The 70495-nt window shown below is 50.5% G+C and overlaps 1 protein-coding gene and 2 long non-coding RNA genes across 7 annotated transcripts; 2 read left to right on the top strand and 1 right to left on the bottom strand.

Annotated features, from left to right (window-relative positions):
• Positions 1 to 11733: 11733 nt before the first annotated feature.
• On the top strand, positions 11734 to 25851 carry LRRC32 (leucine rich repeat containing 32). 4 transcript variants are annotated; one of them, XM_086338537.1, is made up of 4 exons: positions 11734 to 11901; positions 12458 to 12614; positions 16548 to 16638; positions 21741 to 25851. In XM_086338537.1, the coding sequence occupies exons 3-4, from the start codon at positions 16552 to 16554 to the stop codon at positions 23640 to 23642; spliced, it is 1989 nt and encodes a 662-aa protein (XP_086194663.1). In that variant the 5' UTR covers positions 11734 to 11901; positions 12458 to 12614; positions 16548 to 16551; the 3' UTR covers positions 23643 to 25851. The 4 variants fall into 4 exon arrangements, with proteins under 4 accessions (XP_086194663.1, XP_086194664.1, XP_086194662.1 ...); XM_086338538.1 differs by having other exon boundaries at positions 12458 to 12771; XM_086338536.1 differs by lacking the exon at positions 12458 to 12614 and having other exon boundaries at positions 11735 to 11901.
• LOC147358315 (uncharacterized) lies at positions 25492 to 42885 on the bottom strand. Of its 2 annotated transcripts, none has more exons than XR_015141581.1 (2): positions 42691 to 42885; positions 25492 to 29319 (listed from the first exon to the last, which is right to left on the bottom strand). It is a non-coding gene; the product is annotated as an uncharacterized LOC147358315 (long non-coding RNA). The 2 variants fall into 2 exon arrangements; XR_015141580.1 differs by lacking the exon at positions 25492 to 29319 and adding an exon at positions 32885 to 39957.
• Positions 42886 to 51789: 8904 nt separating this feature from the next.
• On the top strand, positions 51790 to 70323 carry LOC147358314 (uncharacterized). The gene is made up of 2 exons (XR_015141579.1): positions 51790 to 53432; positions 63295 to 70323. It is a non-coding gene; the product is annotated as an uncharacterized LOC147358314 (long non-coding RNA).
• The last annotated feature ends 172 nt before the right edge of the window (positions 70324 to 70495 follow it).

Here is a 70495-nt window from a genome sequence, read left to right as displayed (position 1 = left end):
CCTGGCCTGGGCGGGGGGAGCTAGGTCATGGCACAGGCTCTATTCTTCTGCTTGTCCACCTTGAGCCCATGCTCAGTACTTGATACAGCCCTAAAATCAGGCCCAACCTCCCAGTGCAGCAATGAGACATGTGGAGTTTGCCGGAGATTTCCTGGGAGCCACAGAAGAGAGTATGTCCTCACCCTTCATGCAGCCAAGCTTCATGAACTCCTCTGAACCTCAGTTCTCTCTCCCAGGCCCCTCCCTGGCAGCTGCCTGCTCTTCCCGCTGTCCCTCCCTGTCACCCTCTGTTGCTCCCAGTCAACCAGCACCTAGTCTCAGCTTCCTGCTCCATTGGTAGTTACCCAAAGAGCAACTGCAGGATTGATCAAAGGACCAGAGCCTGGAGCCTTTCTGAAGGGCTGATTCAGGCCTTCTAAACACTGGGGAGGTCTTCAAGGCTCCCCCTGCAGGCAGCCCATAGGAGGGTCTTTCAGTTCAGTTCAGTTCAGTCGCTCACTGTCCAGCTCTTTGCGACCCCGTGGACTGCAGCATGCCAGGCTTCCCTGTCCATCACCAACCCCCAGAGCTTACTCAAACTCATGGCCATTGAATTGGTGATGCCACCAAACCATCTCATCCTCTGTTGTCCCCTTCTCTTCCTGCCTTCAATCATTCCCAGCATCAGGGTCTTTTCCAATGAGTCAGTTCTTTGCATCAGGTGGCCAGAGTATTGTAGTTTCAGCATCAGTCCTTCCAATGAATATTCAGGACTGATCCCCTTTAGGATGGATTGGTTGGATCTCCTTACTGTCCAAGGGACTCTCAAGTGTCTTCTCTAACACCATAGTTTAAAAGCATCAACTCTTCAGCGCTTAGCTTTCTTTATAGTCCAACTCTCACATCCATACATGACTACTGGAAAAAACCATAGCTTTGACTAGATGGACCTTTGTTGGCAAAGTAATGTCTCTGCTTTTTAATATGCTGTACTTCACTGTAAAGAAGGACCTGAGGCAGTCATGCAAGATAGACACATTCCCCTCGTATTTTCGATGAAGCTCCTGAAATCAGCCCAAGGTCACCCAGCAAGTCAGTGGTGGGACTGGACCTTAACTCCAAAGCCCCCGGAACACACGCCATCCTGGTTTCCTTGTCAGCCGCAGCCACACACTACACGGAAAAAAGTGACGCACACACAGTGACAGCCTCAGCCACCAGCCGCGGGGTGAGACCAACCAAAGGAAGTGGCGTGAGTCCTGGGGTGAGGTCTGGAAGGGCAGGCAGCTGAGGCTGGGGACCCGGGTGAAGCCAAGACCAACAGCCAGGGGCCTGGATGGTGGATGGAGGAGCTGCGTGTTTTGTGGACAGAGGTCGAGGTTGGAACCTGCAGTGTGAGTGGGGCAGTGGGAGAGTGAATTAACTCTGACCGTCCAAAAGCCTTTTAAAGAGCCAGTTTGGTCACTGGACCGGATGTCTTCAAGGCTCCCCTTGTGAGCAGCCCAAGGGAGCATAGGTTTCTCACGTCTGCGGCCACAATATCTCCTCTCTTGGCCCCTGGACTTGTATTTCATGGACATGAAGCACCATCTCAGTCAGAAGACTTAGCTTTTTTTTCCCCCTTTTCTTTTTGTATGCATGTGTGCATGCTTATTCATGTCTGACTCTTTGTGACCCCATGGGCTGTAGCCCACCAGTCTCCTCTGTCCATGGAATTTCCAGGCAAGAATACTGGAGTGGGTTGGCATTTCCTGCTCCAGGGGATCTTCCTGATCCCAGGGATCAAATCCACATCTCCTTTACTGACAGGCAGATTCTTGACCACTGTGCCCCTGGGAAGCCCCTTCTTTTTGTATGGGAGCCCCTTAACTAGTTCTTATAGTCCTCGCCTCTACCAGCTCTTTAATGGAGACAGAGACAGAGGGGAGAGATGGAAGCGGCAGGGAGAAGGGAGAAGAGAGAGGCGAGGATAGGGAGTTTGACAGATGACTACACAGAGTTGGGAAAACCGGAAAGGAGAGAGGGGACAATGGAGGATGTATGTGGCCGCTTGATAGGGACTCTGGCCTCACGAGTAGTGAAAGAGACAGGAAAACGGGAAATGTGACATATGCTTGGACCCCCAGGGCCATCAAAGAGTTTTAAGCAGCAGAGTGACCTGGTCAAACCTGTGTTTTAGAGAGATTCCATCTGGCCACCATGTGGTGGGTGAATGGCTGGCTGGATGAACAGGAAAAGGAGACCCTGGGGCAGGAAGCTCTCCTGAGAGAAGGGTGAGAAGAGAAATGAGCAAGGCCAAGGAGGAGGGAGACCCATTTAAAGACCAGGAGGAGGAGGGGGTGGGGGTGAGTTGCCACAAAAGGATACAGGAGGTGGTGATGGGGAGGCGGGAAGAGGACCAGGAGAGGGTGTTACAAGGAGCCACTCTAGCAGGCAGCAGAGAATGCAGCCAAGTGACCAAAGGAGCTGGGGACAGAAGAGTGTATGTCCGTATCAGTTCCAGATGTGGAGGCTGGGGGAAAGCTGGATGGAATGATAGGGCTGGAGACAGTGGAGAAAGCAGTGAAGTGAGTGGGGGAAATGGAGGTCACAAGAGTAGACAACAGCCTTGATAGGTTCAGCCAGGAGGAGACTAGAGGAAGGGTGGGCAGTGGCTGGCAGGGATCTGAGAGGCCTGTAGTTGTTGCTGTTTAGTTGCTAAGTTGAGTCAGACTCTGCCATCCCATGAACTGCAGCATGCCAGGCTTCCCTGTCCTTCACTATCTACTGGAGTTTACTCAAACTCGTGTCCACTGAGTCGATGATGCCATCCTCTGTCGTCCCTTTCACCTCCTGCTTTCAATCCTTCCCAGCATCAGAGTCTTTTCTAATGAGTCCATTCTTTGCATCAAGTGACCAAAGTATTGGAGATTCAGCTTCATCACCAGTCCTTCCAATGAATGTTCAGGGTTGATTTCCTTTAGTATTGACTGGTTTGATCTCCTTGCTGTCCAAGGGACTCTCAAGAGTCTTTGCCATCACCACAGTTCAAAAGCATCAACCTTCTTTATGGTCCAACTCTCACATGCATATATGACTACTGGAAAAAAACAAAACTTTGACTATATGGACCTTTGTTGGTAAAGTGATGTCTCTGCTTTTTAATATTCTGTCTAGGTTTGTCATAACTTTTCTTCCAAGGAGCAAGCGTCTTTTAACTGCATAGCTACAGTCACTGCAGTGATTTTGGAACCAAAGAAAATAAAATCTGTCACTGTTTCCAGTTTTCCCCCTTCTATTTGCCCTGAAGTGATGGGACTGGATGCCATGATCTTAGTTTTTTGAATGCTGAGTTTTAAACCAGCTTTTTTCTCACTCCTCTTTCACCCTCATCAAGAGACTCTTTAGTTCCTCTTTTCTTTCTGCCACTAGAGTGGTATCGTTTGCATATCAGAGGTTGTTGATATTTCTCCCGGCAATCTTGATTCCAGCTTGTGATTCATCCAGCCTGGCATCTTGCATGATGTACTCTACATATCAGTTAAATAAGCAAGGTGACAATATACAGCCTTGATGTACTCTTTTCCCAATTTTGAACCAGTCGGTTGTCCCATGTCAGGTTCTAACTATTGCTTCTTGACCTGCATACAGGTTTTTCAGGAGAGAGATAAGATGGTCTGGTATTCCCATTTCTTTAAGAATTTTCCAGTGTCTTGTGATCCACACAGTCAAAGGCTTTAGCCTTTGAAGCAGATGAGATTTTTTCCAGAATTCCCTTGCTTTTTCCTATGATCCAACAGTTGTTGGCAATGTGACCTCTGGTTCCTCTGCCTTTTCTAAATCCAGCTTATACATCTGGACGTTCTCTATTCATTTACTGCTGAAGCCTAGCTTGAAGGATTTTGAGCATTACCTTGCTAGGATATGAAATAAGCGCAATTATATATGGTAGTTTGAACATTCTTTGGCATTGCCCCTCTTTTGGATTGGAACAGGGAGTTGTGAAATAAGGGGGTGTCCATGCTGATGGGACTCCTGCAGGGAGAGGGGCTGTTCAGATTTCCCAAGAGGCAGCCTCTGCCAGCAGAGAGCACAGCCCATCCCCCAGGAGGCCACATGGGCCCTGATGCAGGAGAGGTGAGTTTGATTTTTAGGGTCTAGTTCAGCTCTCAAACCTAATTCTCCTACCCGCCTGGGTAGAGATGGCGAGCGGGAAGAAGCCACACAGCCCAGAGGAAGGCCAGAGAGCAGGAGTCTATAAGGCTGAACACCCATTCCCAAGTTTCCAGACCTAGAGAGAGGGGCTGGCTTTGGAAACAGGGCAGGGCATTCCCTCAGGAGACAGGATCCAGCCCTCTGCACGCTGGAGCCCCAGCCCAGCCTCCAAGTTCCTAGAGCTCCGAGGCCACAGCGTCCCACAGGGATGAGTCACAGGATCCCTGGGGCGCCACGGCTGTCTCACCGTGCCCTTTCCCCTTCTTCACTTTCACCCCCGGGAATTGGCACTCTTGGGAGCCACTCGACTCGTGTGTGGTCTGCTTCTGAGAACATCAGTGTCGTGAGCAACTTGAGATCACAGTCTTGCTCCATGCGTGTATGCACACGCGGGAGCTTGGGTCTGTGTATGGGCACCTCCACACACACATATGGTGTGTTTATCTGTGCACTGTGTCCTGTGTGTGTGCACACTGAGTTTGGGAATCTGGGTATTCCAACTCTGAGCTGTATACTTGGGATATGAAGTGTGTGTGTGGAGTGCTTGTGACTGGTGTTTGCACGGGAGGTACACGCGCTGTGCACACACCATGAATGTTCAGTGTGCAGGCTTGTGATGTGGCATGCATGGTAGATATCTGAGTGTTGAATTTGTGGGGGGTTGTGCCTGGGTGTGGTGGCTGTGTGACTTTTGAGGGTGTCTCTGAAATGTCTGAAATATTTGTGTCCGTGTGACATTTTTATGTGAGGTGGAGGCATGCTTCCTGTTTTCAGGAGTTGTGGCCCTGTGCGTCTGTATTGTCTTTGAGGGTATTTATGAAGGTTGTGTGTGTGTGTTGAAGGGAGAGTGTGCTTTTGCAGGTGTCTGTGTCTATGGAGGGAGTGTGTGTGAGGAGGGATGTCACGGGGGGAGATGTGACAGCCCTACACAGCAGAAGGGGCAGAGTTCCAGCACTCAGTTCACCATCTCCTGGTTGGGTGACCTGAGCTAGTTACTGCCCCCTCAAGCCTAAGATTCCCACTAAAGACCAGTACCTGGTGAATTTTAGGAAAGCCCTATGGTCTTCAGGAGGAAGGCAACGTGAGCAGGACAAGAAGGGATCACATAGATTTATACTGAGGAGGACGACGTTCCCCATGACAGCCCGGGATGTGGCCAGGCCTCCACCCCCTTGCCCAGCCCCCGGGGGCCCTGCCTGTGCCGACTGCCGCCTCCTTTCACTGCCCCAGACGGGCAGCCACAGCTACATTTTAGGCAGGTCTCCTCCTCACATCCCTTGAGCACAGATTGGAGAAGCTTCCTGAACCACTTGACTCCCGCCCTGAACTAAACTAGTGTGAAGAAAATACAGCTGCTGCCCTTAATGGAAAACAATGCCCGGTTACGAATCACAAGTAGTTCCACAGACGGGCGAGTGTCACGGGGGGGCGGGCACTTGACACCAAGGGGCTTTCTCTCCCAACAGCCCTAGTTGTCCATCCACGTTTGCTCCGCTTTAGACATGGAATGGGTTCAGAGTGGTGAGGCCACGAGCCCAGAGTCCCACAGCCGTGCACAGAACAGTGAGGACAGGAACCCATGTTTCAAGTCCCTCTCTGAAACCTGGGCTGCTTCTCTTCCTCAGTTCTGCCCTCTTCGCGTCCCTCCTTGCCCCACCCAAGAGGAGGGAATATATAACTCGACACACATGGGGGACGTCATGATAAATTTTAAGAATTCTAGATGACATGCTCTTTTGGCTAATAAACACTCCACTAGGTGACAATACAATGGAGTATTAAGTGGGTGGACCCTAGAGCCCCACTGAGTGTACTCATCCAAAACTGGCTGTGCAAATTAGAGTTAATTACCTAACCTCTCTGGGTTTTCTCACATGTCGTCTGTAAAATGGAGGTAATAATAATAATAACCATATCTACCTCACTGAATGTTGTAGGATTAAATGGGTTACAATATGAAAGTTTCCTGAGAAAGCTGCCCAGGCGAGCCCATCCCCTTCTCAAAAGTACAGAGGGCTCACACCCGTCTCAGAATTTCACTCCTGGTGAGAAAGCTTCAAAATCCTGTTAACCATAACCTTTATATTTCAACCCTTCATTTCTGCAACTCAGTGGGGAGGGGCTGGTGTTACCTTCATTTCACAGAGAGGCGAAGGTAGCACCACAGTGAGGGGACAGCCCGCCTGCCCCATGCCCACTCAGGGCTTTTCAAAGGGCGCCTGCACTGGCAGTATTGGCACCCCTGGGAGGTGGCTCAAGATGAGGTTCCAGGCCCCAGCTCAGACCTAACTGAAGCAGACTCTCCGGGGCAATCTCCTCACAAGCCCTCAGAGATGATTCTAATACTCTAAGAGGAACTGGGCAAGGCCTCTGAAGAGATTGCTGAACCAGAAATACCTCACGTGAGGCAAGTGAAGGAAAGTGGAGTGGGGGAGGGGAATCACCCCCTCAGCTCACGTGTGACCTCAGCCCACATCCTCACACTCTCTGGGCCTAGAATCTGCTCTCCTTCCAGGAGTGATAGTACAGGAGGCAAGCAGGATTCTCTGAAACTTCGGGAGGTGACCATTATCCGTGGGAATCGTCAGGGTCCAGGTGAGCCAGTTTCTGAGTTCTGCCAGGCCCTGGGACTTTGACCACCTAGAGGAAGTTGAGAGTCCACAGCCGGCAGGGGTTCAGCACAGTGGGGAACCCAAAGTCTGAGACAGCTGCAAATCTGGAAAGGGACCTCCAGAGAACCCCGAGAGGCAGGGTTCCCCGACTATGGCTCATCCTATCCTGGCCACAGTGGGTCAGGGTCGGGGTCAGGGCACACCTGAGGGTCGGGGCACACCTCTGCCTGGGTCCTGAGCCCACAGTGCTGTAGTCCCTCCCCATCATTGCCTCCCACCGCTGGGTGCTCCATTGGTCCACAGATCCTTTCAATCTTCCACAGACTTTTATGTGAGGAAGACCATGTCAGTCACGTTGACCCGGCCCCCACTCCATGGCTTTCTACAAGTCATCCTCTCAACACCCCTTTGAAGTGATCAGAATGACTGTCCCCATTTGACAGATGAGAAATCGAGACTGCCAAGATAGAATGACTGCAAGCTCCCTTGTTGGGTGAGGGGGCTGCCCCACAGCAGCCTTGCCACTTATTAATGCTGCCTTTGGGGCACTCATGTGTTTGCAGCTGTCTCACCCGGGCTTGGTTCTGTTCCTGATGTGTTAACTTGGACATGACACTTTATGACATTACAGACCCTAACCCAGGCCTGTCCTGGTAACTCTGGATCCTCAAGAAAAGGGTTCATGCGATTTAACCTTCAAACGGTTAAAACAGATGAAAAAGCTCAAAGGGACAAACCCTCAGGTTCCCAGCAGCCCGAGGCCTGCAGAAATCTGTGGTTTTATGGTCCACAGAGCAGCACAGTCAAGCTGTGGCAGCTGATCCTGCCCTGCCGGCTTCACTCACTCTCAAATTTTCTCACCTAACATCCCCGTCTCTTCCTCGGGGTCTCTGGGAGCCTCCAGATCCCCAGCCCTGGTTCTCGCTGACTGGAGTCAGAGCCAGGAGCCTCCTGTGTGGTGGCCCCAGAGTATACGGGGTGCTCCCAGCACCTGTTTCCCCCACAGGTGGCTCCAAGCAGACAAGCAGCCCAGCTGGCCACACAAAGGGGCCCTGGAGTCTGAGGACTCGATGGGAAGGGCTGTCATGCCCCGCCCTACTAGCTGTGTGACCATGGGCAAGTCACAGAATCCCTCTGAGCCTCGGTCTCTCTTCTGTGAAAAGGGAGCAACCATTGTCCTCCTTTTGCCAGGTGGCTGTGAGGAGGAGACGACACAGTAAAGTACCTGGCGCCACGCCCGGCCCCGCAAGCCCTCGTTATTCCCGTTAAACACGTAGGCTAGTGTTCAGCGGAAGGGACACTCCAGCTGTCTCTTTATCAGGATTTGTTTCCGAAGCACCCTACGTCTTCTTTTGGCTCACAGACTCCCTACAGCTGACACCCCCCAGCATTTTCTCTCCTATGCTACTGTCCCTCTGGGGGGTGGCCCAAAGCTGGTACACTCTAAGCCTAGCTGCCTTACGAAGCTGGTGGGGGGTGGGCAAAGAAGAACTGGGGAACCCAGGGTTTTCCCACAGAAAGCAAGGCCCCAAAAGGGGCTGATGAGGGAACTCCCTGACTCCCCAGGGCCCACAGAGGTGCTGGGCAGGGCAGAGAGTGAGGAGAGCCACACTCTTGCACTGAAATCTGGTCTGGGAGTCTGGAGATCCAGGTTCAATTCCTGGCTCCCAAGCTGTGTGACGTGGGCCAGTTATTTAACCTCTCTGAGCCTCAGTTTCCAAGTCAGTAGTTGAGACTAAAGATACCTGAGGCTGTCTGTGGTTATCTTTACCCTCATTTGCCACAGGAGATGAAGGACTGGCCTGCAGCAGGTGTTCAGTAAAAAGGGCAGCAGAAACTAAGTTGGGGGTCCAGGGTGCCACAGTCCTTCCCATCCCGTTTCTATGGTTAGATGAGGCCAGAAAGGCTCAGAGAGGTTTAGAGACTTGTCCGAGGTCACACAGGTTGTGCACATCATTGCCTTCCTGGGCCACTCACTCCTACTTGGGATCCTTGGTCTCAGAAACCCTCCCAGGGAACTTTGATCCTGCCTTGTTGCCTGAGAGAGTTTTCTCATCTCAGAATGGTAGTCCTAGAGACACTAGAAAAGATGTGTCTCCTGTCTTCACTGATAGATGCTTGGGGGAACAGAAGCATTTCCACAAAAATACCAACACACTGAAGTTGAGCCTCCCATGGAAGGGCTGTCTGGGAGAATTGCTGGAGGGGTGCAAGTAGGCACTAAGCAACATTGGATGGAATGTTGGCTTTGGTGGCCTTTAAAAGAAAACCACCCTCCACATGGCTGCCACGAAAATCCAACCCTGCTCAGTCCCACCCTATCCTTCCCCTTCAGATCCAGTTTCGACTCCTGGACTTGGCCTGTGAGTCTTCTGGACTCCATCATCCTACATTCTCATTTGCCTCTCATCTGGTCTGGGGGCTCTACAAGGGTAGGTCCTGGACATTTTGATTCTGGACCTGCCATAGAAAGGAGGTTAGGCTTTCTGGGCAAGGATCACAGGCCAGGCCCCCATCAGATGTTTACACACGTTTCTGCAATTTGGGCTTCACAATAAGCCAGAACATCAGGTGTTACTATTATTCTCACTTTGAAGATCAGCAAACTGAGGTCAGAAAGATCAAGCAATATGCCAAAAGTCACACTCAATGTGATCGCTGAAGACATGAAGAGATGAAGGAAGGGGCGCTGAGCACATGGGGTTCCCGCTTTCAGGCCCTGGTCCCCAGAGGCATCTGCAGCGGGTAGGCTCGCTTGGTTGCCCATCTGTCTCCAACTCCTGGGGAGCCCCATCTAGGCACTGAGTGAGGTGGACCCCTGTGAACTGACTAACCACAACCACAGTCTTTGGAGGTGTGTGGGAGGAGGAGAGTGGCTCTCCCCCAGCCCGCCATAGCCCCAGCCCCGCCCTACCCCAGCCCCAGCCAAAGCTCTGTGCCAGCCCAGCAGTTTCTGCTTGGCAGCAGCTCAGAGAAAAGTGAAGTGGTGCTGGATGTGGGGGGAGCAGGTTGGGTGGGAGAGCCTGAGAACTGTCTGATTCCAGCTCAGCCATGTTCTGCCAATGCTGCAGGGCTGCTGTGAGGCACTTCCCGGGCATTTGGCCCCTTGGACAAGGATCTGGAAAAGGAAGCCCACAGGGAGTGGCAGAAGCATCATTAATCAGCACAATAAAGACAGCCAGAAGTTGCCCAACAACCACTGGGTACAGGCCCCAGGCTGGGTCCGTTATTCTCAGTTTAGGCACCAACCTGAGAAGAAGCTACTATCTTTCTCACTCTACTGATGGGGAAACTGAGGTTGGATGAGATGAGGACTAGAGCTGGGGGCAGGTGGGGGGAATATTAGTGATGACCAGCAGGGCCCTCCGTCAGCATAGATCTGAGGTTCCTGGTGGCGAGGAAGGAGAAGAAGGTGTGGACACCCTTTTCAGGTCTTGTGACCTTTCCTACCCATGCTCTCCTAGCAGCTCAGGCCCCCTCTTAGCAAAGCTTTGCTGATCTCTTCCTCTGAGTCTACGTTAGGCCCTGCCCCATCCCCACCCTGTTCCCCTGGTGCTCACAGATTGTCATCTCTGAGCTGTCCCCATCTGCCCAGGCCTGTACCCACAGTGAGCCAGATGGGAGGAAGGAAAGGCAGATGCCATCGAGAATTCAAGGAACTCAGCTTGTTAAGTCCAGCTTCACCCTGATTTACCACAAGGCTTTGGGTGGTCCCTTCCCCATCTGTAAAATGGGGCACCCTGTGCTACTCTCAGGGCTGGTGACCATCAGGGAAGAGAAACACGTGGAAGAGGAATTCTCTACGATCCTTGGAACCGGGGTCTGGAGGATAGCTGTGACCCTCTTCCGCTTGGCATCCCTCCCTCGGGTCCATACTCAGCAGGGCAGGGCAGCTGTGATTTGGCAGGGTCGAGGCATCTAGAAGAGGAGGTGGCTTTGGGGAAGATGTGTAAAAGACAATGATACCACTGTGCTGCTTTTTGAACAGCACTTGAAGACAACCTGAGTAACGTGGTGCTGGAAACGGGGATTCAGTTTGGCCAGGGTTGGGATGATCCCCTGGAAGAGAGCTTGGCAACCCACTCCAGTATTCTTGCCTGGAGGATCCCATGGACAGAGGAGCCTGGCGGGCTACAGTCCATGGGGTCACAAAGATAGGCCATGGATGAGCGACTAAGCACAGCACAGCTAGCTTTGTGAAGACTGGGCTGAAATCCCTGTCTCTTTGAGTCAGTGTGACTTTGGATGTGCCACTTAACCTCTCTGAGACTCAGTTTCCCCAAATGGGGACCTTACTAGTCCCAGACAGGTGATTTTTATTTATACTCGACGACCCCATCCTTAACTTGTTTCTCCACCTGAATTCTGGAGACTTAGATGGTACCTTTCCACAGCTGCTTGAGGGTCCAGGAGACGCTGGAGGAGGCTCTGAACACTACAGCACAACCAGAGAGGGGACTGTGGACCCACCAGAGGGGGTGGCTGCGGTGTGGGGGAACCCCCTTTGTGGCCGCTCCAGGGCCAGTGAAGGGTCATTTCCTTCCGTGTTCAGCCCCGCCGTCACCTCTCCTGTTTGCCTCCCCTAAGTGCGGCGGCGCCAACAGCGGGAGAAATCGGGGCCAGGCCGGATTTCCTCTGCGGACCTGCGGCTGCTAGAGCCACCCGCCCCTCCGGACCCCGCGGGGCCACGAACTGCACGTGCGGCGGCGGCCTCGGTGGCACAGCGCTTCCTTAGGGACCCCTCTCCTTCCCCGTCCTTTCACCCTGCCCTCTTCGACCCGCCCCTCCCCAGCCTCGCGGTTTCGGCCGCGAGAAAATGCTTCCTCCCCTCGCGGGTTCCGGATAAACCGAGTCACGCGGGGGCGCGCCGGCCGGGCGCTAGGACCCCGCGGCCGGGCCCAGGGGGGGGCGTGGTGGGGCGGGTCGGCGGGAGAGGTATTTAAATTGGAGCCCCGGTCGCCCTCTCGTGGGTCGGGCTCCCGTGGGGCGGTGGAGCGGCCGTGCGCCTCCTCGGGCCGTGACCCCGGGGTCTGGCGCGGGGTGGGACGGGGAGGGCAGGTTTGCGCAAAATGTGCCGGGGCTGCCCGGGAGAGGAGCGGCGGCCGCGCTGAGCCAGGTAGGAGCCGCCCAGCGGGCGAGGCTGGCCGGCCCCTCGGGGAACTGGCGGTCCCGAGCCCCTCTCGAGCACCCGGCGCGGAGCTGAGCTGGGGCTGGTTCATCGAGAAACTGATCCTCAACAATCCCCCTCCAATACTTTGTGCGTGGGGCCAGGGTTGACCCTGCCTCGGCTCCAGGCTCCTAGCTCAGCGGATCTTTCCTGCGAAGGGCAGGGCGAGGCCGGCGTTCCCATTTGACAGATGGGAAAACAACCGCAGAAAGGCCGGCACTTGCCCAGGGAACACACAAGCTAGTCAAGGGCCGTTTAGGATTTGTCTCTGGTCTCCTACTGCCCTCTAACCCTGGCGAGGGGGCGGGGGCTGGGGGCGGGTCTTCGCATCCCACCGCATCAGATAGCCTGCCCATCTCTAGGGGTGCAGAGGGTGAGGCACCCACCTCTCTCCTAGGGTTTCCTCAGCCAGCCTTCTTAATGGGTGGTAGGACGTGAGGGACCCCCACCCCCACCCTCAGCTGCCTGAAATTCCGCCATCACAGACACATTCCTTTGGGTTAAGGTCTAATTCCCCCGTGGGCTGCACATGTCTCCAGAACGGGGCTTGCCCTTAGTGATTCACTGCTGGCTGGGAACATCTACAGCAGCTCTCCCAGGACCCGACTCTGCCCGTGATCCAGGCTGAGAGGAGGGAGAGGAGCACCCCGAAGCCCGGCACTGTGAGCCTGTCTGCTGCTGTGTGTGTTGGGGTTGGGGGATGTGTGGAGTGGATTAGAAAGGAGATCTTGGCTTAGTGTTGTTGAAACACTTGCTTTAGGAGGCAGACAGACTGGATTCTGATCTCGACTTTGCCATTAACTGCCTATGTGACCTTGGGTAAGTCATCTCCCTGAGCCTGGTTCTCCTCGTGGGCAAATTCTCTAGGAGGCAGGCAGCTCAGCACCTGCTGGAAAAAACACAACACACAGACCTGGGCTAAATCCCAAAACACTTATGAGCTGGGTAACTCTGGGGTAAGTCACTTCACCTTTCTGAGTCTCAGTGTTCTCATATGTAAAATGGAAATTATAGTAACTGATTCACTGGGTTGTTGTGAGAATTAAATGAAATGATATATGTCAAGTGCTAAGAAGAGTATCTAACATCCTTAAACACTAGAGATGGGCTTAATATTAGTAGTGCCCCTCCACCTCATCTCTCTCTCTCCCTCTCTCACACACACACACACACACACTTTCACACACACCTACACATTTTTTTGGCACTTCTCCTCCCAGAGTCCTAAGATGTTTTTTTGCCTCCTCTTCCCTGGGCCACTTGTCTGCAGGCCGGGGGCTTTCCTCTTGAGCACTCCTCGCCTCGCCTGGGCTGCTCAGCCCTGCGAGTTTATCCCTGCTGGGAAAGACAGTATGTGTCCAGGGTACCTTCACGGCCGTTCTATGCTTGATCATCACAACCACTGGAGGCAAACAGTGGCAAAACAGGTACCAGGCTACTTGCTCTACAGATGGGACATGGAGACCCTGAAAGGTGAAGGGACGTGCCCCAGGGCACAGGGCTGGTGAGGAGTAGAGTCAGGATGGGAGCCTGGGTCTCAGTGAACCCAGTCCTCCCTTTTGAGAGTGAGTAGCCCTCAAATTCTACGCACTGTCTGGGCACTGCTGAAGGATGCCCACCATCAAGGGGCCCCTCTCCTTTGGATGGCAGGGCAGAGTTCCACGTGCTGCAGGGAAGGGCCCCCCTGGATGTTCAGCTGCCCACCTGGGAGATAGGATGGGATTTGGCAGGGGAACAGGAAACAAGAGCCCCTTTGAGAAGGTTCAGAACTAACCCAGGTCCTCTCTTATCCTTACCTTGATAAGGTAAGATATCCTTACCTTATCCTTACCTACCTTATCCTTACCACTCAGCCCTTAGCAGTGGACTGCTACTCCTCACTTTTCTGTTTATTCAATAGATCTTTAGTGAGTACTGCTTATTAGACCCCTGTTCTTAGAATAAGGAATAAATATTAGGAAACAACCAAAATGAGGAAAACAGTAAAACATATGCAGATCTGGGGAGGTGGAGGGAGCAAGCAGGGCAAAGGCCCTGAGGCAGGAGGGCACTTGCTTGAGGAATGGCGAGAAAGCTAGGAGTCGGTGAGGGAAGGGCAAATGGTAGATGGAGTTAGAGAGGAGGTTGTGTACATCTGAATTTTATGGGAGGTTTTCAAGCAGTGAGATTCATGGTCTGATACATGATTTAAAGACATCACTCAGGCTACTATGTTTAGGGCAGACTGCGAGAGATCAAGGTGGAAACAAGGTGTTGCTGGGATCGAGGCCCAGGGTCGTGGTGGTGCCTCAGTCTGTCGGGCGGTGGGCAGATCCAGAATCTGGTTTTTTAGGAAGAGCAGACAGAACCTGCTGATGAGGGGAGGGAGTGTGGCAGGGAGGTAAAGAGAGAGTCCAGGAGAGAAACTGCTTTCTCCAGCGTCACCATGTCAGCGAGGCGCCACCGCGTGCCGATTCTCACTGCCTTCCCCGACCTGCACAGTGTGAGATGGGGCCCAGTGGAGAGTAAGGCCCCTTTGCCCTGGGGACGCGGCCCATGGTGATGGGGGAGGGGGCAAAGGGAAGGGAACCAGGGGCTGATGGGACGCTTGGCACCAATATAGAGCCCAGACTCGGAGAACCAGAGAGGGCTTCTTGGAGGAGGTGACATCTAGGCTGAGACCCAAAGAATGAGGAGGTATTCAGCACAATAGAGGGGAGGAAGTGAAGGTTAGGGGCAGTGAAAAGATGCTTAGAGAACTGAAGGGAATTTGAGGCTTTCAGAACACAGAATAGGAGAAGGGACAGTGAGAAATGAAGCTGGAGGGAAGAGCTGGCGAGGTAGGCACGCTCCGCAAGGGCCTCGAAGGCCTGCTGAGGGGTTTCCACTCAATTCTGAGTATACTGGCTTTCAAAAGGGTGGTGATGTTCTGCTTTTTAAACAGCAGAACAGAATTTCCTGTAAAAGCCCAACCTGTAACGCAGGTGAGAGGAAGAACAGCTGTGGGGCAGGGGGCCCATGGCCCCGGGGGAACCCAGGGAACAGGGCTTAAAAGACACCACTGCGTTCTTTGCCTATCTGAACAAGGAAGGACCTCAGAGCACCCGCCTTCATTTACAAATCATAGCAAGGATGTTTAACAGGTTCTAACAGTAAGGACTCAGCCCATAAAGTTTCTATAAATGCATCTTCTAAAGCATCCCTCAGATTCACAATTCAGCACTTACTGATTGAGCACCTGCAGGAGACCTTATAGCTAGAGGTTAAGGGCACAGATCCAGAAGCCCACCTTCCTGAGTCTGTCCCTTGTTAGTTGTGTGACCTTGGGCATGTTGCTTAATTTCTCTGAGCCTCCATTTTCCTGTCTGCACAGTGGGAATGGTGATCATAAAACCAAGTCACTGAATTATTGGAAGGAGTAAATGAGTTCATAGCTGTAAAGTGTGGAGAAGAGTGCCTAGTACATGCGAGCTCTGTGTGCGACACTTTCATAGAATATGTCTCATTTGATCTTTAACAAAACTTGGCGAGGTTGGCATTAGCCTCAGAAGAGGAAACTGAGGCTCAGAGAGGTGAAGTGACTTGTACAAAGTCACACAGCAGGTAAGTGGAGGAGACAGAGGAAGCAGTCTGGTGTGGGTAACTCTGAGTCCAGTGCTCTTGGAGAGCATTATGTCTCTCCTTGTTAATGTTTTGTAGGTATTTATATTATGGTCACTTCTGGGCCTTTATCTGTGTCCCCAGTTCCCAGTACAGAGCCAGACATGAAGAGGCATTCAGTAAGATGTGGGTGAATGAATGACTGAATGAATGAAACTGACAGACTGAGCTGTGTGTTGCCAGCACTTGGCCCAGGTTCTCAGTGAATGAGCCCCTAGCAGCACTGGGATGCGACCCGTCTGGGGGCTTTGTGGTCGCCCTCAACCTCAACCAGGCTGCTCATGAGAGAAGGGCTGGCCCAGCAGGCCTGGGTGTCCCACTGTGCAGGCGGTGGCTTCAGTGAAAGTTAAGGGCCTGGCAGCCTGTTCCTGGGGAAGTCCACGGGCCACAGTGCTGGGGGCAGGGCAGGCCTCCTGGCGGGGCTTCCTGTCAAGGCTCCAGGCCCAGCCTTCAAACAATGGCAGGGACTCGGGGATCAGAAAATCAAAAGAGAAAGGGCAAAATAAAGTTCTGCGGGTGGGGGGATTGAGGAATTCCGTTTGGAACTTGAGCTCAGATGGGGGGCCTGCTTGTGGCCTGTGTGGACCTGGAGTCCTGAGCTTGGCCCAGGGCAGCCCTTGAGGCCTGTCTGCCTCCTGCTCACCTCCTCCATGCTGTCTTCTGCCTGATGGGGCCTTTTGAAGCCCAAATCTGACCGTGTCACCCACTGCTTAAAAACTCCTGTCCAAGGTAATGGCTTAGCCCCTCCATCTGGCACTGAAGGCCGTTTGTGATGGGCTGCAGCCCTGTTTCCCACCACCTTCACAAGGGGCCCTGTTCACAGCACCTTCAGTCCAGCTCCCGCTGTGGTCTGGGGTTCCCTGAGGGCAGCTGCAGACAGGAGAGGGCGGTGGGAGCCCGCGGTGGGAAGGAGCCTGCAGTCTTACCATCTTCCCCTTTCTTCCTGCCCTCTGCAGAGCCATGAGCCACCAGATTCTGCTGCTTCTGGCCGTGCTGACCCTGGGCCTGGCTACCTCCCAACACCGAGACAAGGTGCCCTGTAGGAAGGTAAGATGCTCTGCCTCATCAGGGAGAGTTCCTCATATCCCCTGCCCCCGGGGGTCCTACTGGCCCAGAAGCCAGAGGCTAGAGGGCTCAGAAGAGGAAAGGGGATCCACTTAATGCCATTAAAGCTCGCATTTACTGAGCACCTACTAGAATGTCTAAATGCCCTGTTTACTATTAATCCTGCCAGGTAAGTATAATCATTCCAGTTTTAGAGAATTGGAAACCGGCTTGGAGAAGTTAGCCAACTTGTCCGAGGTCATTCACTTCAGTAGGGACTCTATTTCCTCAGGCCATCCCCACAGGTCAGTGGGTCCAGCTGGTTGCTGAAGAATATGTGTGCGTGAGTGCTAAGTCACTTCAGCCGTGTCCAACTTTTTGTGACCCCATGGACTGTAGGACCAGGCTCCTCTGTCCATGGGGATTCTCCAGGCAAGAATACCGGAGTGGGTTGCCATGCCTTCTTCCTGGAGATCTTCCCAACCCAGGGATCGAACCCACATCTCTTACAACTCCTGCATTGGCAGCCAGGTTCTTTACTACTAGTGCCACATGTGACGCCCTGAAGAACATGTATATGTGTGGGGAACCTGGGGTGGGCAGCTGGGAAAGGCTCTTCTGTCCTGGGCCCCTCCTGGGGACAAATCCCCTCCCTAACTGGGCTCCTTAACTTGAGCCCAACTGCCGTATTCCTGCTGTGATGCCTCTCACTTAGTACTGCCCAGGTCAAATGCCGCCTTCTCCAAGAAGCTTTCCCTGACCCCTCCCAGGCCATCCCTTTTCTGGGCTCCCACAGTCCTAAGCCTCCCTCCTTCTCAACACTGAGCACATGGGGTAGTTGGTAAATGGGTCCACGGCTGACTCAGCTACCAGACCAAGAGCTCCTCAAGGGTAGTGACAAGGTTTGATCCATTTTGTCCCATTTTCCTAGAGTCTGGGAAACGCTCTGAGGTTACTGTGACCCTGTGGGATACAGAGAAAAGAGCTTATCTAGTCTAACTGGACAGCTGGACAGTCACTGAGGTCAAGGCCAGAGCTTGGGCTGGGGAAGGGACAGGCCCTCCAGTAGCCTCATTTGGACCTGGGACTGGGAGCTCATGACACAGAGTTGGTGGTGTTTTAGTCACCCAGTCGTGTCTGACTCTTTTGTGACCCCGTGGATTGGGATTTTCCCAGGCAAGAATAGTGGAATGGGCTGCCATTTCCTTTCTCCAGGGGATCTTCCCAACCAAGGGACCGAACTTGCATCTCCTGCATTGCAGGAAGATTCTTTACTGCTGAGCCACTGGGGAAGCCCTAGTGACACAGGGTGGGCAGCTGCTTTGGGAGGTGCATGTGCTAGCAGCCAGGGCCAGCAGCACTTTCCTGGGGTTTGCAGTGTCTGCTGTGGCCACCTCACTCGTGCTCCTTGGAGCCCTTCCAGGGTTCCCAGAATCCAGAATAATGGGCAGAGAAGGACTCAGACATCACCACATGCAGCCCCACATCCTTCCTGGGGCACAAAGCTCAGAGGGAGGGAGGAAGGGCCTGGGCCACGCAACAGGCAGAAGGGAACTGGGTGAGCTTTGGATTTGGGGCAAAGGAGGTAACAGGCAGGAATGGACTTTCTGAACTCCCACAGAAGGCACTATGATGCTTTTCAGTAGTAAAAAGAAATGGCCACATGCCGAGGGCTAGCAAGGGGCCTGCTCTACACTAAGGACCATCTCTCATTTTGTCCTGCCCAGAACTTCTCTTTTCAGCTGAGGAAACTTAGGCTGAGAGAAAGATGTGACCCCCAAGGTCATACAGACAGGAAGTAACAGATTTGGACCCCTCCCTCCCAAGTTCATGGTGTCCACTGCCGGGTGACTCTCCCTGCTCTGCTTCCCTTCTGTGTGTAGATAGTATGATGGGGTTGAGTGGCACCCTCTTCCCTCCTAAAAAAAAAAAAAAAAACCTGGGCAATGGCATCCTGGCACATCAGAGAGAGTGGATAGGGGGTCATTAGGGGAAGCTCAGAACCTGACTAAGGGTGGACACTCCCAAGATCCCTCCCCACATAAGTCACTCATGCTGGGGGCTCGGAGATCAGGGAGCAGTGGGTGCCTCACAAATGGTGTCCTGAGAGCTGCCCTGGCCTTCAAGTTCCTTCCTGGACTGAACTGGAGAGCTGAGCAGTCCTGCCTCGTGGCGGTCCCCTCTGGGCCTCTGTGACAGGGGTTCTGGGCACTGGGCAGAAAGCAGGATTGGGTGCTGGACTGGGCCAGCTTCGTGTCCTGGCTCAACTCTCAGGGGCTGGTGCCACAGAGGACCTTTGAGTATCCAGAGGTGAAATGGAGCTGGGCTTATACATGGGGTAAGCGCTCCCCACCCCACACAACACATGTTATGTCTGTGTTCATTTTGTTGTTTCTTCTTTAATCAGGATGGTTCAGGGAGCTGAGAATATGGATGAGGAGTCTATGCCCAGTAGCCCCAGCTGGCAGAGAAGTTGTGAGGGAGGAGGGAGCAAGGAGCCAGGCAGGTCTGGCAAGGTGGCTAGAGTATGAGGATGCTACTTTGCACTGGGCCCCAATGGCAGGGGTTGTCCCTGGGCCTCTGAGTAATGCCGGTCACTGTGCCGTGTGGACTTGGAAGAGTCACACATGCCTGATGGAAGACAGCCTGTTCCTCCTCGCATCCCTCCCCCTACCTTGGGCTCTTGGGAGGAAGCTGAGAGCTGGGCCAGGCAGGGAAAACCCAGGCTGTATTCCTACCCTGTCGGCCCAGCTGCTGATTTGTGACCTCATTCAAGTTACTGCCATCTTTAGGCTTGGTCTCCCCATCTGGGAAGGGGGTGGGCTGAACCCTTTGCGCTCTAATAGTCTTTGACTCTGGTCTGAATAAATGGATCGTGTTCAGTCGTGTCCGACTCTTGTGACCACACGGACTGTAGCCTGCCAGGCTCCTCTGTTCATGGGATTTCCCAGGCAAGAATACTGAAATGGGTTGCCATTTCCTCCTCCAGGAGATCTTCCCAACCCAGGGATCAAACCCTATCTCCTGCATTGGCAGGCGGGTTGATTACCACTAGCGCCATCTGGGAAACCCTGAATGAATGGATCATCCCTTGATTGAGTCAGTCCCTCAGACCTGTATTAAGCTGATGATGTCTTCCATCTACTGAAAAATGTACTGAGCACTTTCTGGTGCTCAGAAAGGCCAGGTCCAAATATCCAGTCAATCAAACCCTTTGCCCTGAGCTCACTTTCTAGCCGGTCCACACACAGATAGTCACAGGGAGAAACAAAGGGAAGCACAGGGACTGTGAGAGCCCAGGGGAGGCCCTGACCTGCCCAGCATTTAGGGAGGTCTCCTGGGTGGAGGAGACCCTGGTGCTCAGCACACAGAGTTCGCGATCCTGCTCTGGTTGGGCAGAGCACAGCCAGCACATGGAGCAGCGGGAAGGAGGCTGAGAGGTGGGTGTGGGAGGGTGCAGTGGGCCGTGGTCAGGTGTGGGCTGGGCTAGGGTGGGTTGGGAGAAGATGAGCAGGGACCACAAACAATGTTGAGCCCTGCTTAGGGTCCTGGCTCTGCCTGGAAGGGGTTTAAGTCAAGGGCAGCATGGTCAGAGTGGAGTTTCTGACAGTTTCCAGGCATTCGGCTGGCAGACCCATCAGAAGGGGTCAGTGAAGACAGAGAGGCTGGGGTGGAGTGGGCCTGAGCTGGGTGCTTATGGAAGTCAGAGCCTTTGCTGGGAAAGGCTGGGGTTCCTGGTGTGCCGGAAATGACAGAGGGAGACTGCATTCACATGGAAAGAATTCTGGCCCCTGAAGGCACATGTGGTGGAGGACAAAAGTGGGGTCTTCGGTTGTTAGGAGACTGGGGTTCAAAAGCTACTAGCTCTGTTCCTCACCAGCTGGGTGATCCTAGACCCTCTCTTCCCCTCTCTGAGCTTGAGTTTCTTAAAGAGGGGTAATCATGTTTGATGGGCAGGCTACCATGACAATCCAATGAGACTATGGGTCTGAAAATGTGAAATAAAATATAAAATGCTGAAGAGGCATTGGGGAAGGATGAGTTACATTCTGGATCAGAACCAGATGGAGCTCACACAGCAAAATCAGCTCTTGTTAACAAAGAATATGGGTTGGGACTCTGGTCATCTTTTTCCCGGCCCCAACCCCATCTCTGGGGGCCCATCTGGACTGGACCATGGGAACTGAAGCCACTGATGGGGTGGGGGTGGGGTGGGGTAGATGGAGCAGCAGGAAAGAGGTCACATCTAGGGAGTGTCAGCAAGGAAGGCAGGCTCTGGAACCAGAGTTGTGCCCCATGGAGTGAGGGTTCGAATGAGATCTGAGGGTGCGAGACCAGAATTAAAACAGAGGACTAGAGTGGAAAGAGCATTTTTTGTTTTTGGAAACATTTCTCCCAAAGTGGTTTCTAATCTAACATCAGCTGGGTAAGTTTAACTCTGTGGGTCCATAGAAGGAACTTGGGATGTAGAACGAGGAGGCCTGGGTCCCAGCGTGGCCCTGCTCCTCACTGGCTCTGGCTCACTCTAAATGATACGTGGCTTAGTTTCCTGTAAAATAGGATAATAGTCAGTACAGAATTTTTTTGTTAGTACATTTTTCCTTCTGCCTATCATCTGTATGGTCTACCCATCAAAGCTTCCTTGAGTCCCTCCCTGATGCCAGCACTGCTGTGAAGTGAAGTCACTCAGTCGTGTCCGACTCTTTGCAACCCCATGGACTGTAGCCCACCAGGCTCCTCTGTCCATAGAATTCTCCAGGCAAGAGTACTGGAGTGGGTTACCATTTCTTCCCCCAGGGGATATTCCTGACCCAGGGATTGAACCCGGGTCTCCCATTGCAGTCAGACACTTTACCGTCTGAGCCACCAGGGAAGCACTGCTCTATCATGTACCAAAGACAGCGGCAGGGAGCAGGGTGGGGATCATGCAGACCTAGGCGGGTTAGGCTGGGGTGGAGGACCTGAATCATGCTGGGAGGACAGAAGAGAGTCCTAGCCAAGCCTGGTGGGGGCTCAAGTCATCCTTCCTAGAGGCGAGTGTCGGGTTCTACCTCCTAGGGCATGCACTAATGCCATTGCTCTCCCTGCCCTCCCACCCTCCCCAGGTGGACAAGGAGGTCTGGTGCCAGGGCCGTGGCCTGCTCCAGGTCCCCTCGGTGCTCTCACGGGACATCGAGGTCCTCAACTTATCTAGGAACCAGCTGCGGAGCATCCTGGCCTTGCCCCTGGGCTTCTACACGGCACTTCGTCACCTGGACCTGAGCGCCAACGAGATCAGCTTCCTCCAGCCAGGGGTCTTCCAGGCCCTGCCCCACCTGGAGCACCTCAACCTGGCCCACAACCACCTGGCGGTGGGCACAGCGCTGAACACTGGGGGACTGGGCCCCCTGCCGCACCTGACGTCCTTGGACCTGTCGGGGAACAGCCTGTACAGCGGCCTGGTGGAGCAGCTGCTGGGGGAGGCGCCCGCCCTGCGCACTCTCTCACTGGCGGAGAACAGCCTGACGCGCCTGGGCCGCCGCACCTTCTTGAGCACACCCGCGCTGGAGCGGCTGGACCTTCACAGCAACGTGCTGATGGACATCGAAGACGGTGCCTTTGAGGCCTTGCCCCGCCTGGTGCACCTCAACCTCTCCAGGAACTCCCTCACCTGCATCTCCGATTTCAGCCTCCAGCAGCTGCGCGTCCTGGATCTGAGCTGCAACAGTATTGAGGCCTTTCAGACGGCGGAGCCGAGGGCCGAGTACCAGCTCGCCTGGCTCGACCTGCGGGAGAACAAACTGCTCCACTTTCCCGACCTGAGCGCACTCCCGAGACTCATTTACCTGAATGCGTCCAACAACCTCATCCGGCTCCCTGCGGAGCCACCCCGGGGTGGAGCCGAGGGCCTCCATGCGCCTTCCGAGGGCTGGTCATCCTTGCCCCTCTCCAACCCCAGCCGCAATGCCAGCACCCAACCCCTCTCCCAGCTCTTGAATCTGGATTTGAGCTACAATGAGATTGAGCTCGTCCCGGAGGGCTTTCTTGAGCCCCTGACCTCACTGCGCTCCCTGAACCTCAGCCGGAACTGTTTGCGGGCCTTTGAGGCCCAGCCCGGCTCCCTGCCCTGCCTGACGCTTCTGGACATCAGCCACAATGCGCTGGAGACTCTGGAGCTGGGCGCCAGGGCCCTGGGGTCCCTGCGGACGCTGCTTTTACAGGACAATGCCCTGCGGGACCTGCCCCTGTACACCTTCACCAGCCTGGCCAGTCTGCAGAGGCTTAACTTGCAGGGGAACCGGCTCAGCCCCTGCGGGGGCCCAGCTGAACCTGGACCCTCGGGTTGCGTGGCCTTCTCTGGTATCTCCTCCCTCCGTGTCCTGAACCTGGCGGACAATGAGATGGAGATACTGCAGGCAGGTGCCTTCCTCCACACGCCACTGGCCGAGCTGGACCTCTCCTCTAACCCTGGGCTGGATGTGGCCCCAGGGGCCTTGGCAGGCCTGGAGGGCTCCTTGGAGGTCCTGGCCCTGCAGGGCAATGGGCTGGCCGTCCTGCAGGTGGACCTGCCCTGCTTCAGCTGCCTCAAGCGGCTCAATCTGGCTGAGAACCGCCTGAGCCGCCTACCTGCCTGGACACAGGCCGTGTCCCTGGAGGTGCTGGATCTGAGGAACAACAGCTTCAGCCTCCTTCCGGGCAGTGCCATGGGCGGCCTGGAAAACAGCCTGCGGCGCCTCTACCTGCAGGGGAACCCGCTCAGCTGCTGCGGCAATGGCTGGCTGGCGGCCCAGCTGCACCAGGGCCGTGTGGACGTGGATGCCACCCAGGACCTGATCTGCCGCTTTGGCTCTCAGGAGGAGGTGTCCCTGAGTCACGTGCGTCCCGAGGACTGTGAGAAGGGGGGTCTCAAGAATATCAACCTTATCATCATTCTCACCTTTGCAGTGGTGTCTGCCATCCTGCTCACCACGCTGGCCACCTGCTGCTGTGTGCGGCGGCAGAAGTTCAGCCAACAGTACAAAGCCTAGAGAGTTTGGAGGCCACACACGGGCTCTGTCCGGAGACCCTGCTGGGGCAGTGGGGGAGCCAGAGGCATGGAGAAGGGTGGGGACTGACCCATGATCACACAGTAAGCCAGGGTCCAAGACCCTCGGTCTCTCAGTCCCAGCCCAGGGCTCCTTTCCCCGTGTCCTGCTGCACCAGTAGGTGACCCACTTCTCAGGCCGCACATCATGTAGTCCAGCTGTGGAAGCCGGAAGTTGGGCAGTTTCAGGAGTGACAGAGTGTAAGGCTGATCCCATCAGATCTACAGATCTTTGCCAAGCATCTGTTTTGTGCCACATCCTGCCCTGGGCACTGGGGGCGCCGGGGAATGAGACACATCCCTTCCCTCAGCATTGCCCAGTCTGAGTGGGCAGGTGGTCACAGAGTGTGCGGTCACCACGTGGAGTGTGAAAGCCAGGGCTCCAAAGTTCTGCAGCCCCAGCTGGCTGAATGTGGATAGTCCTTCCCTGGCTGGGCCAGGGCAAGAAAGGGGCAAGACCAAGAGGATTTGTCTGAGACATTTCCAAGCAGACTATTTGTCACATCTTCTGATAATGACTTTCAGCTTCTCTGAAACATGAAGAGCTTGTGACCGGAAGAAAGCTGGAGCCACTTGAGTAAGGCTTGGATCCAGTGTTGTTAGGCAGGCTGCGGCAGCTCTGGCAGGGTCGGTTAAGAGGCAGTCTCCCTGGGCTCTGGCCCAGCACTGGACTGGTCTGTTTCCTGCTCTGCACAGGCGCTTTCCTACCTGGCACCCACAGGTTGCACACATGGGTCCAGATAACGGCCCTAGCCGCGCCCCCCCACCCCACCCCACCCCGCCGCCCATTCCCTGTCCAGGTCCTGCTCGGGCCTGCTGCTCCAGCTCAGCCCCATCCTGGCCAGTGAGCCAGGAGTGAGACCCTTAGGTTTCTGGTTCTGTTTTACACCACACTTGGCAGCAGTGACAAACCCAAGCCTGCATTTGCCTCTTTATGACAACCCTCTGAGGTTGGTATATTATCCCGTTTAACTAGAGGCTCTGAAAGTCTCCCTCCAGGGATCTCCAGCTAAGAAATGCCAGAACTGAGCTCCAGGCTCACATCCTTCTGCGTCCAGAGCCTGAGCTTGGCCACTGCAGGGGCTGCAGGCTGTAAGATGGACAGGAAATGGCCCCATATGGCTGGAACGGGGCCAGGGAGCATCTGGGCACACCCACCCACTCTTCTCCTTCCTCTCTCCCAGGCGGGCAGAGAGAAGACGGGCAGCCACAGGCCCGCTCCTCCTCCTGTGCCTCTGTTTCTCTTATTCCATCCTTTGCTGACTAGGTGGGCTCTCCTTTTCTCATCTAGCCCTAGAATTCCCTCCCTCCTTCTCCCTCTGTTGAACATAGCCTGGAATTTGAGACCATTGAGTCCAACCTCCCTGGTACGTAGATAGAACAGCTGAGACTTAGGAAGAGACTGGAACTTGCTCAGAGCTGCTCAAGTCAGGACAGAGCCTGTGAAAAAAGGTAGATTCAGATTTCAGACCTCACTGAGGGAGTCAGGGTTGGGGGGCTTGGGGGTTGGACCTGGGCAGTTTCCTTCTCTCTCTCAGCTGTCACATCACAAGATGATGCTGGCTCCAACCTCCCTTTCTGGTCCTTGTCATGCAGGGAATTTTTCCCCCTAGAAAAATGCATAGAAAAATCCCATGCAGATATAGCCCATGGAATCGTGGGCTGTCTGGGGACAAAGGAAGCCCTGGGACAAGCCCAGGACTCTGTGTCATGGTCTTCACCTTCTTACTGTGTTTGGCCTGCACTCAGGCTCACGATGGTGCTCGGTAAAGTATGAGATGATGAAAATGGCCCTCTGTCCACCCCATTTTACAGATGAGAAAACTGAGGCTGAGAGAGGGTCAAAGACTCAGGGAGTCCATGGCAGAGCAGGGCCAGAACCTGGCCTGGTGGCCTGGCCCCACCCGGGGGCCCTGGTGGCGAATGGGGCAGCTGGTGGGTCCAGTCCTGTTCGGGATCATGACCACAGGTGCTCAGTGCACACAAACACTCTTCTTCAGGCCTGAGGGCAAGGCGTGGGCCCCTTCTCGCCTGATCTTTGAAAACACTACAGGATGCTGCTTTCACCTCCCGGGAGCCAGGCCACAACCCAGGCCTCAGGACCCGCTCTTTGTGTAACCCACATGAATGTATTAAAAATGATTTTGGAGAAATGGTGCAGCCTGCCGGCCTCCTCCTTGCTGCTGGGAATCTTTGCATCCACTGGAACCCTGCCCTCCTCTACTTCCCTTCCAGGCTTTGAAGCCTCATGGCAGACCCCTGGGGAGACAGGCGGAGGACCACTGGGTGGGAGACTGAGGCCCTGGGTCTCACCATCTTGACCCTTGGTGTCTCAGCCACCATCATGCCCCTGCCACACCTCTGTCTCCTCACACTCGGCAAACGCCGCTCCCCACCTGCGAAGAAAACGGTGACTTCCAGCAGGAGCCTGTTAGTACCTCTCTCTCTCTGCAGCTCCATTCGAGTGCTTCCTCTATACCCGCTCCCCACGCTGTCCAGAGGCAGCATGTCCTGGGCATGTCCTGTCCTCTCTCACTCATTTATTTTCTCACTTTGCGCTCCCTTCAGCCTCTCCTCTCTGCTTCTGTCTTCCTTGCAGATTTCAGCTGTGCTCAAGTCTTGCCCATCTTAAAAACAGTACGAAGACCCTTAAACCACTTTCCCCTTCCTTTCCGGACATCATGGGTAAACTTCTCAGTAAAGTAGCTTCCCCTCCCTCCCCTCCATCCTAATCTATTCCAGGCCACTTCCAGCTGCTCCCAGCAATCTCCCCAACCCAGGGCTGAGGTCACCAAGGTTGCACTTTTCAGACCATGTCTCCCTGACCCGTGCACTGTGGGGCCCGCCTCTATCCCCCAATCACCCACACCTTCCCCTTGGGACACTCCCCTGACATCTAGGACCCTAGATGCCACTCCTTTTGGGGCTTCGCGGTGTGCTCATCTTCCTCAAGCCATCAGAAAGGCAATCAGAAGGACTCTTCTCCCAGGAACATCATCACCCTCACTGATGTGGCTGCCCCATCGCTCTGACGATGCCCACATCTCTGTCTCCAGCCCCCGACCTTCCTGAGCATCCAGCCCTGCTACCCTGACACCCAAAGGCCTCCCCAGCTAGAGAGTTAAAGGCCTCCCAGGGGCTGGAGGATTGAGAGTGAGCAGCCAGGCTGCTCAAGGTTGAACTTGGAAGAAATCAAGAGGGGTCAGAAGAAGAGCATTCATGGTTCCTAGAAGGGAACTGGAGGGTGAGAGTGTGGGCTGTGGGGTCTAGGGGAAGCAACAAGAGCCACCTCACCTGGGGTGGGGGTGGGAGTCCGGTGAGGGGCACTGAGGCAAAGTCTAGAGGGCAGGGAGTGGGTGCCTGGGCTCTCCCACTTTGCAGCCCCCTGTGCTTATCTTCATGTGGTTCCATCACCCCTTCTCAGCTGCCTGACAGTGAGACACCACCCCCTCTGCAGGTGCCAACCTCTTCTCCACCTTCTCTCCCACAGGCTCCAGCTCTGCCTCCCCCATCCCCCAAGTACCCTGGAGATTTCTCCAGCCCAGCTTCTTCTCTGGGCTGTGGCCTCTCACCTCTCTGTTCCTGCTCCCAGCTCCTATTCTCCAAAGGAAAAATTGAAATGCCTATTTCATGTATGGGGCTGGGGGGGTGAGCATTTATGTGATTCAATGCCCTGGCACACAGGAGATGCTCCTTGATGGCCCACGGGAGGACAGTAGCACGGACTGAGCTCAGTCCAGGGCTCTGCGGGAGCCTCCAGGCCCCTAACCTCTTTTCCTGGCAAACAGAGGAGTGTGCTCACCTGGCCAAGACCCCCAGCAAGGCAGAAATTCCTGTTTTCAGCTGAGCATTGACACAGCTGCCAACTAGGTCATCAGAGCATCCGGCAAGTTCCAAAGAGAGAGGAGGCCAGTGCACAGGCCCTGTCACAGACAGACTGCAGTGCCAGGCCACCAGGCTCACTTGATCCGGTGAGCCGTTGTGGCACTCCACCAGGGCCAGGGCCCAGTAGGAGCTAGGCTTGCAGGCCAGGTGGGAGGGCGGGGGGCCAGCAGCCCCGGCCCACCAGCTGCTGCACCCTGTTGGTTCCCTATGCTGGCTCAATCCCCTTCCCTGCAATCCAGGATCCACTGTCTGCTCTCTGCACCCTTGCTCTTTAGTAGCTCACAGGTCCTGCAACTCTCCAGCTCCATCTCTCTCTGGCCACCTCCCACCTCCTATTCCAAGCTGACCCTTAATTAGCACTTCCAGGTTGGGGCCTGAACTGAACACTTGACATACATGGCCGAAGAGAATTCTAACATGCTTTAAAAACATTTCTGTAATTGTCATCCTCACTTTAGAGACACTGAGACTCAAGATCCCACAGCTGTCAAGTGCCAGAGCTGAGACTGAACCCAGGTTCACCCCGCTTCTCTCTGGAGCCAGCAATCTTAACCATTAGGCAGCACTGCCTCCTGACCCTCCCAACTCCCGGCTCTCTCCCACCTCCTCTACTCAAAATGCCCCTGCCAGTATCACCTCCTCTGAGAAGACCATCCTGATTTCCCTCCTCCAGCCACTGACAGCTCTGGCTGCCCTGGGCCGCAACATCAGGGTGTCGGACTGACCTGCCACTAGACCAGGAGCTCCTGGAGGGAGGTCCTACCCAGAGTCCCTCCTGTATCCCTGGGGCCTGTGAGCCAGCACAGAGGCAAGTTCAAAGAAAAGGCTTCCTGAATGGATCGCCCTGCCCTCTAGGACCTAAAGTCTTGTGGGGATTAAGATCAAACCAAGAATGGGTGACAGGCTTCTCAGACAGACCCTGGAGACCCAGTGGGACTCCTCTGGGGAAGAGGAATCTTCTTTCACCATCCTCGTTCCCCTCGGTTCCTCTTGCTTCTGGGACCCTGGCTTCTCTTCTCCATCCCCCACTTGCCCCCGACTCTCCTCTTCTCCTTCCCCTCCCTCAGTCATCTCCCCTCCACCCTCATCTCCCTGGAATCAGCTGGGGCTGTGGTGTTGAGAACATGGAGGGGAGGGAGGCCCAAGCTGTTTATAGGAACTGGAGCAGCTCCATCCATCAGCTCTGTTTGGAGCTGGAGACCAAGCATAATAAATACCTTGGCTCCTCCCCAGTTGTGCTTTCCCTGAACTTGGCCATTCGAACTCCAAATCTCTCTGGCCTGCTGGTTCTCAGGACCCAGCTCCCACCCCACTGCACCCTACCCCCACCTCCCATCAGCTGCCCTGGAAAGAGCCCTGCCCCTGGGACCAGATATGCAAGCTGAGCCTAGGCTGTGCTGCAGCTTTGCTTTGGAAGCAAACCATGCCCTGCATCTGTGCCTCCATTTCCCCATCCGTAAAATGGGGTCATCATCACTGCCCTCTGAACACACAATGCTGCTCACACATTAGGCTTGAGTATCTGCTTGGTGCTGGGCCCCGGGCCCCTTGAGATCCCTGGGAACAGGCAGGCAGAGCCTCTGCCTATTGGGCAGAGGGAGGGGCTGCACCATAGCACAAGCAGGAAGTGGTCAGCACCACGAGGGAGGTCCAGACTTTGGAAGTTTGTTTGCAGCAGGGAGCGGCCCTTCCAGCTGGAGGAGTCAAGGAAGACTTCGAGGACATCTGGTCTGGCCCTGCAAGGAAGGGTAGGATTTCAACATGCAGAGATGGGGAGAGCCTCTGCCTGGCAGAGCAGACTCTGGGCAGCAGGAAGATGCGGGCCTGGGGGTGGTGGGGGCAGAGAGGAGTCTCCATCTGCCCAGCTTCCACCCTATCACTCCCAACTTTGTCCTCTTCTCTGATCCTCCAGCACCTTATGCTTTTTGAACTCTTCCCTCCTTCCCTAGAGAGCTTTACATTCACCCAGCTCTCCCAAGTTGTAGATGCATTCTCGAAATTCTGCAGTCATGTCCCCACTCCCAGCCTCCCCCTCTCCCCAAAGTCATCCTAGAAAGTGGAAGATTCGGATCAGGGCAAAAGTCATTGGCCAATAGAACATGTTTCTGGAATGAATAAGGGAATAAATGAATAAAGGAATGAATAAAAGAGTGAGTCAATAAAAAAGAATAAGTGAGTAGGAAATTGTTTAATTCAATTGACATACTGTGCTGTACATACAAGCTCCCTCCCCTGGTGGTGCTGTTTTTTGGGGGGATGGGTGGGAATAGAAAATAAACACATGCTCGCATGCACACACACACACACACATAAAGACAATATGGCAAATCATGATGAGTGTTATAAGAGGAAATAATAGGGAGATGAAATGGGTGGACCTAGAATTCCTTTCTGAGGATGGAGTCTGTAAGCTGAGACTGAAGGAGAACTAAAGCTGAGTGAGTGAATTAATATTCCTTCTAGCCTCTTCCCATCACTCCCATTAATTTGCAAGAGCTGCACTCTAGACCCAGAGGTCCATTCTCATGCATTAAAAAGTACCCTTACCTCGTTCCCTCTGGACCTTCCCCTCCCTTCAGTGCATTGGCTGTCCCATTCTAGAATCATGGAGAAAAATATGGAAGGCCATGCATAACAGGTGGTGGGAGGAATGACCAAGGGATGGGTGTGAAGAATCAAGTTGTGGGGTAGAGGGCTGGTTAGGCCACAGGATAAGAGAGTCAAGTTCCAAAGGCCCCTGATTTAAAATTTTGGGTGGAGGGTTGGATGGGCTAGGCTCCCTCCACCATTCTTGAGTTACCCATGTCAGCTTGCACTAACCATATTTTTTCAGCCTAGGTAACTTACTAACATTCTCCTATTTAACCTATATGTTTTCTTCATAATTAAGTCACCATTGACAGACATATTTAAAATACATGCAAACACGCTTATGCATGTATCATTGTTTTATAAAAATGGGATCATATTATATACAGTTTCCTGCATCTTACTTTTTTATTCAGCAGTACTTCGAGGAAATCCCACCAAACAGATAGCTCTGATTCATTTTTGACAGTATGCAATATTCATAGTGTGAATATACCATAATTTATTCAACTATTCACCAATTGGAAGAGAAACACTTTGATATCTTGCAACTGTAAACATGCAGCAAAATCATCCTTGTTCATATACCCATAGTCTCTGGAATTGTATTGCTGTCAGATAACTACTTACAAGTGAGATTCTACATCAATGGACAGATATATATATATATATATATATATATATATATATATATATATATATAATGCTGTGCTGTGCCGTGGAGAAGGCAATGACACCCCACTCCAGTACTCTTGCCTGGAAAATCCCATGGACAGAGGAGCCTGGTGGGCTGCAGTCCATGGGGTCGCTAAGAGTCAGACACAACTGAGCGACTTCACTTTCACTTTTCACTTTCATGCATTGGAGAAGGAAATGGCAACCCACTCCAGTGTTCTTGCCTGGAGAATCCCAGGGACGGGGGAGCCTGGTGGGCTGCCGTCTCTGGGGTCACACAGAGTCGGACACGACTGAAGTGACTTAGCAGCAGCAGTGCTGTGCCGTGCTGTGCCAAGTCGCTTCAGTTGTGTCCAACTCCACAATCCTATGGACTGTAGCCAGCCAGGCTCCTCTGGGATCCATGGGATTCTCCAGACAGGAGTACTGGAGTGGGTTGCCATGCCCTCCTCCAGTGGATCTTCCTTACCCAGGAATCAAACTCAGGTCTCTTATGTCTCCTGCATTGGCAGGTGGGTTCTTTACCAGCAGCGCAACCTGGGAAGCCCATATATATGATACATAATTTTAATAAAGCTACTTTTCAAAAAAAACAATGATGTTTCATGTTTCCACAATCAACTTGTGAGATAATCTTTTCCTATGCTTCCTGCCAGAAATGTGGGTAATAGCTACAGATGTAAAGTAGTCACTCGTTGTTACTTTACATTGCATTTCCCTACTGCTGAATCTGAGCAGGTTTTCATTTGTTTGTTGCTTGTTTGGATCTATTCTTCCATGAATTGCCTGTTTTTGTCTTATGTTCACTTTTCTGTTGAGTTATTGGTTCCTTATCAGCTTGTTAAACCTCACTATGCATTGCAGTTTTTAACTTTATCTAACATTTTTATAACATACATTTTCCAAATCTCTCATCTGTCTGTTGACTCTGCTTATGTGTCTTTGTTCTCAATTGTTTTTTGGAGCCTCATTTTTCTTTCATAGCTTCTCAATTTGAGTATTTCACTCAGATTGTTCATATAGTCTAAATTTTCTTTTTTTTTTTTACATTTAAAGCTTTAAATAATCTAAAATTATTATGAAGATGGAAAAATTACTTGCTTCTGAATGTACTATTTCCTTTCCTGAAGGAAATGAGTCTTGAATATTTATTGGAAGGACTGATGAAGATGGAAAAATTACTTGCTTCTGTATGTACTATTTCCTTTCCTGAAGGAAATGAGTCTTGAATATTCATTGGAAGGACTGATGCTAAAGCTGAAGCTCCCATACTTTGGCCACCTGATTCAAAGAGCTGACTCATTGGAAAAGACCCTGATGCTGGGAAATGTTGAAGGCAGGAGCAGAAGGGGACAACAGAGGATGAGATGGTTGGATGGAATCACCAACTCGATGGTCATGAGTTTGAGTAAGCTCAGGGAGTTGGTGATAGACAAGGAAGCCTGGCATGCTGCCAGTCCATGGGGTCTCGAAGAGTTGGACGTGAGTGAGTGACTGAACTGAATTGAATGTACTATAATTTTGACAGCATCATGTATTAAATAAGCAAAAGCTCACTGTCAAATGCTAAATTCTGATATATATTTGGTATCTATTTCTGTATTTCCTGTTCTGTATATTTCATTGATCTACTTCTCTATTCCTATAATAGAGAAGTTTGTTGTTTGTTCTGATACAAAATGATGCAAGTTCTTTTGTACTGTTATTACTTTCCATAACTTTTGGGCTATTTCCAGGCATTTACTCTTTCATATAAACATTTCACTCTATTTGGAACTGATCTGGGGAGTTTTGACATTTCTATGATATTAAGTCTTCCCATCCAGGAGTATTGGTATTTCTTCCCATATATTCAGTTCTCATGTTCAGTCTTTCCACAAGACTGTATAGCCTTCTTCATGTAGGCCTTAAGTTTTTCTTGTTAAATCTATTCCTAACCTATTTTGGACTTTTTGTCAAGATTATAAATGGAATATTTTTCCTATTTTCATTTTTATGTGTTTATTGTCAGAATAGAAAAAAAAAGTACAAAATTGGTTTTTGCTTATTTATCTTGTACCCTAAAATTGATGTAGCCCATCAATTTTTCTTAATTCAAATAGGGTATTATTTGTTTGTTTGTTTTGTTTTTGTTTTTTGCTTCTCTGCTAGAGGCTCTTGGGGTTTTTGGGTACACAATCACTTAATCGACCTCGTCGTTCCCATAGCTCCCTGATGCCCTCATCACTGTAGCGTCTGTCTGCAGCCACCTCTCCTCACCTGAATGGCAGCCAGGTTGCAGGGACCCCCCTCCACCATAACCCACCATGGAGCTCCTTCTCCTATGTTTTTTCTCTTTTCAAGACCAGGGCTCCAATCCCGTCTCTGATTTGCAGGAGTAGAGTGGAGGTGTTACACGGCAGGGCAGGGTGGACACTCTGAATCCCAGCCGATTTGTTCCACAGAATGATTCGTTCCACACTAACTGGAATTCTGTTCTCCTCCTAGAGCAAAGGTTGAAAAGTGGTGGCCTTTGAGCCAGATTTAGCCCTCAGACATGCTTTATTTGGCCCACACAGTGGTTTATAAAAATCTGGATTGGTTGCCAACATTTAAAACTTGAAAGAGTTGTTTTATATGGAACCATATAAAAAAAGATCTAGATTTCTGATTTATTTTTTTTAATCATGGAGAATCTGAGAACCTGGGTCCCCAGCCCACAGGACAGTGAGTGGCAGAAGCTGTGAAACTGTATCTCCCATCGAGACTGTGAGCGCCTCAAGGGCAAGCAGCCATCCAGCCCTTTCTGTATCCCAGCACCCGATACAGAGCCTGACTCCAGGCTGGGGTCATTAAAGTTTAATTCCTTTCCTTTTGTATCATGCACAAGTTTCGAGAACTTGTGAGTCAAGAGCCCCATACAGGAAGGGTTCTGACCGTGGCTGTGCATAAACACTTTGGCAGTCTGATGACCCTGTGGACCTCTTTTCAGAACAAGGTTTTCTAATTCATAAAACAAAAAAAAAATACGTGATTGCAAAGGAAATCAATCCTACTGAACAGAGCTTTCAAACTATTAAAAAATAATTGTGATTGGATGATCCATGCTTTTTATTAACATGCTAAAATAACAAAATCTAGTTGCAGATATGATAATTACTATAACTTTGAAGTGCTGTTGAGCATGAGTTCAACAGCTAACATGAAAACATCTGTGATTTCTGTAGGTAGTGGGACTGCTAACCTCCCATTACCTCCTGGTAATGGTTCAGGGATTTGTGGCCCATGTTCAGGATGGAAAGATGTATTACATTTCACCAAGAGGCTAGTGATGAAAAGGAAGATGTAAATTTTTCTCATCTGAGTTCACCACCCCAGGAATTCTACCCTTGTGTCCCAAGGATCTCAGGTCAAGACCCTTGCTTTTGGGAAAAGGCGCTAATGGCAGCTATGACCAAGTCACAGTAACAGGGAAATGCAATCCCGTAGAAACCACTGCAATCTCGGGCATTCTCGTCCAGGGCAGGGTTGGGATGTAAATTAGGTCACTTTTTCTGGAGGGCTTCTTGACAATATGTTCCAAGAATCCTAAAAATGTGCATCTGCTTTAACCCAGCACTTCTGTTTCTAGGAGTTTATCCTAAGGAAATAAAAATGTAGCCAAAAGAAAATTGACTGTAAGGATGTTTATCATAGCCAAGGGCACATCCAGCTTTTGTGCGGCCTGACGCTTATACAATTTAGAGGGCCCTTTTCTCAAAAAGAAGACAAAATATTGTTAGACTCCTCTCCTGGGCATGTAAAAAAGTTCTGTGCAAGTGAGGTTGTTGTTGTTCAGTCGCTAAGTTGTGTCTGACACTTTGCGACCCCGTGGTCTGCAGCACACCACTCTCCCCTGTCCTGCAGCACACCACTCTCCCCTGTCCTTCACTGTCTCCCGGAGTTTGCTCAGATTCACGTCCATTGAGTCGGTGATGCTATCTAACCGTCTCATCCTCGACCACCCCCTTCTCCTTTTGCCTTCAATCTTTCCCAGAATCAGGGTCTTTTCCAACGAGTCGGTTCTTCACATCAGGTGGCCAAAGTAAGTGAGGACCCTACAGCTAAAGTTCCATTAACTAGACCTAAATTGACCCAATAATAGCATTGTTAATGAAATCTAAGATTAGAAACAGACTGCCAACAATCAGGGTTCAATATAGTAAGTCACAATATATCTATACAAGGGAAAACTGATCAGCTGTTTTAAATAGTATGAATGTAGACATGTTTATTGACATGTGTTTATTGACATGAAGAGATGCTCCAAACAGTGTGAAGTGGAAAAGCAGATTATAAAACATGCGTGAGATCCAGTTTTGTTAAACAGCATGCTAGTTATGTGTAATAGGAAGCTAAATGGGACTTTCCTGTCTCAGAATTACTGCAGGACTCAGCAAGAGATTACAATGTCCTCATGCCATCACCTGCCTCCAGACTCACACTGACCCAGGAGAGGAGAACAGCTGCTGAGACTTTCCTCCAAGGGATAGTCCAAGTGTTGGGCTTCACCCCACATGGCTCAAGCCACCAGGACTTCCTTAGAGCTCAGAGGACCCAGAGCCTGAGCTCACCTCTCACACAGAAAAGTCTGAAGATGAGGGGACTGTGAGAGCTGTCCCTGGTGAGGGTGGGTTTGGGGGATGCACCTTCCAGAGTTTGGCAACAAAAGAGAGGAATGTCTCCCAAGGGACCTACGGGAAACTGTGCAGGGTACTGGGCATGAGTCATCCCCAAATATCCCTTTGCAACAAGTCTGCTCTCCAGGGCAAGGGAACTATAGAAGGACCCCCTCAGCAAGATTGGAGGTGGGCAGGAGTGGAAAGGGCAGGTGGTCAGCCAGGGAATGTGTCAAATAAGCCCAGGGCCCAGAGAGGGGAGACCACAGAGGAAGCTCCATATAACCACAAAATTGTTTACTCTGTGAGACCAAGAACTAGAGTTTGGGCATCTGCTGCTTAGAGGGATCTAACTACAGTTTACAAAGTCTCCCTTCTGAGCAGACTTGGCACTTTCCTTGACCTCCCCGACTCCCACTCAACCCTGAGCCCAATCTGAAGATGCAGAAGAGAAAGAGATAAGATTCCCTTTCCCCACCTCAGGTTTCTGAAGTGTGTCTGCCTGGGAGCTGTAGGGGAGGAGAAAAGCTTTGAGAAATTCTCTTCATTTGTCTTTTTGTATAATTGAGATATAATCTAGTCACGGTAACCTATGTAAGCCACTCAGTCCTGTCCGACTCTTTGCAACCCTATAGACTGCAGCCTGCCAGGTTCCTCTGTCCATAGGATTTTCCAGGCAAGAATACTGGAGTAGTTTTCCATTCCCTTCTCCAGGGGATCTTCCTGACCCAGGGATCGAACCCAGGTCTCCTGCATTGCAGGCAGCTTTCTTTACCATCACCCTTAACACACAATTATGTGAGTTTTGACAAATTCATACTGTTGTGTAACTACCACCACAGCCACGATGTAAAACGTTCCCATCACCCTAAAAAGTTCCCTTGCACCCCTCTATTATCAACTCCTTCCTCCAAGCCCAGCCCCTAGAAATCACTGATCTCTTTCTTGTCGTTTTGCTTTTTCCAGAATAAATGAAACCACACAGTCTGTAGCCTTTTGCGTGTGGGATCTTTCACTTAGTACAACCCACTTGAGTGTCATCTGTATTGCTGAATCAAGTTTCCTTCTCATCACTGAGTAGTTTTCCACTGAGTGATACATGACCCTTTGTCCATCCATTTACCTATTGAAGAACATTTGAGTTGTTTCTAGTTTGGGGATAGAATTATAAATACAACTGGTATAAACATTCATGTATAGGATTTCTGTTAACATAAGTTTTCCTTTCTCTTGACTAAATAGCTAGGAGAGGAAGTGTTGGGTTCCATGGCAGGTGTGTGTTTAACTTTCAAAGACACTGAAAAACTGGTTTTCCAAAGAAACTGTACAGCGTTCACTTCCCAGCAGCCACGAATGAGTTCCAGTTGCTATTCATCTTCAGCAACAACTTGGTATTGTTGTTGCTCTTTTTAATCCATCTAATAGGAGTATAGTATGAGACTAAAATTTTGTTTTAATAGAGTTTTAAAGAGCAGTTTTTGGTTCACAGCAAAGTTGAGCAGAGAGTACAAAGGGTTCTCACATATTCCCTGTCTCCCAAAAAAGCACGACTTCTCCCCGCTGACACCCCACCACAACAGTACATTTGGTATAACTGGTGAACCTGCACTGACACAGCATCATCACCCAGAGTCCATGGTTTGCGTTAAAGTTCACTCTTGGTGTTCGGCATTCTTGGTGTTCTCGGTGTTTGAATCTGGGCAAATGTACAATGACGTGTATTCTGCATTGTAACATCACACAGAAGAGTTTCACTGCCCCAAAACTCCTCCATGCTCTGCCTAGTCATCCCCTCTCCCTGCATCTTCTGGCAACCACTGATCTTTTGACTGTATCCATGGTTTTGCATTTTCTGGAATGTCATATAATTGGAATCATACAGTATGTAGCCATTTCAGATTGGTTTCTTTCACTCACTAACATGCTTATAAAGTTCCTCCATGTCTTCATGGTTTGATAGTTCATTTCTATTTAGCTCTGAATAATATTCCATTGTCTGAATGGGCCATAGTTTATTTGTCCATTCACCTATTGAAGGACATCTTGGTTGATTCCAAGTTTTACCAATTATGAATAAAGCTGCTATAAACATCTGTGTGCAGGTTTTTGTGTGAACATAAAATTTTATCTCATTTGGGTAAACACCAAGAAGGGCAATTGCTGGATCATATAGTAAAAATACGTTTGATTTTGTAAGAAGCTGTCCAACTGTCTTCCAAAGGGGCTGTGCATGCCTGCTCAGTTGCTCAGTCGTGTCCGACTCTTTGTGACCCCATGGACTGTAGCCCACCAGGCTCCTCTGTCCATGGGGTTTTTCAGACAAGAATACCATTTTGTATTCCCACCAGCAATGAATGAGAGTTTCTATTTTTCCACATCCTCACCAACATCTGATGTTGTCAGTGTTTTGGATTTTGGATAGTCAAACAGGTCTGTAGTGATATCTCATGTTGTTTTAACTTGCAATTTCCTGATAACATACTATTTTCATGCTTATTTGCAACTGATATATCTTCTTTAGTGAGTTGTCTGTTCAGGTATCTTGCACATTTAATAAATTGTGTTGTTTGTTTTCTTAGTGTTGAGTTTTAAGAGTTCTTTTTTTTTTAATTCTTTTTTTAAGAGTTCTTTGTATAATAGTCTTTTATTGGATATATCTTTTCAAAGATTTTCTTCCAGAGACCGAAGTTTTAATTTTAATTGTACTGGACTTTTTTTAACCTTTTAGTTTTGAAACATATTCAAACTTGCAGAAGAATGTAAGAATAGTACAAATAACTTCCAAATATCCTTCACTCATTTTCACCAGTTGTTAGTAATTATCAACATTTTGCTTTGTCATTTTCTCTCTCTCTCTGTACACACTCTCCCCAAGCTATTTGAGAATAAGTTGCATATATTGTTAGCCAAATATTTAAACATCTTTTTCCTAAGAAAAAGACATTCATTTCCTCTGAGAAAAAAGACTTTCTTTTTCCTAAAGAAGAGTACAGTTATAAAATTCAGGAAATTTAACATTGCTATAATACCACTATCTAATCCAATTCACTAAGTGCTCCAATAATGTCCTTTTTAAAATTAAAATTTACTTCTTTTTAATTGGAGATAATCACTTTACATTAATGTGTTGCTTTTTGCCAAAGGTCAACATGAATCAGCCACAGATATACACATATCCTCTCTCTCTTGAGACTCTCTCCCACCCTCCACCCCATTCTACCCCTCTAGGTTGTCACGGAGCACTGGATTTGAGCTTTCTACATCATACAGCAAATTCCCACTGGCTATCTAACTTTTACATGTGGTAACGTATATATTTCAGGGCTACTCTCTCAGTTCGTCCCCCCTCTCCTTCCCACGGTATCCACCAGTCTCTTCTCTGTCTGCATCTTCATTGCTGCCCTGTGGATAGGTTCATCAGTACCGTCTTTCTAGATTCCATACATACGTGTTGCTGCTGCTAAGTCGCTTCAGTCGTGTCCGACTCTGTGCGACCCCAGAGACGGCAGCCCACCAGGCTCCCCCGTCCCTGGGAGTCTCCAGGCAAGAACACTGGAGTGGGTTGCCATTTCCTCCTCCAATGCATGAAAGTGAAAAGTGAAAGTGAAGTCGCTCAGTTGTGTCCGACTCTTAGTGACCCCATGGACTGCAGCCTACCAGGCTCCTCTGTCCATGGGATTTTCCAGGCGAGAGTACTGGAGTGGGGTGCCATTGCCTTCTCCATATATACGTGTTACTATATGATATTTGTTTTTCTCTTTCTGACTTACTTCCCTCTGCATAATAGGCTCTAGATTCATCCATCCTGTTAGAACTGAGTCAGATGTGTTCATTTTTATGGCTGAGTAATATTCCACTGTGTATACGTACCACAACTTCTTTATCCATTCATCTGTCGATAGACATTTAGGTTGCTTCCATGTCCTAGTTATTGCAAATATAGTAAATATTGCTGTGATGAACATTGAGGTACATGTGTCTTTTTCAATTATGGTTTCCTCAGGGTATATGCCCAGTAGTGGGATCGTTGGGTCATATGGTAGTTTGATTCCTAGTTGCTTTTTTTTTTTTTTTTTTAAGGAATCTCCATACTGTTTTCCATAATGGCTGGATCAATTTCCATTCCTACCAACAGTGCAAGAGGGTTCCCTTTTCTCCACATCCTCTCCAACATTGATTCCTGCACAGCAATTTCCTCTCTAGCCTAGGATGAAATCCAGAATCATGCATTCTGTTTGGTAGCCATGTCTCATCTCCACTAATCTGAAGCGGTTAGTCTTTCACTGTCTTTTTCATTTTATGACGCTGACACTTTGGATGAGCCTGGACCAATAATCTTATAGACTGGTTCTCAGCTTGGTTAGTCTGATGTCTCCTCTGTCAGGTTCTGCCTTTTCAGCAGGAATACCACAGACGTGAGGCGTCTTTCTCAGTCACCACATCAAGAGGCACTTTAGACTCCACTGAATATAGCTTTTAAAATACATTAGGGGGAAAAGAAAACAGAATGGAAAGAGGATATTCACCAAAAAATGAGTAACATTTCAGGTGATTTTTATTTTCTTATTTGACTTATCCATATAATGGACTCATACCCAGCAAACATTTAATCTATATACCCACCACCTCCAAACAGCCCTTTCACCCACTTCAAACTAGATCTTGGTCCTTGATGCTCCATGGAAAAAGAGGTCACAGTCAAAAGGTTGTTATACAACATAACCTTTGTCTTCTGAATTTCTAATATCCCAGGTCCTTCCACTTAAGTGATTACCCAAGGTTATTTTTATTGAAAACAATTTTCACCTTACACTCATAAGAGCTAATGCTACTAGCCTTTCAGATTTTTTTTTATACAGTTAACTTACATTAGTCATGAATGAAAAGAAAAGAAGTTTATATATATATTTTTAAAAAGGTGAAAAATCACTTGCTTCCATGACATTTTGAATAGTGGACCAGAAACCTCAGCAGCCTGAGGTGGGGGTTGTTCATTCCTCTGCTCCATCCCCAAGCCTGACAGCTGCCACAGAGGTCACGGGGGTGGGGTGATTTATACGTCACTGCCTACATCATGGAAATTCTCAGCGTGGCATCTTCAGAAGGAGGAAGAGCTTGGAGACAGGCACCTCAAAGGGGAAGAGATCTCTAAATTAGTCATCGGGCACACATTTCTTCCCCAGAAATGTCTTTCATCTTCTTTTCATCCTTATGTCCCTGAGGGTTCAGGCCTCTGTGATCTTTCACCTGGATGGTGGCCCCAGCCACCGACCTCCCTGGCCTCCCTGTCTTTGGACTCTTCCATAGCTAAATAATCTTCCCAGAGCCCCTCTGTTGTTCCCTCTCTTATCCATGATTCTCCACTGCTCCATTGCCTTCTTAGTTAAATGCATTCCCAAACTCTGAAACCCTGATGCCCACTTCTCCCAACTCTCTATCCCACCCTGCCTCCATCTCTCCCAGAATCCCGAACCCCAGCTCCCAGGCAACAGTGAGTTGCTCACTTGTTCCTTTAGCGTGTATCCTGCCTTTGAATTTTGCTAGCACCATTCTCATCCCTCTGATGCCTTCTCCGGATGGCTCTGCCTGTCCAAAGGGCCACACTTCAAGGGCAAGCATCAGAGTTACCTCTTTCAAAAATTTTCCAGCAAACCTTAATTAATGACTCCTGTGGGCCAGGCTCTGTGCCAGGCCTTGAAGATACAACAATGAGAATGACATATAGCCTGCCTCCAAGGGGTTCACAGTCCAATTGCAAGTCCAGAAAGATAACACATGAACAGAGAAATCAAGGGATAATATGGGGACAAAAATATTGTTCATTTATAAATAAATATTAAATAATAAAAAAGAAGAGAGGGCTAGAAACATAATATATGACACAGAAAATAAGTTTCCTTTTTAGGTGGTGTATCTGTTTGCTCAGGCTGCTGGAACAAGGCACCAAAAACTGGGAAGCTTAAAACAAAAGGAATACATTGTCTCCCAGTTCCGGAGCCTGGAAGTTCAAGATCAAGGTGTTGGCAAGGCCGTGTTCCTCTGAAGGCACTAGGAAAGGAACTGTTCCAGGCCACTCTCCTGGCATCCTGGTGGGTCCCTGGCATGTACAGCACAATTCTGGTCTTCACAGGAAGGTCTTCCTGTGTATGCGTCTCTGTCCAAAATTTGCCTCTTCTTTAGGGTACCTGTCACACTGGGTTAGGGGCCCACCCTACTCTATTATGATCTCATCTTAATAATGAATGTCTACATCAACCCTATTTCCAAATATGGTCACATTCTGAGATGCTGAGGGTTAGGACTTTAACATATGAAATTGTCGGGGGGAGGCACAATTCAACCCATAACAGGTGAATAGAGACCAGAGGCCAAAGTGGAGGGCTGAGCATGGAGGAGTAGAACTGGAAGTTTCGGTTCAAGCTAAATTCACCCATGTGAGAAAGGCAGCTGGGTCAGAAGAGGGGTTGGGGGGAAAGACAGAAACGGTTCATGGAAATTTAGAAGAGTGTTATTGCTGTGTGGCACGCATTGACGTCTCTTCCATGTTCCACAAAAGCTATTTCAGCTCTGTATCCTGGAGTGGGGGAGGGGATTGCAGCTGTGCTGACCCCAAAGCCAGGCCAGGAGGCCAGGGCTCCTGGTAACGCAGGCTAAACCTACGGCATGGAGGAGCTGGGGTGCTCCTGGCTGAGGAAGCAGAGTAAGGAAGAGCCTACAGCACCAGCTCTGTGAGGGAAGAAGGAAACAAACACAACCAGCTGTGTTTGACATCAGACTTTGCCGTATGCACTCATTTCTGATGGCATGGTTGATTCTCATAAATACCTCATAATGGTAGAATTTATTGTCCCTATGTTATCGACATGGTGGCTCAAGTGTGGTGTGGCCACTAGGAGACCTACTGCGGGCGCCAAAGTTTGAACCCAGGAAACAAAACAGCAAAGCCCAACTCCTTCCAGAGGTACATTCTGACCATACCCTACTCTTCAGCAACTTGGGGCACCTCATGTGCACTGAGCCCCAACAAGCCATGCCAGGAGGATGTAGTCACATTCCTTGGCTCACTTCTGATTTCAGACAAAGGTCACCTCCCACAGCCAGCATCTTACCCCAAGCTTGTGCTGCGCATCTCCGCATTGGCTGCAGCTCTTCAGCACCTGACTAGCTGGGGCAGGCTATGCAGACAAGGGGTGCAAAGGCCCTTACCCAATGGAGTGAGTGTCTGGAGCAACTTCCTGCAGGTAGACGATTTCTGGGAGGTGTTCCGTAGGCTCCGCAGGGTCCTGGTGAGCGCAGCCCCATCGCACACTGCACAGATGATAGAACTCACGAGGGTGGACTTTTCTCCCTTCCCTGTCGCATTCTTCACAGCCCTTTACTCCCGCTTCTCAGAATCACTTCCCTATAAACTACTTACGCTGGGACCTTGAGTCATGCATTTGGAGGAACTCAGACTACAACAACAGTGATGATGCTGGTGGGAATGAGGAGGAACCCTTTCCAAGGGGCCCCTCTGAAACAGACTCAGAGGCATGCATGAAGAAGCCAGCAAAGGCTCATGGATCACAGACCATCGAATAGGGTTTTGCTTCCAAGGCAAAGCTGGAGAGGGAGGCCTGAGTGTATCACACAGGTTAGAGATCCAGGGCTCCTTCTAAGCATGGAAGAGACATGCTTAGTTAGATTCATACTTCTGAAAGATCAGGCTAGCTGCTCAACAGAGGGTGGATGGGAGGTAGCAAGACTGGGACCAGTGAGAGAAATGAGGAGGCCGTTGTTGCAACTGAGTGTAGACAAAGAAGCCTGGACTAGGGGAGTGGTGATGGCCAGGAGACGAGAGGGCAGGGTCCAGAGCAGTTTAGCAAGTCAAACTTCTGGACTCATGAGAACCCGTAGAAGGTCAGAGGTTGAGGATGGAGAGAGACTGTCAGAGATGACTCCAGGCTTCTGGTGTCTTCCCTGACGGAGGGGACGTGGTGGGAGGGGAGTGTGTTGGGTGTCAGTGATCCTGGGTTAGGTAGGTCCCTGGGGCACTTGGAAGTCTGTGTGTGGCACTCAGGGGAAAGCCTGAGCGTGAAACAGACACAGGGGGCACCCATCTAGTGTGTGCATCACTCACGGGCCTGTTCCTGCTGCTGAAACCAAGAGGGGTCACGCTAGGTCACTCCTAAGCATCCTGCAGCTCGTGGGGAGAGCCTCTGCCGCTTCTTCTTCCTCGTGTCCCCCAGCCGGGGGGAGAAGGAGACAAAATCTAGTTTCAGACTCCACCCCCAACCTCGGGACACTCTGCTTCTTCTAGGTGGAAGCCCAGGAGACCCAGCATGTCCCAGGAGATGAGGGCCCCGGAGGAACTCAGTCCCAGCCCCTGGAAACCCGTTTCATTGTTTCCACAACAGCACCAGACCAGAAACAAGGCAGAAGACTCAACGGGGAGGCAGACTTTGCCAAGTCGCTTTCCTGTCTCAGGTGGGTGGGGATGGGGCTGTGGGGAGCATCCCAGTGGAGATGGGGAACATGGCAGTAAGGCGGGAGAAGGTCCAGCTTGGTCTCAGCTGGGATCCCAGCAGGAGATTGGGCCGTTCAAGGTGAGGGGCTGAAGAGAGATGAATGATGTGATGGGCAGATGAAGGGAACCAAAAGAGGGTGAGGAGCGATGTCCAGACCAGCGACAGAGGGGCGGGAAGCAGTTCCCCACCTGCAGCAATGGCGTTCCCAGAGCCAGCAGAGCCTGCACTGTGGCCAGGCAGGAGGAGCAGGCAGACCAAATGCTTTGCCCTCTCTCTCCTCCCTCCCTGGCCTCCCGCCATAGCTTCTTCTTGGCTGAACCTAGCAGAAGGGTGAAGCCTCCACAGAAGTCAGCCCCCCGGGACACAGACCAGAACGGAGGACAGAGCTGGGGCGTTTGGAGAGCAACCAGTGCAGCGTGGATTCTGGGTGAAAGTGCCAGCTGCTCTGCTTTCCAGATGTTCAAGGAGGCTTTTCACCTCTTCATTTTCCTCATCCGTAGAGAGACAACTGGCGAGATGCCTGCCACATAGAGAACACTCAATGTTTCCTTTCCATGGTCCAATCTCTTACACAGGTCTACTCAGCAAAATGCTCCCTACCCCATGTACACATGGGCACTCCCACTGCACCTCCAATCCTGTTTATCTCCACGTTAGACTAGATGTTCTTTGAAGCATCTTGGTGTGCAAGGCTTGGAGTCTGAAGACTTGGGTCAAGGCCATGGCTCTGTCCCCTACCTTAAGAAAGTCCCGTGACATGTCTGAATCTTGACTTTTCTCATCTACTAAAACAGTCACCATAAACAGTGCATTTTTAGTATTTTAGCTCATACCCTTGGTACACCTTCCCATGTCCTCTGAGATTTTCCTTCAGGAGGGAGCTGTGGGCACTAATTCACATGTGTGTAAATGACTGACAACTGACTCAGAGCTCTTGCAAGGGCCTGGGAGGACAAATAGATGCCTCAGTCATCAAGATTATAGGGTGTCTCTTATTCATTTCTGCATCACTGGTATCTCACACCATGTCCTACTCCTCATGGGCAGAGGGTAAAGGTTTGTAGAAAGGCTACATTCTCCTCTGATGTACCTCTGTGTTCTGGATACCCATACGGAACCTGGCAAACAAGGTGCCCATGGGGATTCTCCAGGCAAGAATACTGGAGTGGGTTGCCATGCCCTCCTCCAGGGGATCTTCCCAACCCTGGGATCGAACCCAGGTCTCCTGCATTGCAGGCAGAGTCTTTACCATCTGAGCCACCAGGGAAGTCCATGTGATCAGTATGTGAAGGGATTGCTGAGTTCAGTGGGGCCCCAAAGACCATGTGTGAGTGTGGGGTTTCCTGGCTGCTGCAGTTTGGCGGGGTGCAGGATCACACCTCTCTGCATGCAAGAAGTCAACGCCTTGGCAACAGCTGCAGCCAGCTGGCACCAGGTCCCGGCAAGAGTCATTGTTTGGCCAAAACAGGAAGCCACCAGAGGGGAAGTGTGGCCTCGCCTCAGTGAACCCCTGAAGAATGGCCCCTGAGAAACCTGGGGACGTGCTGGCAGGCACGGACCACACTGCAGCTGTACCACCACCGCCTCAGGCCGGGCAGCAGACCTCACCTGACCTGTGTGACTTGGTGCAGGAGAACAGGGCTGAGAGCCAGGGTCGGGGTTGTAGTCCTGTGTGACCTTGGGCGGTTACTGCCCCTCTCTGAACAGGTTTCCTCATCTATCGAGTGATGAATCGAACTACACATTTCACCAAATGGATCCATGTCTGGCAATCTCATGGGCAATCCCTCTGGCCACCTGTTTCCTCTTGTCTTTTAGAACAGACCAGGCCCATGGAATGACCACTTTCCACCAGGAGAGGGGAGGCATGATGGTTCAGATGCACTTCACAATTAGGAAAACACCATCTCCTCATTTCATTTCATTCTCCCAACAATTATGCCAAGAAGAGAAGGTGGGGTTAGCCCTCCCATCTCACAGAGGAAGACACAGAAGCTCCAAGTCAGGATTTGAACCCCCAGCCCTGGCCTTGGGTCCCAAAGCTCTTGGGAAGCCTCACGTCGTGCATGAGTGCACACTCAGGCTGGAGAGGAAGGCAGCCTTCCACGCCGCAGGATGGGCTCTGACCCTGAGCCACGGGGGACAGGCGCTGTGGATACCCAGAGGAGCTTGACTCAGGCTCGCAGCTGGAGGTCTGCTCTGTTTGCTTGCTGTGTATTTTTCTCAGTTCAGGCTCTGCCACTTACCCACTTGTGTGACACAAACAAGCCACCCCACCTACCCTCTGCCTCAGTGACCTTAGTGGCCACCTGGAGAGGATGTTCATCCTGCTGACCCCCAGGCTGAATGGGGTTGGATGAGCTGAGGGGGGACAGAGGCTTATCATCCTGTAGATGTGTTGGTTGCCCATCCAGCCTCTGCTGCACTCTGCCTGCCTTACTTACAGGACCTCAGTTCTGCTCAACCTCTCAACCCCCAAGTTTAACACTGTGAGTGCTCAGTCACTTCGGTCGTGCCCAACTCTTTGTCACTCTATGGACCATAGCCCGCCAGGCACCCCTGTCCATGAAATTCTCCAGGCAAGAACACTGGAATGGGTTACTTGCCCTCCTCCAGGGGATCTTTCTAACCCAGGGATCAAATCTGCATCTCTTACATCTCCTGCATTGGCCGGCAGGTTCTTTACCATTATTGCCACTTAGGAAGCCCAATTAATCTAAGCCAATTGATCTAGACCAATCAGCACAGGCATTCCATGAGAGACTATCACCAACTGGAAACATGACCCAAGTTGTCCTGTTCAAACCAAAGAAAAGGACTTTAGTCCAGAGTTGGGAGAGAAGTCCTCTCTTGCACTTTCCTGCTGGACATTTCACACGGAAATGTGTAGCCTCTGTTGTCACTGATAGCTGTCATGGGGCCACAAAGGGAACCAGCCAAGGACAAGAAAGAAATAGAAAAGCTTATGTTCTTGATTATACAAGGAATTGCTGCTGGAGCCAGAACCACCCACTGAGGGCTTGTAGTGGTGAGAGGTGATACATTTCCTTGTTATATTTAGACACTAGAGACAGGGTTTTCTCTTACTTGCAGCCAAAGGCATCTTCAGTGCCCCTTGTTATCAAGCAGATTCTGGTACACAGCGGGAGAATGAGCTGCCCTCCCATGTTGGCTCCCTCATGTTATTCAAGCCTTTGGACGGTTGCGAGGATGGTTGCAAAACCTCTGGGCACCCAGCCAGAGCTGATGACTTGTTCACAGCTTTTTGGAAGCTCTGCATTCTTTCCTCTCTGTTCCTTGAGCCAGAGACAATTCCTCCCTCCCCGCAGCTGGCCTCTGGCCTCGGCCCAGCCACCCCACCGACATGAATGCTGCAAGATTGATGGGAGCAGAGAGACTGTGAGCCTAGGCCCCGAGACCCCAGCCCTGGCTGCTCTTTCAGCTCAGCCTCTGTTTTTCTCTCTCCTCTTCCCTCCAGGGACCTTGGCCTCTTTCCAACTTAAAATCAAAGAATTTTCAGAATATAAGAGCCCCTGGAAACGACCTGGTGCAAGCTCCTTGATGTACAAAAGTGGAAATCGGGGCCCAGATGGAGGTGAGAAACTTGCTCCAGATCATATGGATCTGGGACTAGAACCTAGGTCCCTTGACTCCCAGTCCAGGACTCTTTCCCATAGGCTATGGGAACGTCATAATTTGACATAACTTTTTCTTTTTTAAATATCGACGGTAGAGCTGGCATTTCTTATCCCAGCGGTCCTTTTCTGTCCCTGTGACCGCTGCTCTGATTTGGGCTTCCCAATCTCTTGCCTGGGTATTGGTCTCACTTGAAGTCTGTCCAGTTCTCATCTACAATTCTACCATCCACACAGCAGCCAGAGGGATTGTCCTTAACACAGACCTGATTCTCATCTCCCTGCTTCACTGCATAGGCTGTGTGACCCAGAATCTGTAATCTGGTTTACAGATCCCCTCAGGACAGGTCACTGCCCAACCTCATCTTCCAGGTAAGATCTATATTCCCCACTACTAAACTTGATTGATGCCTCCTCCAGGCAGCTCTCCCACATCCCTCTGTAGTCAACAGTACTATATTAGAGTCTATCAAGGACCTCTTCTCAGGGTGGGAGGCTCTGACCCAGCTGTCTGCTCCCTGGATGGTGAGTGTTTCCGAAGCAGAGGCTGCATCTGCTCAGTGTCCCTGCCTGCCTCTCTCTCCACCAGACTTGACCTTGCCCTGTACTCTCCATCAGGCTCGAACTTGCCCATGTGCAGTTTCCTCCTGTTGGTTCCAGTCATCTGTCAATTGTCCTGGGAAGGCAAGGAGCTCAAGGGTGAATGGCAGGAGATTCTGATTCCTCCTCCTGAGTGGGCTCCGTCCTGCCCACTTGGCCCCTCCTCAGAACTGACCTGGGTGTGAGTATGTCTCTGCTCTAGAGCACAGACACTAGACATTAGCCTGGGGCTATAGGAAGTCACAGGGGCAAATCTTAGCAGACAGTGTCCTCTGAGCATAGCCAAAAAAACCCCGAACTTGGAACTCAGTGCTGGGATTCTAGGAGCTCCATTTCCAGGAATCAAATCCTAAGGGGGAAAATTTCAGAATGTGAAAAAAGATGGACATGGGAGAATTTATAATAGTGAAAATCTGGAAACAATCTAGAAGTCTAGCAATAATTGAAAGGTTAAACATATGCTCTGATGGTGAAATATAGTACCGTCATTATGTTTGCAAAGAGTTGTTATTAACATGGAAAAGTGTTAAGTGAAAAAGAACAGAATATAAAACCATATATGTAGTATGACCATAACTAGAAAAAAATACATAAAGACTGGGAAGAAATAGACTGAACACTAAAAGTGGTTGACTTGGGGTAGAAAGATTAAAATTTTTCTTGGCTTATACTTTCCTGACAACAAAGGTCTGCCTAGTCAAAGCTATGGTTTTTCCAGTAGTCATGTATGGATGTGAGAGTTGGACTATAAAGAAAGCTGAGTGCCAAAGAATTGATGTTTTTGAACTGTGGTGTTGGAGAAGACTCTCGAGAGTCCCATCGACAGCTAGGAGATCCAACCAGTCCATCCTAAAGGAAATCAGTCCTGAATATTCACTGGAAGAACTGATGCTAAAGCTGAAACTCCAATACTCTGGCCACCTGATGCGAAGAACTGACTCATTGGAAAAGACCCTGATGCTGGGAAAGATTGAAGGGAGGAGGAGAAGGGGACGACAGAGGATGAGATGGTTGGATGGCATCACCAACTCAATGGACATGAGTTGAGTAAGATCTGGGAGCGGGTGATGGACAGGGAAGCCTGGTGTGCTGCATTCCATGGGGTCGCAAAGAGTTGGACACAACTGAGCGACTGAACTTAACTGAACTGATACTTTCCTGTGCTTTCCAAACTTTCTACTGTAAACTCATACTCATTTTATAATCAGAAAACTTCTCCTATAAACTTCTATTCATTTTATAGTCAGAAAAACAAATTAGACAAGGAAAAAAGATCAGTTCTAGTTCTAACTTTGGTGATAATTAGACTTCGGGCAAGTCAACCACCCTCTTTATGATTTGACTTCATCTGTTTGTTCACCTGTTCCTTCCTTTTTTTCATTCTAGGAATCTCTCCAAAAGGTCTCACCTGTGCCAGCTGGGTACTAAGGACCCAAAAGTGAATCAGAACATAGATATGTGAAAAGATATTTAACCTTGTTCATAATCAGAGAAATATAAATTAAAATTAAGCCAAGGGTTATGTTTAAGTTTATCAGATTGGCAAAGCCTCAGATGTTTGATAACATACTCTTTTGGCAAGACTGCGGGAAATGACGTTCTCTCATAACTGTGTGTGGTGGGTATACAAAAAGGGGCAAGCTCTCTGTAGAAGGAATTTGGTAATTTCTAGAAAAATTACATATGTGCTTATTCTTGAACATTATTTGTCATTGCCTTTCTTTGGGATTGGAATGAAAAAAGACCTTCTGCTGTCCTGTGGTCACTGCTGTGTTTTCCAAATTTGCTGGCATATTGAGTGCAGCACTTTCACAGCATCATCTTTTAGGATTTTAAAGTCTTAGGTTTTATTTAAAATATCAGTATGAGCTCTTGGTGTGAATTTTATTAAGCCAAAAGTATTTCCCAGCTCTGCACCCTGAAATAACCTAGACATAATGACAGCCAGATAGCACTGAGCACTCCTCGCATCCAGGCTTGTGGTCTCTCATGTCACTTCTCATTTAAGGAACCAGAACTTCTTGGATAAATAGCTGATTCCAGATTTGGGCCAAAAATGCACAAGACAAATTTGGACATCTTGTCACACCAGAAAGTCAGGAAGCTACTAAACACTGCTTCGGATTCAGATCAAAAGGACTCAGAAGTCAATTAAAGAGAGCTCTACTGGCCAAAAATGGGATGATTTGATAATAACTATAATAGAGTCGGAGAAGGCAATGGTACCTCACTCCAGTACTCTTGCCTGGGAAATCCCATGGATGGAGGAGCCTGGTAAGCTACAGTCCTTGGGGCTGCTAAGAGTCGGACACGACTGAGTGACTTCACTTTCACTTTTCACTTTCATGCATTGGAGAAGGAAATGGCAACCCACTCCAGTGCTCTTTCCTGGAGAATCCCAGGGACAGTGGAGCCTGGTGGGCTGCCATCTATGGGGTCGCACAGAGTCAGACACAACTGACGCAACTTAGCAGCAGCAGCAGTAATAGAGTAAAACATATCAAATGCACTAAAACTATAAGATACGAATGATACAAAAGCCCAAAACAAACAAAACCCTGTTGGTCACCTTTAGAGAATATTAGAGACTCAACTCCTTATTCTGAAAGCTGATAAATAAGAGGAAAACATCAAGCATTTTTCTTACAATTCATGAATAGATTGTACCTCAGAGAAACCAGAGTTGATGACAGAAGTTTCTCTCTATAGAAATATTCCAGTTAATAAATGAAGAAGAAAGTAAAATATTGTTTTGAAAATTTCTGATAAAGTAGTGGATCTAGGCAATGATCTTCAAAGTCTTTTGGTGCTGGTTTAGTCACTAAGTTGAGTCCAACTCTTGAGATTCCATGGACAGGGGAGCCTGGAAGGCTACATACAGTCCATGGGATTCTCCAGGCAAGAATACTGGAGTGGGTTGCCATTTCCTTCTCCAGGGGATCTTCCCAACCCAGGAATCGGACCCGGGTCTCCTGCTTTGTAGGCGGATTCTTTACCAACTGAGCTTTAAGGGAAGCCCCTCAAAGTCTTTTAGAAGCCCCCCAAAGAAAAGATAGATAATGAAATATTACGTGCCTTTTGAGGAAAGCCTGGTAGTCTCCCCTCTTATGCATGATTTCACTTTCCACAGTTTCAGATACCTGCTGTCTACTGTGGTCCAAAAATATTAAATGGAAAATTCCAGAAATAATTCATAAGTTTTAAACTGTGCACTGTTTGAAGTAGCATGATGAAAGCTCACATCATCCCTCTCTGTTTTGCCCGGATGTGAATCATACAGTCCACTTGTCACTGAGCAGCCACCTGTGTTATCAGATTGACTGTCACAAGTATCATGGTGTTTATGGCCAAGTGATTCTGATTTTACTTAATAATGGCCCCAAAGTGCAAAAGTAGTGATGCTGGCACTTCAGATATTCTCTTTCTGTGCCTAATTTATATTATACATTAAAATTTATCATAGGTATGTATACATAAGAAAACATATAGTATATATAGGGTTTGGTACTATCTGAAGTTTCAGGCATCCACCAGGGGGTCTTGGAACATACTCTCCATGGATAAAGGGAGGCTACTGTACACACACCTCCTATGAAGAATTCTTTCTAAAATGTTAAATATGAATTTAATGAAGTCTTTAGATCTGTCAATTATAGTAAAGGCAGGGGACTGAAGAATATGTTAGACAACACCATGGGGGATGCAGCGGGGAAAGTCCAGAATGTGAACGACTACAGGGACAAACAAGGTGGTTTATTCCACAAACGAGGGAAAAAATAACAGAAGAGGGAGAAACCTACAGATTGAAGGAACACAAAAGACCCAACAAACAAGGGGCGTGTATGGACCTTGTTGGATCCTGGTCTAGAGCAAATCAATTTTAAAAGACCATTTATGAGACAATTGGGAAAATTTAAACCTGACTGGATATTTGATAATAATTTTTAAATATTATGAAAATGTATGTATGATAATGGTATTCTGGTCATGCCATTATAATTTAGAAATACATACTGCAATATTTAGGGATAAAATGATTTGATGTTTTGGATTTGCTCCAAATAATAGATCCAGTCGGGGAGAAGTTGCGGGTTAGAAATGAAGCAAGAGTGGCCTTGTACACAGGGTTCTTTGTACTGTTCTATTTTTGGGTATGCTTAACATTTTCCACAATAAAATGTCTTTGCAGCTCTCACGGAGGTGGGGAGGAAGACTCAGAGACATCAACCAAGGAGGTCAGTTTCCTCTGAGGCAATGGTGGGGGCAGATCCCGGAGCAGCGCACCTCCCTCCGCAGTGAGCAAGCAGGAACGGGCATGCAGAGGGAGGGGCTCCCATAGAGGGAACAGCACGAGCCTGGGCAAGAGGGTTCCCTAATCTGGGACAGTAAGGAGAGTGGCTAAGACAGAGATGGGGGGAGGGCCTCGAAGGCCCTTCAAAGCCACGGAGGGCCTTGAAGGCCCAGCAGGGAGGCTCAGGAAGGATTTACACTGGTGAGTAACATCGTGGGCTGTTTCAGCCATGTCACCCAAGCAATCGGACAGACTGAGGGAAGGAGCCTGAACGGATGTGGGGAGATCCGAGCAGAGGCTGGGCAGGGGTCCTAGAGAGACTCCAGGAGGCCTGAGCTGGGGTGGCCCAGGGACAGGTTGGAGCAGCTGCGTGGCTACAGTGAGGAGGTACTTGAGCAGTTTCTGGCTCGGGCAACTTAGTGGATGTTGGTGCTATTATTAAAATGGGGCAATGTGGGGAGCAGTTTAGGTGCCCCCATCTAGAGCCCTGGCTGAGAGGCAGGGGCCTGGGTTCTGGCCCTAGCTCTGCTGTGTGGCTGTGGACCTCAGGGCATATCTCTACCTTTTTCTGGCCCAGGGGTCCCCATCTCTGAAGCCTCAGAGCAGAGGTTCTCCAATTCCCCTTGGCCCATGCATGCATCCTTCTTGCCTGCAAAGAGTTCATAAGTTCTCTTGCCTCGCTGAAAATCCAGTTGTGTGATGTCAGTGGCATTTCCCTTCAGAAAAAGGAAGGTTTTCAGAAAAATGAGGTTAGCGAGCGTGTTATCAGGAAAGGAAAGTGAGTTGGGCCCCACCTTCGGCAGCCCCATGTGCCCCACCTCACCCCGACCCTGGGCATGCTAGGCCCCTCTGCCTGGAGCTGGGGACCAGACACAGAAATGTCACGCTTCAGACAGAGACACTGATACAACATGGGTGAGTATTGACTACTACGACTTTGATTTCCAAGCAGGGCTGGGCTACCCCCAACAGAGTCAGCATCTTGTCTGGTGCCCACGGCCCGAACCCTGGCCACATTGGGCAATTGGGAGGTCACAGGAGGCTCCAGGGTCTCATTAAATATCAGCAGGGCCCTAATGATGAGCTCTTTGTACGTGAAGAGGCAGAGCCCCAAAGAGAAGGGACATGGCCAAGATCACAGGGCAAGTCAGAGAACACAGGTATAGGTTACATGACATGAAAGGGGTCAGTTGGTCCCAGACAGCCTGTCATGCTGAACTCCCAGAATGTCCTGCTCCTGATGGATGTCCCCAGAAAGTCCTTCTCCGGTTACAAATATTAAGTGTGTTTATTAAACTGCACCACTCCCAACCCTAAGCTTTTGACCATCTGGACATTCTTTAAAAGTCTGTCATAAAGACAAGATAAAAAACAAATTCTAATCCTTCCAATAAAATTGCTGTGTACATCTGAACTGACAAAAAGAGCCCCGAAATCAACAAGTTGATAACTTGGTATGTTCAGCAAATCAGTCTTTTATAGGGTTGATCCCTTGGCTAATGGATCATTAAGTGAATACACTTCAAGGGACTTGATCTTGAGCCTCCCCCTGATTCCACCCATCGCCCCACCTCCGGACTGTGAGCCCCGCAGCCCCACTCCAGCTGTCCTCTCTGCCTCCAAATGCCGGCCCAGCGCCTGGCACACGGGGGTGGGGGGCAGGTACTGGTGAGTTAATTGTTGAGTTAACTAAGGAGATGGAGCTCTGAGGTTGGATCTGGCTGTCCTCAAGGGTTGAGGGGCTCCTTGGAGGGGGATTAGCAATGGTGTCCCTGGTCACTCCCAGTACAGTGAGGTAACAAGGGTGGAAAAAACCCTCACTCTTGCTCTTTGCAAAAGTCACCTTGGGTCATACTTTCCACTGTGCCCCCTCCAGGGAGGGCGTCTGGTTCACCCTCCCACACACCCAGGGGCTGGGGGTTTTCAGGTGAAGTGGAACTAGATACTTAAGTCTGTGTACCTTTGCAGACTCACTCAGCAACAAGGGAGCCAGACAAGGCAGTGTGTATGTACACTGGTGTGCGACACCGGTGGGCTTGTATGTGTGTGTATGTGCAAGGGTGTGTGTTTGTGTTTGCACATGCACGTGTGGATGGCTGTGGTGTATATACTGATGCTCATATAAACTGTGCTTATTGTTTCTGTGTATGGATATGTGTCAATGAAATGTATATACACACCCAGGTTTGTATGAGTCTCTGTGTGTTTGTGGGAGCATTCATTCAAATACCAGGTTTCACAGTGTGAGTATATTGAGTTTTGGTACTTGTCTGTCCATGGAAGTATATGATGATTGGGTGTGTGTGTGCTTTTTGCATAAATCCATCACTTGTGTTAATCCATGTGAGTGTACGAGACATGCATGTGTGTTTCGGGTAAGGTGTGTGTGTGTTCCGTAGGTGCATCTTAATGTAGGGCTATGGATAAATGTGATGTGTACATATGGATGCCTGTGGGAATAAGTGTTTTGTGTGTGCCTGTGTGAACATGTGTGTGTGAAGATCTAAATATGTGTGGGCACAGGTGAATTTGTGCATGAAGCGGGCTTGTGTGGTGCGTGTGGTGTGTGTGAGTCACATGATTGCAGGTTGCACACATGAACGTAGCCTCACTGCTGTCTGTTTCCTCCTGGGAAGAACAGAGCTTCTGAGCTCTAACCACGGCTGGTGACTCTTCCAGGAACGATGTTTCCTGAACCTGAAAAGTGAGACCATCAGAGGTCCTATGTGAATGAGGAAGAGGCATGGACCCGAGGCTTGAGCTCCTCTAAGCCGGGAGGTGGCCCCCAGGGCCGCAGCTGTGGGTCAGGCTGGCGAATGGCAGGGACACCTGGGACCTCAGCCCTCACTCTGCGCCCTGGGGAGTGTCACTGCCACCTCCTGTGGCAGTTCACCCCTCAGTGGCTTTCAAACGTTTTTAGGGGTCATGCTGCTGCTAAGTTGCGTCAGTCATGTCTGACTCTGTGTGACCCCATAGATGGCAGCCCACCAGGCTCCCCCGTCCCTGGGATTCTCCAGGCAAGAACACTGGAGTGGGTTGCCATTTCCTTCTCCAATGCATGAAAGTGAAAAGTCAAAGTGAAGCCACTCAGTTGTGTCTGACTCTTAGCGACCCCATGGACTGCAGCCTATCAGGCTCCTCCATCCATGGGATTTTCCAGGCAAGAGTACTGGAGTGGGGTGCCATCGCCTTCTCTGTTTAGGGGTCATAGGGGGAAATAAAATCTTACAAGTCTCCCCAGGCGTGGAAAATAGATGAGTAAGTGGGAATGCTGTGGCTGAAGGCTGAAGTTGGGGAGGGGTGGGAAGGGGTCTCCATGGAACTGAGCCTAGGCTGTCTCTGGGCCTGTTGGTTTACAGTTTAGAGTCTAGTTTACAGTTTAAAAAACATACTGATATCCATGATCTCAGCTAATCCTCCTGAACTTCTTCCAGCTGTTTGAGGAGGCTGGGAGCAGAGCGGTAAAAAGCCCTGGTTCTACTCTGGCCCCTCTTCTATCTGAGCAGTTTCTGCGACCCAGCCTCTCTCATAGTGGGAACCATGTGAGATCCGTATTTGGCGCTTAGTAAGCAGCACAGAAATGTGAGCTCCCGTGTTTATGGCTATCCTCATTTTACAGATGAGGAAATTGAGACCTGGAGAGACTGACTTGATCCCATGTCAGCCTGGAAGTGCTGGGAACCACTCATGTCCTTGCTGACCTCAGATATTCACCCTCTGTCATCAGAAGTGTTTTCTTGTTCTTCTGGGCTTGGCCAGGCGGTGGTAAACCCCACATGTGGTTCTGTGGTTGCCCACACAGGCCTAAAAATAGCCAATAGGAGCCCGGGGCTCCCCCTTGGTGAATGGCAGAAGGCTTATGCTCCAGACAGCTTAGCTCTGCCCACAGATGAACAGGTCCACTCTAGGGAGGGCTGGGTGGTCTGAGTACCCTGCATGACATGCCAGAGGCTTTGCCAAACTTGTAACAGAGATTATTGCATTTCTCTGACTTGTTCTGTGAAGTCTGTGATATCCCATTGGACAAATACGAAAACTGAGCCTAAGAGGGATGAAGTGATCCACCCAAGGTCAAGGAGCTTCAGTGAGAACCAAAGTAGCTCTGATCTAAGGCCTATGTTCTTACTGCTTCAGCTTATCACCCGTTCCTTATCTTGAACCTGGGACACCTGGGGCAGGGCAAGAGCAGGACCTTTGGAGTCACACAGACCCAACTTCAGGTCCCAGCCTCACTGATGACTCCTTGTGGCCTGGATAAGTCCTCACCTCTCCCAGCTTCAGTCTCCTCACCTACAGAACAGGAGCTGCGTGGCCCGCCATGTGGAATCACGGCATGGATGGAATGTAATAAAGCATGGAAGTGCCCAGGGTAGGACCTGGTGTACATGCTCAGTACACAGCCATTCACACTCTCTCCCCATCACACCACTGAGGACCAAGCTTTCCTAGTTGGGATGAGAGGAGCAATGTCTGCTGAGCCTCTGAAAGTGTCTTGCTGGTTGGGAGGTGAGACTACTGAGGAGAGGTCAGGAGAGGAAGTCCCTGTGAGGGGTGGATTTCCTGAAAATGGACTCAGGAGTATTTTCAGATCCTCATACTGAAAACTTGCCATTCTCCATCAAGAAATGGAGTGCATTGCCTCTCCCCTTGAAATTAAGCAGAACCCTGTGACCGTGTCAGTGAAGAGAATGCAGCAGACATGACGTTACATAAGTTGCCAAGCTAAAATCTACAAAGGTAACTCAGCTTCCACCCATCTGTCTGAATGCCTCTCTGTCACCGTTTCTCTCTCTGAGATCCAGTAACCATATTGTGAGGAAGCCCAAGCCACATGGAGAGGCCACTCTAAGTGTTCTGGCTAACCAGTGCCCTACCCAATTAATCTCTTGGCCAATGGCCAGCTTCAACCACTGGACTTACCCATGAATGACTCTTCAAATGATTCCAGCTCGCAGACTGCCAACCATCCCAGGTAATGCCGAGTCGAGCAGAGATGAACTATCCCCTCTGAAAGTGAAAGGAAAGTGAAAGTGAAGTCGCTCAGTCACGTCCGACTCTTTGTGACCCTGTGGACTGTAGCCCACCAGACTCCTCCGTCCATGGGATTCTCCAAGCAAGAATATTGGAGTGGGTTGCCACTGGCGTCTCCAGGGAATCTTCCTGACCCAGGGATCGAACCTAGGTCTCCCTTATTGCAGGCAGACGCTTTAACCTCTGAGCCACCAGGGAAGCCCTGAGCCCTGACTACATATAGATTTGAGGACAAAATAAATGTCATTGTTTCAAGCACTAGGCTTGGGGTACACAGCATTAGGTGACAGGTACACCTCTTTCCTCTTTCCCCTGTAGCCCTCTGAGTTCCCCCAGCCAGACACAAGTAAGCTCCTTCCCGTGCCCCACTTCCACTCCAGCAGGTATAACTTGGAGTCTGTCTTCTGCCCACTGTTGAGCCCTCCAAGCCAAGTTGGACAGCCCTGTCTCAGAGGCCAGCTCTGTGGTTTCCAGTTGTGTGCCCTTGGGCAAGTCATCAACCATCTAGGATGCTTTATTTTTTGTGTTGATGGTAATTAGGATAGCGCCTCTTGGGAGTTTAGTGTGCATCATCAGTTGCTCAGTCGTGTATGATTCTACAACCCCATGGGCTGTAGCCTGCCAGGCTCCTCTGTTCATGGGATTATCCAGGCAAGATTACTGGAGTGGGTTGCCATTTCCTCCTCCAGGGGATTCTTCCCAACCCCATGGGCTGTAGCCTGCCAGGCTCCTCTGTTCATGGGATTATCCAGGCAAGATTACTGGAGTGGGTTGCCATTTCCTCCTCCAGGGGATTCTTCCCAACCCAGGGATCTAACCCGTGAGTCCTGCATTTCCTGTATTGGCAGGTGGATTCTTTACCACTGAGTCACCTGGGAAGCCCCAGGGAGTCTGGGGAACTCATTCAACAAAGTACCCAGGCACATAGTGAGTGCTTCTTAGAAGGATATGGGCATGTAAGGCTTGTGAGAAAGGAAGTAGTCAAAGATGTAACTCCAGCCTCTGCCTTAGTCCAGAGAGAGGGGAGGAGTGGGTCCAGGGAGCCGGAAAAGCCATGAGTTCTGGCAGATGTCTAGTGCGAGAGGCCCAGCCCTGTGTAGGCAGGATGTGTCCCAGGTGATGCTGCCCTCAGGTGGCTCCCAGATTAACTGAGCTATAGGAGCAAGAGGAATGGTGCTGGGTGGGCCTGGCAGGATCCTGTCATGGGTGAATGAGGTCGGGGAGTGGAGGGCAGCAGGCAGCAACAGGAGAGGGAGGGATGGGGGGTTGAGTAGCCTGCACCAGAATCACGCAGGTTCAGCCACACTTGAGCATTGCACTGTGAAACTTCTCGGAAACCCAGAGGCACTCTTCCTCTCCAGCCAGAGCTAGCCAGGCCCCATCTAGAGAGAAAGTCACTGCAGGGGTTCCCAGACCAGAGACATCCTTATCAGCCACGGTTGTCTGGGATACTTGGGAATGTAAACACGCCTGATGAGATGGGCCAGCCCTGGGAAGACACAAAACAGATGTGCTCAGGGAGACGTCCCCTCTCCCCATCACCCCATTCCCTCCCTGAAACCCTGAAAGCAGGAGGAGAGGGAACCCCAGCCTCACACAGAGCTTGAGGGGTCCTCTACTCCCAACACCGGGGATGTGTTCTTGTCCTTCTGGTCACACTCAGATTTGAAGAGGCCACAAGGAGCCCACTCTGTTAAGGCCATGCTGGCCAATGGCACAGCATGGTGCTACCCGGTGAGGATAACTGGAGGTGAAGGGCACACAGGCTGAAGTGCCTTCACACACCACTCGGGCTCTCCAACTTGCACAAACATTTGGGCCAGGCACGGGAATGGGTGCTATTGTGAATTGGGACCCAGAAAACACAGCCCTCCTGATTCAGTGTCTGGTGGACATGCATGCTAAGTCACTTTAGTTGTTTGTGTCTGACTCTTTGTGACTCTATAGACTGCAGCCTGCCAGGCTCCTCTGTCCATGGGATTCTCCAGGCAAAAATACTGGAGTGGGTTGCCATGCCCTCCTCCAGGGGATCTTCCCAGCGATCGAACCTGAGTCTCATATGTCTCCTGCTTTGGCAGGTGGGTTCTTTCCCACTAGCATCACCTGGGAAGACTTGTCTATTGGGCAAAATGGCCAAATAATAATAATAATGAGCTTGTTGTTGGGCACTGACTGTGCATCAGGCACTGTTCTGAGTGCTGTACATGGATGAACTTTTTAATTCACACACAGCCCTATAGTATAAGACGGTGAATATGTCTGTTTCACAGAGCAGGAAGCCTAGACCAAGGGAGGTGGCAGCATGTGCACAAGATCCGAGAGCTGGGATTCAAGACACAGAAGCCTGGCCCCAGGGACAGAGTGGTGAGGGCTGTATGGGGCTCCAACTGTAGTTTCTCCTGGCTCAGCCAGTGAGCTGAGAAAACACTGGGGTGGGGTCAGCGGACAGTAGATGCCTCTCCAGACTCAGACCCTGACCTCTTCTTCATAGCCCACCCCTACTCACTCTACCTGGGCTCCAATCCTTCCTTCTCATTGTGCTCAGGCCTGCTCAGACCTGTGACTTGGGACTCCCAGTCCTGGTGAGGACCCTTCACAACCACATGCTCCTGGGATCCAGAGATGCCAACGTCAGACAGTGAGAGCAGGGAAAGAGCACTAGGTTTGGGGTGGGACAGAGTTTACATCCTGGCTCTGCATCCCTGGGCCTCATTTGTCATGTCCGATTCTTTGCAACTCTGTGGATTATAGCCTGCCAGGCTCCTCTGTCCATGGGATTCTCCAGGCAAGAATACTGCAGTGGATTGCCATTTCCTCCTCCAACGGATCTTCCTGACCCAGGGATTGAACCAGTGTCTCCCGTGCCTCCTGCATTGCAGGCAGATTTGTCACTGCTGAGCCACCGGGGAAGCCCCACCTGTAAAATGAGGTATAGTCTAAATGACTTGCCAGGGCCTCAGGCTCCACTGACATCCCAAGAGTGTGTCAAGGCAAGTAACTGTGAATGCATCTGCAGAGATGCAAGCAAGGAACCTGGGTGGCCAAGACAGGGAGATTCTGCTGTCTGGGGGCCTTCCTGGAGGAGGAGTCATTGAGCAAGCACCTGAAAATAAATTTCTTCTTTTCTCTTCCTTTTCTGCCTACTTTTTACCTTTTTCCCAGGCTGAGCAGAGGGCTGTATGCTTGGTATCACCAAGGCGTAGATCAAGGTCTGTACAGGGTCCAGTGGGGGAGGGAGCATAGAGTGAGGGACGGGTCAGGGCCACCTTGTGGGGCGATCTTTGGGCGGCATGATCCTTGAAGAATGGGTGGGTATTTGCCAGGCAGACCAGAGGGAAGAGGGGGAAGGAGCTGTGGGCAGACGGAGCTGGGACCAGAGCAGGAAGCCTCGGAGGCTGTCTGGTGCACGGATGGCCGAGCTCGGGGGCTCCTGAGCGCAGCAGGAGCTAGGGGAGCAGGAAGCAAGGCCTGAGCTGAAAGCTGAGGAGCTGGGCTTTCCCCTGAGGATGCTGGGGAGCCATGGATGGGTTTTGAGGAGAGGAGGAGTGTGATCTGACCAGTGTGTCCAAAATGTGTCTCTGGCTACTGTGAGGAGATTGAACTGGAGCAGAGGGGTGGATGGGAGGCTGGGAGGCCACTGGGATATAAGTCTGGAAAGTGAAAGTCGCTCAGTAGTGTTCGACTCTTTGTGACCCCATGGACTATAGTCCATGGGATTCTCCAGGCCAGAATACTGGAGTGGGTAGCCTATCCCTTCTCCAGAGGATCTTCCCAACCCAGAAATCGAACTGGGGTCTTCTGAATTGCAGGCGGATTCTTTACCAGCGGAGCTATCAGGGAAGCCAATAACCAGGGAAGCAAGTCTGGGGCTGCGGTCAAAGGCGGTAGGCAGAGAGGCTCTATGTGAGAGCTGAAGGGGTGGCCCTGGAATATGAGGGCTTGTCAGAAGAAGGAAGGGGAGCCAGGTGGCCTCAGGGATCTGGCTAGTTGTATGGTGGCTGGACCCTGGGCTGAGCCCTCACCTGGGATCAGGCTCCAGGTCAAAATGGGAGGCAGGGGTGGAGAGAGGGTGGGAAAGGCTGTTACAGGGGAGTGAAGGGTGGGCTGACTAGGACAAGGAATGGGACTTTGGGAAGATGCCCATGGTGTCTTCCTCTTGAGGGTCTAGAGAGGAGGCCTCGGGGCTCAGGATAATAGAATCCTCTTGGAGGTGGTGTGGGTCACTCAGCCCATCCTTCTCTCTGAAGGCTGGTCTGTGCTCTTAACTGTGGGTGATTTGAGCTTTACAGAGTGCTGTTCTGTGTGTGCAGTGTAAGGCTGGGACCAGAAAACCTCCAAGCCCCTTCCCTTTCTTACCATTCCCGGCTTCTTTGTTTCCCTCTGCCCTGTTGACTGGGCAGCTTTGTGTCAGGCTTCCCCAACTCCAGGCCTCAGCTGCCTCCTCTAATCCAAGCCTGTGTTAAGCTGAAATGATCTCGAAGGTTCCACAGAAGGCCTCCGTGTTTGTTCAGAGAGCAAGCGAACAGATTCCAGCTGCCAAGGCCCCAGATTTCATTCCTCTCCAAGGAGTCCACGCTCAGCCCTGCTTCCCTGGCCAGTCAGCCTGCCCCCCAGCTCTGCCCTCAATTAGTCGGCTCCTAGGGCATGGACACAGCCTGTCTGCTCCCAGCTCTCCCACTCCCTAACCCCCCAAGCGTCCTGGAGCTGGGGAGGCGCGACCTGCAGGCCTGAGGCTTTCCTGCCAATCTCAGTAAAGCCCTGTGTTTCCAGAGAGTGGGTGTAGCAATCCTGCGGCTCTCAGCCGACCCTGGAGTTCAGAAAAAAGGCAGCTGGTGGCAGATAGATAATAACTTCTGTCTGGGTTTTTAAAATTTTCTTTAAAAGCGCTGGACGTCATCGCACTCCCACCCCCCGACCCGCTCTCTGCCCGCCCCCCCCCCCCACTCCGCCCACCACCCGGAAGGTAGAGCAAGGAGAGCCGAGACTTTGCAGATGGAGAAACCAGGGCTCAGAGAGAGAGGAGGAAGTGACGTGCCCAGAGTCACGCAGCAAGCAGCAGAGCTGGGAATTAAACCTCAGCTCTGCCGCCAAGCCTGTTTTCAGAAGAGACTTCTGATTCCAGTAATTCCTAAAGTTCCTCCAGAACTCGCATCCTATCCTAGGGTTTTCCCAGGCAGATGAGAGAGGTCAGGAAAAGGGGAGGGGCAGGACAGCCTGAGTGTGTGTGCGAGCCTGACCCTCCCAGCCCTGCCTCCACATGAACCTGGTACCGTGCCACAGCCCTCAAGTCCCTGGGCAGTCTGACCCTCCAGCCTCTTCTCTCTCCTCGTCTTTGCCCTGTGAGCTCCTGCCACATGGTTTTCTTTGCTTTCTTAAACATACCAGGGTCCCAGCCACAGGGCCTTTGCACATGCAGCTCCCTTAGCTTAGAAGGCGTATCCCAAGCCCCAGCCCCTTCCAGGCTCACATAACGCCTCCTCATTTTTCTATCCTTATTAAATACCAGTCCTATTGAGTTATAATTCATATATCATACAATTCTCCTATTTAAAATACATAATTCATTGGTTTTTCAGGATAGTCACAGATTTGGGTAACTATTACCATATTCAATTTTAGAACATTTGCATCTTCCCCACAAAATTGCCATACTCAATCATCACTGCCTCCCTCCCCAAAATTTCACAACCACTAGGAGTTCGTCAAGGCTGTATATTGTCACCCTGCTTATTTAACTTATACGCAGAGTACATCATGAGAAACACTGGGCTGGAAGAAACACAAGCTGGAATCAAGATTGCCGGGAGAAATATCAATAACCTCAGATATGCAGATGACACCACCCTTATGGCAGAAAGTGAAGAGGAACTAAAAAGCCTCTTGATGAAAGTGAAAGTGGAGAGTGAAAAAGTTGGCTTAGAGCTCAACATTCAGAAAACGAAGGTCATGGCATCTGGTCCCATCACTTCATGGGAAATAGATGGGGAAACAGTGTCAGACTTTATTTTTTGGGGCTCCAAAATCACTGCAGATGGCGGTTGCAGCCATGAAATTAAAAGACGCTTACTCCTTGGAAGGAAAGTTATGACCAATCTAGATAGCGTATTCAAAAGCAGAGACATTACTTTGCCAACATAGGTCCGTCTAGTCAAGGCTATGGTTTTTCCAGTGGTCATGTATGGATGTGAGAGTTGGACTGTGAAGAAGGCTGAGCGCCGAAGAATTGATGCTTTTGAACTGTGGTGTTGGGGAAGACTCTTGAGAGTCCCTTGGGCTGCAAGGAGATCCAACCAGTCCATTCTGAAGGAGATCAGCCCTGGGATTTCTTTGGAAAGAATGACACTAAAGCTGAAACTCCAGTACTTTGGCCACCTCATGCGAAGAGTTGACTCATTGGAAAAGACTCTGACACTGGGAGGGATTGGGGGCAGGAGGAGAAGGGGACGACAGAGGATGAGATGGCTGGATGGCATCACTGACTTGATGGACGTGAGTCTGAGTGAACTCCGGGAGATGGTGATGGATAGGGAGGCCTGGCGTGCTGCGATTCATGGGGTCGCAAGGAGTCGGACATGATTGAGTGACTGAACTGAACTGAATCTAATCTGTGTTATCTATGGATTTGACTATTTTGGACATTTCATATAAATGGAATCATACAATATATGGTCTTCTGAGATTGGCTTCTTTCACTTAGCATAATGTTTTCAAGATTCTTCTGTTGGTACATATTTTATTACTTTATTTATTTTTGTTGCTGAGCAATATTTCATCACATAGATGATACCACATTTTATTTATACATTCATCAGTTGATGAACATTTGGATTGTTCCCACTTTTTAGCTGTTATGACTAATACTGCTATGACCAGCCTCTTGAGGACATATGTTTTCATTAACCTTGTATATATTCCTAGGAGTGGAATTGTTGGATTATGTGGTAACTCGATGTTTGACCTTTTGAGGAACTACAAGACTATTTTCCTTAGAGGCTACATCAATTTCCAATTTCTCCACATCCTCATCAACACTTTTTATTGTCATATATATCATATCTCCATCATAGTGAGCATGAAATGGTATTTCATTGTGGCTTTGAGTTGCATTTCTCTGATGAGTAATCATGTCAGAGCATCTTTTCATGAGCTTATTGGACATCTGTACATCTTCTTTGGAGAAATGTCTGTCTAGATTCTTTGCCCATTTTAAATTGGGTTCTTTGTCTTTTTTATTATTGAGTTGTAAGAGTTCTTAATTATATTCTAGATTCAAATCCCTTATCAGATGTAAGGCTTTGTAAAAATTTTTCCTATTCTTGATGGTGTTCTTTGAAACATGCAAGTTTTTTGTTTTGATGATATCCAATGTTTCTAATTTTCTTTTAGTTGCTTATACTTTTGGTGTCATACCCAAGAAGTCACTACCTAATCCAAGGTCACAAAGATTTACAACTATTTTTTTTTCTAAGAGTCTTAGAGCTTTAGTTTTAGATCTTTGATCCATTTTAAGTTCACTTTTTGTGTGTTATTAGATAGGAGATCAACTTCATTCTTTTGCATGTAGATACCCAGTTGTCCCAGCACCATTTGTTAAGAAGACTACTCTTTTTCTCATGGAGTGGTCTTGGCAACATTATCAAAAATTGATTGCCTTATGTTAACTCAAGCATCATTTCCTCAGAGAAGCCTTTGCTGACATCCCTTGCCAACCTAACCTCAGCTTAGCCAGGTTCTCTGTAACATAAATGTGCCTGTATGTGCTGGTCACTCAGTCGTGTCCAACTGTCTGCAACCCCATGGACTGTAGCCTGTCAGGCTCTTCTGTCCATGGAATTCTCCAGGCAAGAATACTGGAGTGGGTAGCCATTTCCTTCTCCAGGGGATCTTTCCAACCCAGGGATCGAACCCGGGTCTCCTGCATTGCAGGCAGATTCTTTACCATCTGAGGAGGTGGGATAGGTTATGAATTATATTTATCTGTTTAATGTTGCAGTCATGAGCACACACACACTCTGTAGCCAGACAGCCAGTTCTGCCACATCCTGGCTGCCTGATATACTGTTTCACCTCCCGTACCTCAGATTCCTCACCTGTAATAGGGGATTTACTCACCTCATATTGTTGTCACGAGAGTTGACATGTGTAAAGTACATGGCAGGTGGCGATAACATTGAATGTATGAGCTCTCATTAATCGGTGTCATCTCCTTAGGTGTTACACTCCTTGAGGATGGGAATCCTGTCTGTTTTGGCTTTCATGAAATCCTCGTGGGCAACATCGGGAGGGCTCAGGGAAGGGCTTCAGTGCGGGCTTCTTGAATTAATTAGTGGGCGAAAGCGCATACACATGCATGAGTGAATGAGCCTGGCAGATGGGGTTCTAATCCCACCCTCACTGTCTGGCTGTCTGGCTTCAGAACACTGAAGCCAGATCCTTGGAAACTCTCGTGGTTTACTCCCTTTCTCTGTATGGGTGCAGAACTCTCTCTTCACTTCAAATAAGGGGAACCTAATATATAACTCAGATAAGGGGGGCTGTTGTGAGAGAAGCCAGAGTGGGGCCCAGAGACCCCTCCTCCTGGGCACCCCCGACAACCCCCAGAGTCTTCCAGACAGTAAGTGTGAAGATGTGATCCCATATCCTCTCCAGGCTCAAGCAGCCTGTGATTCAGAGGCAGCTGACGTCTGACGCTCTTAATTCAGCCCAAATGCTGAAGGTCTGTGTCTTGCAGCATGGAGGAGGTGGAGGGGCACATTCCAAGGGAGAAAGCTCTTCCTGCCTTCTGCCCATGGAGGGGAGCCATGTGCCCTGAACTTACGGACAAGCACGTCCTGGCTCTTGTACCCGCCTTTCCTTCCTGCTTGGTTTCTCGACCCGCACCTGGGATGGCCTGGTCTCTTGGACCGAACTTCCTCTTGCCTGCCCCCCTCCACCGTGACCTCACACCCAGCTCACTTCCAGGGAAGCCCACTGTGATCCTGCTCATGTCACCCTCCACGCCCTCATTTCATCTAGGAGACAATTCTTCGGAGGCTTAGGGAGGTGAGTGACTAATCCAAGGTCATGGTGCAGCAAATAAATGGCAGACCAAAGAGTCGAACCCCAGGCTCCCAACTCCAAGTCTGGACCCTTTCCTCAATAGCTGCCTCCATTACACGAAGAGGGAACCACCATCCACATGGCCTCAGGGACAGGGCCAGAGCAGGAGGTGTGGGAGCTCAGCCAAGCTCTGTGATCCCCAAGGCAGCTCCTCTGGCAAAAGGAGCTGCCTAATGCTTTCCCCTGGCAGAGGACCCCTGGCCACAGTGGGAGGGGTTGCCCTGGGAAACAAAGGGAGGGGAGGTCCCCACTTGGAAGGGTACCGACATGAATTTAAGAGCTAGGCAGATCTGTTCAGGTTACTGCCAACCTCTCTGAGCCTCAGTCTCCCCTGACCCCATGCCATGAGGATAATAGTACCCACAGAGCTAGGTTGCTATGAGCATAAATTAAGAGTGAACATACTGCCCTTGGTGCTGGGGAAGCTGGGCTCTCCAGGAGTTGCCGGGAGTCCCCCTCAGGAGGCAGACCCAGGCTCATAAGGAGGAGACAACTGGTTCCCAGATCCCTCCCAGATCTTTGAATTCCCTGAGGATGTTTTTAGGAGCCATATCTCAACCGGAAAAAGAGGTTTATAGTGCTAATTGTCCAGAGGAATGAATCTGGGAGAGTCACCGGATGACTGGAGAGTTGATTTGGGTTAATTAAGTTTTTTTTTTTTTTTTTTTTAACTCAGATTTCCTTCAGGACATTTGTCCACTGAAGACAAGCAGGTCTGAGACGGTCATCTGAGGGGGCTGCTGCTCTGTCACTTCGCTTTGGAGCCTAGCTCTGCCTCTCTGAGCCTCAGTGTCTTCATTCGTAAAATAGAGAAAAAAGGGAGGGTCCCATATGAAGGTTGCAGCCCTTGCTCCTGCTGCAGTGAGGAGCTGGAGCTCCAACTGGGGGCCTTTAAAGTGGGGCCTACAAGGTGCTGAGGAAAAGACCCCTTCCAGGCGGGGGAATCTGGGTGCACTTCCTGGGGGCAATGGCTCAGAAGAAAGAAAGCAGTCCAGGTAGAGGGAACAGCTTGCCCAAGGGTAGATCAGCGGGAAATAGCAGGGCCCGCAGAGATGGTTGTGACAGGGATGTGAGATTCAGGAGGGAAGGCCGAGGGGGAGGTGGGGGGTGAGGATCATGCAGAGCTCAGGTGACTGGCAGGGGCGGGATTCTGACTGAGGCTTGGGGCAGCTTCTGGGAAGGGCTCCTGGATCTATTCTCAGAGTTCCCCAAGGGGCAGGGAGGGGAGGGCCGAGTGATTCAGGTCTGCTCTGCTGTTGACACAGCTTCCTGACAGGCACGTTGGTTGAGAGGCAGGTTCTTCCTGGAGGGCGTGGCTTCCCACCCAGCCACCCCCACCCACTGCAACCCCTGGACCCAATGGAAGGTCAAGGGAAGTGGGGCCCAACCCACGCCTGAATTATTCACCAAACAGCCCAAAAAAGCCAACAAGAGACGCCCACGTTAATAATAAAAATAACAATTCCTTAAATGTGATCAGAAGTGTGGGAGCTCACTCGGTAGGGGCGCCTCCCTGTGAGGTCACTCTCTTTACCCTCCTGACTGACATGCACAGAACAGACTGGGGAGGGAAGTGGCTCCAGGGAGGCCAGTCACTAGGAGACTGTACTCCTGAGGGCATCTGTGTGTGCACAGAGGGGCCAGGGGGCTGGGCACAGCAGGGAAGGGACCTCTGCCTGGGGACAGTAGCCCAGTGGGTTCCCTCAGTCTTAGCGGGGTGAAGAGGGGTGTTGCTGGGCCCGGGGTCTCTCACCACTTTCCTCACTGGCCCCGCAGCAGGAGCAGCAAACTGGAGGAGCAGCAGGGGAGCTCAGTAACTTGGCAGAGCGACCTGATGCGGGGAGGGTGGAGGAGGGAGGGGGACGGGGCTAGGGTGGATGGGGCCTTCTCTGGCAGCCCAGTGGTTAAGACTCCTGCTGCTGGTTGGATCCCTGCTTGAGGACCTAAGATCCCTCAGGTGTCCACTGTGAAATGCTGCCAAGAAATTTAACCAAAAAGTGAAAAAAGATTTTGGATGTAGATGGAGTGGGGGCTGGCAGGAACCAGGTCAGGGAGATGGGCTCTCTGACCCGGGAGATGGGGCAAGTCTCTTGGGCAGCATGCTGGCATCCCATGGGAAGACTGAGGCCCAGGGACAAGGGGACTGTGTATCCCAGGATTTGCTGTTGTTGTTGTTGTTGTTCAGCCGCTCAGTCGTATCCAACTCTCTGCAACCCCATGGACTGCAGCATGCCAGGCTTCCCTGTCCTTCACCATCTCCTGGAGCTTGCTCAAACTCAAGTCCATCAAGTTGGTGATGCCAACCAACCATCTCATCCCCTGTTGGCCCCTTGTCTTCCCGCCTTCAATCTTTCCCAGCCTTTTTCAATGAGTCAGCTCTTTGAATCAGGAGGCCAAAGTGTTGGAGCTTCAGCTTCAGCATCAGTCCTTCCGATGAATATTCAGGACTGGTTTCCTTTAGGATTGACTGATTTGATCTTGCAGTCCAAGGGACTCTCAAGAGTCTTCTCCAACACCACAGGCTAGATTAGAACATATCAGTTCAGGTCTGAAGTGAGCTGCCTTTCCCCTGAAGTCATCCCCACGGGGGATCCTGAAGTGTGAGCCTTCCAGTCACACCACTGGTGTGAATGCAGTGAGCTCCCACGGGAACTCTGCAGGGAGTAAGGCGTACTTGGAAGGATGTGTCTTAGTTGTGCTGCTCTCCCATCTCACTCGAAAGACAGGGGCGCTCCTCCCCAACACCAAGGGCAGGGCTGACTTGCCTGCTCTCTGAGCACAGTTTGTGAATGGACAGACTGACTTTCAAACCCCAGTCCCCTCTGACCAACTGCTCTTCTCCTGGCCTGGCAGCCAGGGCCAGGCCAGACAATGGCGAGTTGTTGGGCCACTCCCAGGCATGTCCAGATTTGGCCTGCCAGACCTTCCAGGGCCAGAGGGGACCTTCCTGCATGGCTCTGACTAACAGGCCCCTGGTTCTGTGTAGCATCACAACAGAGTCTGTTGCCAGGGTAACCTCAGACCCGGTAGCCTGGGACCTGGGGCTCTGGCCACCTCACACTGGCTGCTAGCATGAGCACTTCTGGTGCAGCCCTCCCTGGCTCAGCTGGGCTGTGCAGGACAACAAGGCAGGAGGAGGCCCTGTCTGGGCCCTGGAGCTGAGCCAGCCTGCAGGGAGAGCAGACTCTCCCAGGGCCTTGGTCGTCTCCTCTATCAGGGACCCCACATCATTACCTCATCACATGGACCAAGGCAATAGCATGGGTGCCTCTGGAGCTCTCTCACCCCTCATCCCATCTGTTACCGCAGGCATTCTCCACTCCCCACTCCACCCTCCCTTCAGCTCCAGGGCCAGCTCAGGCCCCCTCCTGAATCCAGTCTAGATCACAGCCCAGTCTCCTGTCTAGACACTGGGCCTCACGTGCCCAAAGTGGCCTTAATATGGATCCAGCCTTTCCCTCCAGAATTCCTCCCTAACTTCCCCATCACTCTTGGCCACAGATGAACCTCACCCTCCCATCAGCAAAAGCAAAGTTCATGCAATCTAACCAATATATGTATACATTTATTTGTAAATTATATGCATATGCCACCATACAAATATACTAGATAAATGATAAAACATATACCAAAAAACAGAAACTGAAAAAAGAATGAAAGAGTAAATCAGTTATTTTATGTTTTGTTTTCTTTTTCTTTAATGGTTTAAAAAATCTTCTTTCTCTGATTATATATACTATTACTAAAAATTGTACTTAAATGTGGTTCATTTTTCATAGAGAGCAGACTTGTTGTTGCCAAGGGGGAGGGAAGGTTGAGGGATGGACTGGAATTTTGGGATCAGCCCT

Source organism: Bos grunniens, chromosome 15 (genome assembly GCF_055505025.1).
Source record: "Bos grunniens cultivar Pamir isolate PY7600 chromosome 15, Bosgru_T2T1.0, whole genome shotgun sequence".
Taxonomy (NCBI): Eukaryota; Metazoa; Chordata; class Mammalia; order Artiodactyla; family Bovidae; genus Bos; species Bos grunniens.
This window is presented reverse-complemented; position numbering and strand designations above follow the sequence as displayed.

Bases quoted from the DNA above. Each gene is read 5' to 3' on its own strand.
- LRRC32 (XM_086338537.1), top strand. From the start codon at position 16,552: ATGAGCCACCAGATTCTGCTGCTTCTGGCCGTGCTGACCCTGGGCCTG. The intron at 16,639-21,740 runs GTAAGATGCTCT...CACCCTCCCCAG, and splicing joins ACAAGGTGCCCTGTAGGAAG to GTGGACAAGGAGGTCTGGTG.